The sequence below is a fragment of the Rutilus rutilus genome, assembly GCF_951802725.1.
Source record: "Rutilus rutilus genome assembly, chromosome: 11".
NCBI lineage: Eukaryota > Metazoa > Chordata > Actinopteri > Cypriniformes > Leuciscidae > Rutilus > Rutilus rutilus.
The window spans coordinates 28301271-28373359 of NC_140216.1; the positions used below are offsets into that span (position 1 = coordinate 28301271).

Consider the following 72089-nt stretch of genomic DNA (forward strand, 5'->3'; position numbering starts at 1 on the left):
GTGATTATAACTTTAGCTAGCTTGTTTGGTCGCTTGTAGGATAATAAGGCTAATATTAGTAGATATACCGTTGTGTTGGGTTTTGCTCAATATGATGTTAAGTGGCAGATCAGTGGGCTTGCTGCAGTTGAATATCTAAGTAAGAGACGTCCTCAGTCCCAGACGAAACCTAAAATACTATGTGGTGGACGCAAGATAATTTAATAATTATAATATGGCCATGTGGTAACTTTAGCTTTGTGTTGTTTGCCACTGTACACATATCCATACAAGTACAATTTTGGCTGTTTATTTGTGTCCCCTTCAAAAATTGCTCTTGAGAAATGTTATGTTTATTGTCCCCCCCAACTGTTAGATGAAATTTATGAAATTTTTGAACTTTTTTTTGTACAAAAAAAAGCTCTATGACTAAAGATCTGATAAAAGGTTGTACTACAAAGAGTGCAAGTAAAAAGCTAAAATATATGGTCTGTAGTTCACTCTAAGCAGAAATTAATTACGTAACCTATTGCAGAGTGCTTCAAAAGTTCACCGTGCATGAAAAAATTACTATGTGCTACCTTCACCTTTATGGGATCGTAAAAATTATACTGTTGTACTTAAATTTTTTAATAAAGTGACAGAACATTTATTAAGACTGGCATATGTTGATAATCTAAGGAGCAGGCATCGAGTCTTAAAACACAGTCCGAGTCTGGTCTAGTGTCGCTTCTCAAAGGTCAATAATATTTTTATAATACACCTTTAATGGTTTCTCTCCTCATAGGGGACTTCCTCAAGATGCAGAGTATAGGGCACAGAAATGAAAAGCACAATCGTTAAATGATCTTCCAAATGAGGAAAGTGTAAAATATGGCCCAGATATAATATGGGAGGGCTCAAAGTAATGTTTGCAGACAATGTGTGATATACAGCGTGGTGTGTGTATGTGTGGAATTATGATGTCCAGCAAAGGAATGGAAGGTCTGTATTGTGATCAGATGAGGTTTGGTGTAGATCAGAGCTCGACCCGTCTCCTGTGGGATTTGAGCGTCCTGGTGTCATCTGAGGAACGAGTACACACAACACTTGTTGTTGGGTGACTCAATAAGATGCAAGATTGGGAAATCCTGTGAGATCACAGCATCAGAGACTGTCTACATGTTGTTTAATCTATGTCCGTGTTGTACAGTGTACAAACTGGTTGAAAATGTGCTTTTTGGCAAAGCGCAATCTAGGTTTTCAAAAACAATAGCACAATTTCAGGTTGGTTGGCAAAGCAATTTTACTGTGTGGAGGAAAAATATTTTACCTCACAAAACTGGGATGCTTCTGGTTAAAAGCTTCAGAAAGTGTCAAATATTCAATGAAAACTCAGTAAATATGAAGACAGTGTGATCACACTCCTCTAAAATATTTAATAAGATGGCTCAGCTGTGGTTGGATTGTTATTTGTGCATGAGCAGAGACGTGTTTAGCGCCGAGCAGTTTAGATGCAGCGCAGCCCCTACAGCCGAATGAAGCCCTGCGCCCACAGACATGCCTGACTCTCCCATCAGGCCTTGCTGCCTGCGTCTGACAACACTCCAGCCTGTTAAGGTCAAGACCAACAGAGTGTCAGCGAGGATGATGATGATGTATTTTTTGACTCCCTCGTTTTTTTCCTCCTGTCTACTCGACTTTATACTTTCTCCTTGTGCCAGTGTCAGCGGTCCATCTGCCCGCTGCCGACTCAAACCCCGGCACGGGCGCGGTGATCCGTCTGAACCCTGTTCCCAGCGTCCCCCCCCCCCCCCCACTCCTCCTCCGCAGGCCTGCCATCATCGACCCACCCCCACCCCCGCCTTCAAAACCGCGATTGTGTGAACATGAGAACACACAAATACACACATATGCCACCAAACTCGTGTCAGGTAAACCACAACAATTACAATCTCACAGTCATGATGAAATGGTGACAAAATTATACCCTCCGATCCCCCCGAGAGTCACAAGATTTTAATATCTGACATTTCTGCACATTGACACATGTGCGGCAGCATCTGCTTCCATGGCTGTGAAATCCACTGTTCTGCGGTGTCTGTCTGTGAGTGGGAGTGTGTGTGTGCGCGGTCTTGTTTCTGTAAATATATATACATGTGCGTTTCTGTGTGTATTTCAAGATTTGTGCATGTGGTCCAATATGTGGATGTACAACCTAGTGAGCTGCTTAAGATACCACATTTTGGACAAATTCTATGTATTTTTCACAAAGAAGACAATCACAGAATGCATTTCGTTAAAAAAAGTCAAAGCACAAGACAATTCTAATTTTCTCAGTGTTTCTTTAGCATCATTTATAGTATTATTAATATTTGAAATAGCTTTTGTTTTTATATTTTCAGTTTTCATTTTAATTTTAGTAATTTTATTATATACTTTTGTCATTTCTATTAGTTTTTTATATATTTCTATTTTACTTTAATTTTATTTTATTCGACTATTACTTTTATTAAGTTTTTACTTTTTTTAGTACTTCAACTTCAACTCAAAAATTCTGATTTGTGTTTGTTTTTCATGTAATATTTATATTTTATTTCATTAAATCTTTGTTTCAATTACAGATAACTTTTCATAGTTTTAGTTAACACTTAACACTTGTTTTTTATTTACAAATACAGTTATATAAATAATATAAAAGGGTTATTTTACCCAATATTTGTGTGTGCTATGTATGTTTATGCTTAGGTATGTTACTGTTAGCTTAGCAACATTCTAATTGACATTTAGGGAACGTTTACACAACAACAATGCACTAAAAATGGAAATGTTTTTCCTTTGTGCTTTTCCCGTACAGATGGCAATGTTTAGTTACCCTCATCTTCGTCTTGTGCCTTCAAAGACCACAGCAGTGTTACAACATGGGGCTATGAAAATGGACTAAAAACGCTTTATTATGCATGCCAGTCCAGTAGTTGGCATTGGCAATAAAGAAACACTACACGCCTAATTCGCTTTGTTGTACTTCACACAGAGACGATAACAGTATAGTTTTCAAAAACTTGCACTTTGAATCCCGTTTTCAAAAGTTCGCGTTTTCAGGCCCCCAAAACAGCGTTGTCGTGTTGGCTAAATAAACGGCCAAAAGTTTTCAGTTTTTAGTTAGAAACAGTGTTGTGTAAATGACCTCTGAAGTTACAATTGCATTTAAAATAAACACTATATCACTTCAGGCATTCCCTTGGGATCGAACACATGACCTTGGTGTTGCTAGCGCTATTCTCTAATGTTTGTGCTAACAAAATGCTAATAATACTAATAATAATAAACTTCTCAAGCTTCTCAAAGCGCTGTGCACAATTAATAAAAGTAATAAATAAATAAATAAATAAATAAACAAACAAATGCAAGTTTAAAAAAAATATGTCCTAAGCTGACCTTTAAAAATGTCATAAGTCAGAATTTTCCTAAGTTCAAGAGGCAGAGAATTCCAAAGGATAGGAGCATAGAAAGAGAAAGCCCTATCACACATACTGTAGATCTTAAGCATGTTTGAGCAACAACGAGCAAGTTCGATTGTGAGGAGTATAATCTGTGATTTGGAGTATAAAGATGTAACAGTTCTGTTAAATACTGTGGTGCGAGTATTCCAAAACCGGAGTAATATGATTGCATATCCTGGATCCAGTTAAGATCCTGGCAGACAAATTTTGTTTCTTGAAAATGACAATGAGTTCACTACTCAAATGACCTCCAAGGTCACCAGATCTCAATCCAATAGAGCATTAGCTTGACTGTATGTGAAGCTGACAAATCTGCAGCAACTGCGTGATGCTATCCAGTCAATATGGACCAAAATCTCTAAGAAATGCTTCCAGCACCTTGTTGAATCTATGCCACGAAGAAACCCAGTAGTAGCAAGGTGTACCTAATATATATTCCCAGTTGTGAAAAACTAAAAAACAAAATGATATTTTATATTTAAATTTCAGGAAAAACTCGAGAAACCAGCAACTCTAGTGCTAATGGAGAACTCCATTGAAAATAGTTATGGGGAGTGCTATTCATGTGGCGCTGCTTATGCATTGTGTTCCTAATTAGTTTCTGTCTTAGAAGGCAGCTGCCCATGTAGGCACCATGCAGCACGACAGCTCACTAGCTCTAGGAACATGTGCATTGTGCACCTTATGTGTTTGTCTATTTGTGGCTATGTGTGTGTGAGCGCTACATATAACATATCAGTGTGTCTACACATAATTAGACCTCACCAACCGAACCAGCAGTCAGACTGCCAGTCGCTGGGATTGAATGAGGGAGACACTGGGCTGAACAGTAGAGTTCTATAAACACCTCTGGGTTTGAGTTTAAGTGTTTGAGACTGCTGCCTTAGGGTGACATGAGCGTGTGTGATTCTGAGTGGGAGCCCGGAGCTAAAGGCTGAGGGCGGCATGAAAGATACGCTGGCGTCTCCCTTCTGCCACAGGCTGCACACTTTCCCAGTTCTCCCCACAGAGCAGCCTCACTCTTCCCCTGCAAAGCTGTCAGTGCCACTTCAGCGATGCCGCTTGTCTTTGTTCCAGTCAGACGAGGATGATACAGATGAGAAGATAGATAAGATAGACTGCAGGCTGGAGAGGAAGTGTCGGCCGCTGTTTGGGAGTCTGTGGTTTGAAACGCCTTGCGCATGGTTTCTGGTGGCGCGGAGGAAGTGCTAAATTGAATCTGTGCTCTGTGTAGTGTGAACTACTCGACATATCTTAACGTCTTAACTCAAAGCCCCCGTGCCAACTCGACACATCGAAGACGTTCTCACCTGTTGCATTATATAACTATTTCAGGCCGATGTAAGAGGAAGGGCCCTATATATACACACAATCAGAAGTGGTGTAGTAGAGCGATGGTTAGATGCAATAATAACAACTATAACAAACCTTATAATAGACTAAAGAGAAGGCTGCATAAATAGGATGCGATTATATCTTGGTCACATGCAAAGAAAAACAAGCAAAATCATGCAGGAAAAAACTACTGGACATAAATTTTATATATGTACAGTATTTTAATATAAACTGAAATGTATATATTTTTATGTGTGTATTTGTATAAAATACAATTTAAATATAAAGTATAATTTAGTTTTTTTAGTTATACACATACAGTATATACTCACAGGCCACTTTATTAGGTACACCTTGCTAGTACCGGGTTTGACCCTCTTTTGCCTTCATAACTGCCTTAATTATTCGTGGCATACAGTAGATTCAACAAGGTGCTGGAATCATTCCTCCGAGATTTTGGTCCATATTGACATGATAGCATCACGCAGTTGCTGCAGATTTGTCAGCTGCACATTCATGATGCGAATCTCCCGTTCCATCACATCCCAAAGGCGCTCTATTAGATTGAGATCTGGTGACTGTGGAGGCTGGTTGAGTATAGTGAGATGAGATGATTTGAGCTCTGTGACATGGTGTGTTATCCTGCTGGAAGTAGCCATCAGAAGATGGGCACACAGTGGTCATAAAGGGATGGACATGGTCAGCTATACTGCCCTACAAAGGTAAAAGACCTTAAGTCGCTAGAGTGTGGAACTGAGAAAAATTACTTTAAAGATTTTTGTTGTCCCGCCAAATTAATTATAGGTAGGACACTGGAAATCTGGCAAATAGATGTTTTAGTAATGAAAATTATATACATAAAAAAATCTTGAGCTCAAACTTGACTTTTGACCACTATTTTAAAGTTACTGTACTCTGCCTTTGTATTTAGTCAGCAAAAAGTGAGAAGTCATGCCAAGGCAAAAGGCAGTAACTTCCACATTATCAATATTTGGTTGCTGATCACCATTAACAAAATCATTATAGTAACACCTGTATAAAATCTAGAGATCATGGCATTTATTTTGAATAATTTACAATTATTTATAGCCATCTACTTATTGCTATCCTGTGCTTTGGTTGCATTCTGATGGTATTATTAATACATTTGACATGACAAAATACCTCCATAGATATATTAGTCCAGCGTTGGCTCGACCATGTTTAGGGCGGGGCTGAAGGCGCCGGCGAAGTTTTGGCACTCTGCCAGCTAGATGCAGGAGTGTTTCAACCAGGTCCGGTACCCGAACTGGGTGAGGCGGGGCTTTAGTTCTTGGTTGTATTCATCTGCTACGGCAATCTGTAACATTTTTCTGTCAACTCTGCATAATCCTTCGCGATCGATATCGCACGTTTGTCGATGGAGCGGTTTCAGACCATACTAAATGTTCTGACCGCAATTGTGCAGGACAAAGCTCTGAGGACATCAGAAGTGAGAGGGACTGATGGCAGCTGTACACAAAGTACACAGGCTACACCGTAATTTTTATTTTAATGGACATTAAAACAAAGGCAGATAACCGTACAATCTGGTAGGTAGCATTATTTTGATAGAACACCGGCACAGTAACTTCATATTGACACGCGGCTTCAATAACTCAATTTGAGCGTTCCAAAACAAAGCCAAAGAGCGGTAACTGATGTTACGGTGTTCTGCCTTTGTTTCTCATGGGCTTTTGGAAGTTACTGTTAAGACAACTCATTATTTTCTCGAAAAAACAACGGAATTGATTCAATATACTCATCCACATGATAAAGGAGGTCTTGAATGTGCCTAAAATATAAATAACTAATTTTCGACCAAAAACGAAGTTACGGTCTTTTGCCTTTGCACGGCAGTATAATACTCAGGGAAACTGTGGTGTTTAAACAATGCTCAATTGGTACTAAGGGGCTCAAAGTGTGTCAAGAAAACATCCCACCTGAACCATTGATACAAGGCAGGATGGATAAAAGCGTTCATGCTGTTTACGGCAAAATCTTACCCGGCCATCTGAATGTTGCAGCAGAAATTGAGACTCATCAGATCAGGCAATGTTTTTCGAATCTTCTTTTGTCCAATTTTGGTGACCCCATGCGAGTTATAGCCTCAGTTTCCTGTTCTTAGCTGAAAGGAGTGGCTTCTAGTGTGGTCTTCTGCTGCTGTAGTCCATCTGCTTCAAGGTTCGACGTGTTGTGCATTCAGAGATGCTCTTCTGCAGACCTCGGTTGTAACAAGTGGTTATTTGAGTTACAGTTGCCTTTCTATCAGCTCAATCCAGTCTGGTCATTCTCCTCTGACCTTTGGCATTTTCACCCACAGAACTGCCACTTACTAGATTTTTTTCTCTTTTTTTCGGACCATTCTCTGTAAACCCTAGATATGGTTATGCGTGAAAGTCTGAGTAGATCAGCACTTTCTGAAATACTCAGACCAGCCCGCCTGGCACCAACAACCATGCCATGTTCAAAGCCACTTAAATCACCTTTTTCCCCATTCTGATGATCTGTTTGAACTTCAGCAGCTCGTGTTGATCATGTCTTCATGCCTAAATGCATTGAGCTGGCTGCCATGTGATTAGATATTGAAAAGGTGTCCCTAATAAAGTGGCCAGTGTGAGTATATATGTATATAAATACACAATTCATTTTGTAATTCTTTTTTAATTATACATCTCTCTCTCTCTCTCTCTCTCTCTATATATATATATATATATATATATATATATAATCATTCAATATATTTTTTATTAATATACACAACAATTTTCAGTTATTTGTGTAAATGTATCCCAAGACACATACACAAACACAAAGTAGTTAAATGTTTTTATTTTCCTCTCCTCATGTCGTACCTCTTCAAGTGAACGGGGTGAGCCAGGACCGCCACTGTTGCCCCCTCAAAAAGGCACAAGAACGTCTTTTTATTTAGTCTTACCTGAACTTCTTAGGTTAAACAAGGTATTTCCGTGAGTCGTTTTAAATGGTAAACATACTCTAAACACGTACAGGAACATGATTGTTCCTGTATTTTAGTGAACAGAAAATCTTTTGTCTTGTGAGGAGACATTAATTTATCTTTGCAGTGGGCCTTGACTGCGGTAATTGTTGTGTGAGGGCAGGCGGTGTGCCGAGTCAATCGCTCTCTCTCTCTCTCTCTCTTTCAGGCACGTAGATTCACTCTTTCCGACACGCGTGTGCATGCAAGAATGAGTCAAAATGACTTATCCAGCGGGGGATGTATTAACACTTCATATCCATAAAATCAAACCTGCAGCATGTCATGTCGAGCACATCAGTCAGAATGGAGCACCAACAAAAAATAAATATTCCAATTTCAGTTTTCTCTTTATATAGTACATAAGGCAATTTGTGCTTTTCAGTATAGCCAAGTACAGCCTACGCTTACAAAAATTCACCATGGTAACCATAGTTTCCACTAATATATCATAGTTACCATTACTACAGTTATTGTTTTTTGCATCAAAACGGTGGTAAGTTGATATTAGCCACTACTGATATCACAAAAAGAAAGACTAATATTAAAATGGATCCCAAATGAATTTAATATGAATTTACAGTAGTAACAACTGTAGAACATGGTATTTTGGCATAAATATTACATGTCATGACAAACCATTATACTTAAGAAATGTGCCTTATTTCAGAGGAAAACGGGATGTCGGATGATGCTAGATTGTAAAAAGTCTCACTATATGACACCAAAATATTTCATAAAAAGGATGATATTTTTACGCAAGATTACAAGAATAACACGCATTAATGAATCGTTCAAGAACACCCTTGTGTATTATGAAAAGCAAATAAGGGTAATTTATATTTTGACTTCAACATGCTGCTTTTTTGTAATTGTAAGGTATAAGTGACTGACCGTCACGATTTAATGAACAAATAATTTTGAAAATATTTAGCAATTTAAAAAAAATCATGTATTATTATATTAAGAAAGGACTTTCTGCCTAAACTCTATCCATATTTCAGTGCTGTCAAGCAACCAATAACATCTTCCTAAAAATTACTCATAATCAAAACCCTCACGCGGTCATGATTCTTCATAATCAACCGAAATACTCTGACATCCCTTTTTCGCTTTCCCCAAATTTCTCTCTGAATCTCCCCATGAGCTCGCAGCAAACATCTCGGGAGTGTTTTCCACTGCTTGTGCTATTGAGGCTAAACAATTTCACTGCACTAATTGGCCAATGTCAGGCGTGACACTAGGATAAACAAACGCTGCTCAGGAAAACTGAGACAAATGTTGGCTAATTAAACTGATGGGGGAGAGAAAAAAGCTGACAAAAAAATTAGAAAAGAGGAAGAGAAAAAAAATCCCACCATGTGAGGCAGGCTTCCCATTTCGAAACGTCTCTGCTCCTCTAATTAGTCTTTATTTGGCAAACGGGAGAATGAAATAAATATATGCCGAGGTAAATAAAAGCGTTTGAGCGGCAAAAGTCAAAAACCGATTTTTGAAGCGTTTTGCGCCAAGACCTTTGAAAGAGGACAAAACGGGGTTGTTTTAGCGAAGGCCTCAGATCTGCCGTGTGATCGCCTCCCTTCTTCTCTTCATCATCTCGCTCGCCATTTAATCACTTCTGTCAATTTGTTACTCTCTGTCTCGTTTGCGGAATAAACAGTCACGGCATGACGACGGACCTTGGCTTTGTTTGCGTTGGACTTTGAGATGTGCTGGCACACACAAATGCGTTTCTGTTACCTTCCCTCTGTTTCTAAATCATTTCTCTGTCTCTCCTTCCATAATCTTTCATGCTGTCTCTCTCCCTGTCTCAATTCCTGGTTTTACCACCCCCGCTCCACCACCTCCTACTCCGGAGCGCGTGTCACTGGATGTTTATAGGCTGTTGTTTTCGACGCTGATGACCATTGTCACACAGTGTTTCTATTACCCATCTGCCCTGATGGATGGCCCTCTCTGCGCTCATGCTGATAGGAGTGTCCTTGATCAGCAGAGGAAGAGAGAGAGAGAGAGAGAGGAGGAGGAGGAGGAGGAGGAGGAGGAGGGCTGGCTGAGGTGTGGTTGGCACTACCTGTCCATCCACGGTCTCGGCAGACTGCAAACTTCAGCCGTGACACGTGTAGATCAGCCCACTTACAGACGCGTGGTGACACGCCGGTTGTAAATTGGGCCGCTGCCAGCTGAGGTGGGTGTGGACGCCGAGTCCCTTTCACTGCTTAATTGGCAACCAGCAGTCTGATGAGGACGGCACCGTCTTTGCCGTACAGTTCTGTTGAAGGAATCCGCGGGACAATGGAGATGTAACGGGCCAAAGCTTTAATTAAAGACATAAGTTGGGTGTCTCTGCTGCACTTCTGTATTTTGCGAACATCTGCAGAAGCTGTTTTTGTTTGAAGCGCAAGTGTAAATAGCAAGACTGGCGATCCAAGTTTGGAAAATACAGATTTTCATTTGAAACGTTGATTCTTAAAATCCCAAGTATTAGCTTACACTGTATGTTGTGTGATTTCAACCAGACAGTGAAATCTGGTTCAGGAAGAAATGACTCCTATGAACTTGCACAATACAGTGTGACCAGTGTAGTCTGATTCAGGAACAAATGAGTCTTATGAGTTATTTTAATGAATCATCCAAAAATAACTTCTTAAATATATAAAATTGTAGTATTTTAATAAAATACATTAGAAATAATAGTATACATTATATGTAGGCCTAATATTAATATATATTATATTTCTTTTTATAAGCTTGTGTGCGTGTCTATATACACTCACCTAAAGGATTATTAGGAACACCATACTAATACTGTGTTTGACCCCCTTTCGCCTTCAGAACTGCCTTAATTCTACGTGACAATGATTCAACAAGGTGCTGAAAGCATTCTTTAGAAATGTTGGCCCATATTGATAGGATAGCATCTTGCAGTTGATGGAGATTTATGGGATGCTCCCGTTCCACCACATCCCAAAGATGCTCTATTGGGTTGAGATCTGGTGACTGTGGGGGCCATTTTAGTACAGTGAACTCATTGTCATGTTCAAGAAACCAATTTGAAATGATTCCAGCTTTGTGACATGGTGCATTATCCTGCTGGAAGTAGCCATCAGAGGATGGGTACATGGTGGTCATAAAGGGATGGACATGGTCAGAAACAATGCTCAGGTAGGCCGTGGCATTTAAACGATGCCCAATTGGCACTAAGGGGCCTAAAGTGTGCCAAGAAAACATCCCCCACACCATTACACCACCACCACCATCCTGCACAGTGGTAACAAGGCATGATGGATCCATGTTCTCATTCTGTTTACACCAAATTCTGACTCTACCATCTGAAAGTGTCAACAGAAATCGAGACTCATCAGACCAGGCAACATTTTTCTGTTCAACTGTCCAATTTTGGTGAGCTCGTGCAAATTGTAGCCTCTTTTTCCTATTTGTAGTGGAGATGAGTGGTACCCGGTGGGGTCTTCTGCTGTTGTAGCCCATCCGCCTCATGGTTGTGCGTGTTGTGGCTTCACAAATGCTTTGCTGCATACCTCGGTTGTAACGAGTGGTTATTTCAGTCAAAGTTGCTCTTCTATCAGCTTGAATCAGTCGGCCCATTCTCCTCTGACCTCTAGCATCAACAAGGCATTTTCGCCCACAGGACTGCCGCATACTGGATGTTTTTCCCTTTTCACACCATTCTTTGTAAACCCTAGAAATGGTTGTGCGTGAAAATCCCAGTAACTGAGCAGATTGTGAAATACTCAGACCGGCCCGTCTGGCACCAACAACCATGCCACGCTCAAAATTGCTTAAATCACCTTTCTTTCCCATTCTGACATTCAGTTTGGAGTTCAGGAGATTGTCTTGACCAGGACCACACCCCTAAATGCATTGAAGCAACTGCCATGTGATTGGTTGATTAGATAATTGCATTAATGAGAAATCGAACAGGTGTTCCTAATAATCCTTTAGGCGAGTGTATATATATATCGCTGGTGTTTCTGACGTCACAAACTACCTTGTAACCAATCAGGTCAATGTGTGATCGTCAACGAGTGGATCTCTGAGCTGGTGTGAGTGAATGGAGGCGGGGCTAATTTTCAAATTCATAGAACCGCATATACTAAATTAAGCAAGGGTGTAGAGTTACATCCAAGCTATATCAAGGCAGGACCTTTTTTTTTTTTCAAGGAAAAAACTTTTAAATGTGTAATTTTGGTGATCAAAGGTGAGTTTTAAGGGAAACAAATATTGACTACAGGGGGACTTTAAATATTTATGAATCGTTCAAAAAGACTTAAATATATATTATTTATATATTTGTATAAAATGCATTAAAATATATTTTATAATGAATAAATAATTGTATTAAATTGTAAATTTTATATATGTTATATATATATATAGTGTAACGGTTCAAATTGCTCACAGTTCGGTTTGCATCACGGTTTTAGGGTCACGGTGTACAGTACAGACTCTGTTAACTATAGACCCGATAAAGTCCGGCTATGAGTAACCCACTTCTAGCCAAAATAACCTTGAATTTGGTTACATGTCATTTTGGCAAACATGCCAAAATTACTTGCGAGATGTATGATATTCCACCATGTAAGCAAAGTCAACAGTGATTTCTAATTGATGACTAGTCTATTCTTGGGCTATGGTTACTATCTATAAAAGTTTCACTGACAGCCCAAATTTTGCCTTGTTTTAGCCTAGATGTGAGGGCTGTGTTTGGACGTCTTTTAAACGCAAAATTGCTGAGTGATTTCCCTGTCTTTTGTTGTTTGATTAACATTACTCACCAAGACAGGGATGTTGACATCATTTTGACATAATTGTGTGAATTTGTTGAATTTGCCGCTGTCTGTGTGCGCAGTTCGGATGAGCACACAAATCTTTTCACAGCGCGCGCAAGTTATCATTCTTGTCTTCTTGCTCTTGAATGTTTAAATTGACAAGGCTTAAAAACACGTGCAAGTGAGTTTAGTCACAGTTAGTCACCAGCGCTCGCGTGCTATCAACACCCGGATGATGACGCCGTGAATGACTGGTCATGTTCAAGCATACGGCACTCACATTGAACAAACTTTACAAATAGTGACCGTTTTGTCCATGTTTTTTGATCATCGCTGTTGTAATGTATTGGGAAGCCATTTAAAAATAAAAAATAAAGTTTTTTATGGAAACATGTATTACATGTACATTCTTAACCATTCTTTCTTTTTTCTCAATTTTGCGTCCCAAGTTAAAAAAGAGTAAAATAAACGTACGTCAAGGTGCCTACCTTCAGAACCATTCTTTTGCAGCTGTTGAACTCAAGAACACGTCCTGTTTGAACAGCCCCCTAAGTATGTATTTGAATCATGACATGAAAAGGGTTTAAAAACGTATGGTTAGGATGAGGTCACTTTAAAAAATGGATTGTGCGCCATATGTGGAGTCGTTTCGAGTGTGTTTGGCTGTTTCATCTCTGATAAGAGTCATATTAATGATATTCTGTGTGGGAACAATGATAGCAGCGATTTGCCTCAGCATTGTCATTTACTGATTGATTATCCAGTGATTTATGTTTTAATATAAAGGGGGGGCCGCACCAGAGCACATAATACAATATCCACAGTTAAAATAACTTAACGAGCTGGAGGGAGAGAAAAAACAATGAAATTTTAAATGGATAGAACAGCTTATCAGTTATGACCCCTCTACATATACACTCTACGCGTGTGCGTATGTGTACATTAATAAGAGACAGAGAGAAAGCGGGAGATTGAGAGCGAGCGACTGTGTTTCCTCTGTAGACAGTAGGCTGATGATGAATTTTTAAACAGATCACACTGATAATTGTATTTCATATCTGTCAGTGAGGAGGAGACTGGCCACTGAGATGCTATTTATGTCAGCGCACCTCGCTCGGTACAGCCCTCAATAAAACTCAAATCACGAGGGAGATTGTTAAGTCTTCCTCAAGAATTATTAAATCGAAGGAAAATTTATGGATGACACTTTATAACAATTAATCAAGAGATGTTGATTAATAAAGTTATCCTCCTCCTCCGTTACAGCCGATGTCGGGCAGCTGAGCCGTGGTTGTCGTCACAGATATGGTTTTGTCATTCTCTCTGATTAATGCAGCCCAGAGAGACGCCTCCTTCTTTGCCCACCACACCCTCGACTCAAAGCAGCCCGACACACGCGAAACATTTTCTACCTGTTAACCTTGAGAAAATATTTGAATGAATGGGGCAACAGAGAGCGAAGGAGATCATGTGGGACTGACAAAAAAAAAAAAAAAAAAAATCAAAATGTAGATTTTGGAGAATGTCACCCAGCCAACCTTGTCACTGTGATTAGGCTACTGTGATTAATTAGTTTAATAAGATTGAGCATTTAGGTCAGAAGTTTGTGTATATGTGCCTTTTTTTCTTTTTAACTACTTCACAACCTAAAATCCCAACTAATATACAGTACATTTAAATAAATAAATCAATCAAAATAAATGATAGATAGATAGATAGAGTTTTTAATGTACATATACTACATGAATTGATAACACTATTTAACAAGGTTAATTAGTTAACATGAACTAAGAATGAACAATACTTATAGAGCATTTATTAATCTTAGTTAATATTAATTTCAACATTTACTAATACATAATTAAAATCTAAGGTTGTATTTGTTAACATTAGTTAATGCACTGTGAACTAACATGAACAAACAATGAACAGCTGTATTTTTTTATTAACTAACATTAATAAACACTGTAACACATGTATTGCTCGTTAGTTCATGTTAGTTAGTGCATTAACTAATGAATCTTATTGTAAAGTGTTATGAATGCATGAATACATCAACTGAATACATCAGAATATAAAATATAACAAAATGTATAAACAAAGCAGATTAATTTTCAAAGCCTTCATTGCTCATATTTACAGAGGGTACCAATAATTGCATTTACAGTAATAGTCCACTGTACTTATGTAAATGTGTATTTGAATTAAAGCAGGAATGAATGGAGAAATTCAGTTGATGAGACCTCGAAGAAAGAGAAAAAAATGGAAACAACAACCAAAAAAACCCTCTCATTGAGAACGAAGAGTGAAGTACGCGTGAATGTTTGCAGGGTAGTTTGGGGTGGAGCAGGGCCGTATACGTCTGATTTGCTGATATAGCCTTGAGTCCGGCGTCATCAGTCGCTCCCGCTGCAGAGGCCAGCCAGAGCTAGCCGAGGCTTTTGGAAAGACAGGGACGGCGTTCAGGATCCTGCCAGGGTGTGGAGCGACAAACGTAGGGCCGGAAAACCTGGCCTGGTTCAACACCCGGATCAAAGGCAGTGAGACTCTATAGGGACGTTTGTTTGAATCAACCTATTTCTGGCAAAGAGAGTGAAGGGACGTTCAGTGTGGAAGACGGGTGGACTGAAATGGTGCGTACGGCAGTGTTACATAAACCAAAACCCCTATATAAACACCTCCTGACTACTGAATTGTGTTTTGATAGGCAGCTAAAATAAACAGAAATGGCAGGTTTGGGCTGTGAGATGTGAAGATAAGTTTTTCTGGTTATGTTTATCATATCATTTTACTAAGACTCTAAGGCTAATTTCCCCCATGTCTTTTCAGTGAAAAAGAAAGGAAAAAAACCCACTCATTTATTTGAATGGTCTCAAATGCACCATGTTTGGCATCGTGCAGGCTATTTTAGCTGGTCAGTGGAGAAAAGAGGAAAACATTTATTGTTGTTCTTATTAATGCTTTTACATCTTTTATAATAACAAACACATTTCCACTAAGCGTCAGAAGTAGAGCACTCCGAGCAGCTTTAGGGGGCTGTTTTTCTCTTTGTTGCATCAGTATAGAGGAGAGATCTCTCTCTAACTGAAACCCTCAGGCTATGAGTTTGACTGAAGCAGAAAAAAAAACATCCTATTATGTTTCTCTTAAAAACCATACATTATCAAAGGCGTCTCATGCATATCTTTGATCTAAAATGGTTACATCTTAATAATTATGGTTCAGAAGTATGAAAGAATCAAACGTTTCGAAATTGTTCGCCTTTTCCTGCGTTCAAAAATAAGACCTGGGGAGCAAACAAACAAACCAACAGATAAATAAAAACGGACAGAACTGCGCTGCTATATATTTAATGACAAGATCTAGAAAGAAGGGAAGTATCCTTTTTAAAAAGGAATATAAATCACTCGTGTCTCATCTCGATCTTTGCACTGTTTCTTTCACTTTTTAAAATCATCCAGTCAATAAAACGCTGAGAGAGACGTTTCCAGTAATCCTGCATGCTTAAATATGACTCAAGGAGTTTTATCTGCACCGCGTTTTCTGGCCACTCTCTTCCCGAGCTTCTGCGGAAAATGATGTTTTTACAGAACATTTCCCTTTGCAACCAATCAAAGAGGTGCAGTCAGTGGTAATGAAACAGGAAAACATTTCAGCACTCCTCTCTCCTCTTTAATGGCTGAAAAATGCTAATTGGAAGAAGACCGCATGCGTCAAAGAAAACAAAAGAGGTGGTATGGCAGGCAGCGGGACTCATGTTGGAGGATGGTATTTTGAAATGTGAAATGTGTCACTTAAATCCTGCTGAAACGCACAGGGTTTGGTGGGAAGGATCGAGGAATGGAAGCCCCTCCTGAACGCGGAGGTGCAGCGGAGCAGGAAGAGACGTTTATGAGGTAATAACCAGATACAGTCACGCAGAGAATTAAAATCTGGTTGAAGAAACCTGAAAGATCCGGATAGGCGACTACTAACGTCTCGGTCGCTGATTGTCATAAGCGTGACTTGTTGCATACATGCAAATAATGTCTATTGTGCAACTAATCGTATAGAAAATCAGCATCTGGACTTTAAAACACTTACTTTTAGCTGCATTTCAATCACGTTGTTTACAATGAATCAACAAAAACGTGTCGCACTAATACAGTCTTATTTGTTATAAATCAACAATCATGCTATAAAAAAACCTTTTCTCTATTATTTGAAGGGAATAAAAAGACTAAAATGGAGGGATTCCACCACATGTCAGATTCTCAAGTCAAAGAAGTTTTGTGATCAGCATTTAGTTGAAAGTAGAAAAGTAATGAGTTATGTAAAGCTGTGTGATGGGCCTCCTTCCTCCAGAGAAAGGTGACATTTTAATTACCCTGCCTTATCTGATGGGTTTCAAGATATTCTTCCCAGTAAAAGCCTTCTCTTTATTATTTTTTGTATTATAAAGTCTTAGCTTTCGGCTGTCAATGACTGTACAAAATTCATTTGACCCAGTCGTTGATTGAAGCTGAAAGTTTTTATATGGCATAAAATAGTTTTATCAAAAATCTCGTCAGTGTGAGAAGTGTCTCCTGCTTTTATGACAAAAGAAGAAAAAAAAAATCCTTATGAAGGAATAATTGTGATAAAATAGATTTTTGACTTGAGTAATAAAAAACCATCTCACTCGCTTTTTTTTTTTTTTACTATTACTTTCTTTTTTACACATGCAATCATCCTATTAATCATTTAAAAAGACTTTTCAAATGATAACAAAAGACACCATAACTTTGTCCATCGTCCTTTATTTGCATGATTATATAAATAAAAGAAAAAAAACAGCACATTAATGAATCAGCAAATTGTATTTTATTTCAAACATTAGAATAAGAATTAGCTTAAGAAACACAGTAATAACTTAAACAGTGAAAAACACAAATATATGTACTGGCTTAATACATTAAAATGTAAAAAAAAATGATAATAATAGCAGTGCTACAAAAGCTCAAGAATCAGTGGCAACAACAGCTGTTCCAGCGATACAGAACTGTAATTGTAATACTGTATAATATTTCAACTTAAAAGTGATTGTAGAGATGTAGCAATATTAGTTTTAATAAACATAATTGCAGTGTTGGCATGTAAATGGCTTTGATCATGATCACGGACGTAAGGTTACACCACTGAGCCGTTCTGGAGTATTATTACCACTCTTTGGGTTGCCGTGTTTAAGTGCGCTACTAATTTTAGCAGTACTGACGTTAATACCCAAGCGATCATCGCCTTTAATAGCTGGGTGGCTTCACGTGCAATTGTGAACAGCTTTACAAAAAAAAAAAATTTAATTATTAAAAAATAATAGACAGGAACATATTTAAATATGCAAGTGTTGCTGACCTCTGACCTGTGGACTGCAAGACTGTCCTTTTTGAAGAACGGCAGCAACACCTGCAAGACAAGAACAACATTTTGGAAGCATAATCAATACATCTGAGTCACATGCGAGGTTAGGGTACTTTCTCGCAAGATTCACAAAACAAAGCTATTTCTGTAACCCCATGGGGGAGATATGCTGCTGAAAAATAATGCTGTATCCTGTAATTGGTATTGATCTTGCCTGCTGATTTTGTGAAATACATGATTATTAAAAAAAGATCACTTGACACACATATTTGCATAATGTGTTAAAGTTTTAGGAGAATTGTAAATGTTGTCTTATGTTTCTCCACAGACTATTTACATTACCGTTGAAAGCCACAGTCCAGAATTAGTAAGTATGTGTATTTCCAACACGCATGACAAATGTATGATCAAGTCCTTTTTTAAATAAGAAAATATACCTTTTTTTTTGTCATTGTGACAGTCTATAGAGTTCCTCTGCTCAAAAATACATCAGTGACAGCTAGCTATGTTTTTGTTTAAAAACCTTCAGATCTCGCCATACAGATCTTTGGACACATATGACGGCATCCCGCCTCTTGTAGCGTGCGGGCAATTTGGATCATAATTTGTTGATGTGATGTGACATGCTACATAAAAAAAAAAAAAAAAAAAACACGACTTCAAAGACTATCACCTCGAATCTCCCTCGGTTTTTCAGTTCCAGTCTTGTACCATCCGTCTGCGATCCCTTAAGCAGACAGCGTAATATTGAGACGTGAAGAATTTCTTCAACGTATAATGTGCATTATAGCATGTCCTGGCATTTTAATGCAAATAGGGCCAGCTACAGTAAATAGCAGATCAGACTGAAATGCGTATAAATCTGAGGTTATTTTTCATAACATAAGAGAGATGAACCAAATCCATTTGCTCCAGTTTCTATAAAGTATATAAACACATAAGAGCAGTGACAGAGAATCAGTTTAAAACACTATAACAGGCATAACAGCTATAATTAGTCTGATGCTGCTCTCTTAAAATACATTAAGTTAATAAATTAAAAATGTGAATATATACTTCTTAACACTGCATGTAGTGGGTGAGAACATTTTTTTTTTTACACAGCTCATGTGTTACTCGCTTATGCTTTAATGCTCATGTTTTCCAATCATTTCCAGTCATTAATTTAATAAGAGAACCACAGAACTTGTGTAGGAAAGGCAAAAAACGAACATTTCTCCTATTGTAGGAGCTTTAACCAGCACTATAAGGCTGAAAATGACAGAGTTCAGACTCCACACGAACTGTTCAAAGTGCGTTGGCATTGCATCTTGAGCTTACGCTTATGCTTGCGTGGCATTCCTTCAGGCATGGCCTTTTACAAAAGAATAAAATGTCCTACACTGAATAAGATGATAGGTACACACAAACATTTATACATTATATGTAGATAACTATTCCCAAAACACACACACACACACACACACAAGCATATGCCGACCTGTCAACACTAATGTTCACTACCAAAATCTTCTGGCACATGTTAATAAAATACAAAGTGCATAAATAAATAGTTTTACTTATTTTTCACTGGATGGAAAAAGATGCAATAACAATTTAATTTCTCTAACACATCAATTGAAAATACTGTAAATACTGTTTGTATATCTAATTATCTAAAATTATTTCAGTTCATCAGCATAGAATGAGCACAGCTGGGTAATTCACTATGCCAAGACACACTCTAGTTTGGGTTTGGAGGAAGCCAGCATGATCAGCATGGATATTTTTATCTACTGCATTGTTTTTTTAATTTACATTTTACATTACAGTGAAATTACCGATACCAATGAACAACAAATATCTAATATTTTGTAAATTTATTTGCGCATTTATTTACTTATACATACACATTATTATTGCTGTTGCTTGTAATCACTTATATTAATATATGTTTAGCACAGTCAAGCACTGTTACATAAAGCATTAAATCCCTTTTAAGTGCACACTAACAACACCTTGAAGGGAATTTCATCACAATGCTGAATACCAAACGTTAATTCTGGAGGACAATGCCGCAAGAACTGCTCCAAACAAACAAGAAAGAAAGAAAGAAAGAAAGAAAGAAAGATCACTGATTTGTAAGTCTATTAGGATAGAGCGAATAATGCACAATGATACCACGACAAAATAGCACAAAGCATTCATTTCTAGGGAATGGAAGTGAATTTCAGTCATACAGTTGTTACAGTAAGAAACTGTTAAAGAAAAGTGGAAGAGCAGCTAAAATGAGCTAGATGTATATGTTTTTTAAATGTGATTTTCACGGCAGCAAGAATAAGAATAAGATAAATCAATAATAATAAGAATAGTAATTATTATTATTATTATAAAAATACAGTTTTATAAAAGTTAAAATTGTTAGAAAATACACAGAAATCTCTTTATAACAAACGTTTATTTGAAAATGACAAGCTAATTATCATTGTACCTTTGTCTTGCACTGAGACAGAGAGATGTCTGTTGTTAACACGCTATAATCTCGGAAAACCGTCGTATTTTTGCCCAGCGATGCTTCTGCCTTACAGCGGGAGGAATCTTGGCTTCTTTGAGCCCGATGAGTTTCTGATGGGAGATTGGTGACGTAAGAGCCATCAACAGCGACAGGCTGATCGAGGCAGTCGCGAGGATGGATAGATGGACAGATGTTGGGGCGGAACTTGGACATATTTTCACATTATTAGCCCCTACCGACAGGCGTACAGCATAAATGAACAGTTATATTGCAACTGGCAATAGCTCAAGGATGCGCAGCACCGTCAAAGGTAAGAACATGATTTAAACGTCGCGTGCAGAGATATAACGCTTCGGTGGTGGTGATGTATAATACCCTAGCCTGGCTTATTCATACATTTACTCTATACTAACAAATGTGTACACTCACCGGTATGCGGTGTGCAAGGCGAACCTCTCGCGTCGGTCCACAGGCTGAATTATCCGCTAAAATCGCAGCAGAATCCCCGCGCGGTGGTCGAAGAACATTCAAAATCCGTTAGAAACGTCAGGCGACCGGAGCGAGCTAAGGCCACCTCAAAAAATTCACTCGGATTTCTCGCGTTCCCCTTCCGAGCGATTTAAAAACACACCCACCCACTCGCCAACTTACAGAAAGAGTGGACATTGCGTCAACGCTGGTTTAAAGACAAAAACAAAGTTGAGATTTAAGTGTGATTTTGGGGGGTGCCAGGTACACCGTGTCAACAAAGTACTGAAGAGCAGATATGCTGTGGACTTTTTTACGGTTATTAGCCTAATAGGATCCGAAATGTCTAACACCGTGGCCTCGTTATTTAATTTGTGGATGTTTTGCAATTGATGAATAAGTAATGTGTAAGCGTTGTAGAGAGGCTTGTTACGGTCATACTCAACTTGTTCCAGGAGTCCCTCCCCTTCCCGTGCAAAGTGTTCACTTCCTAGTAAGGTGTAACGAATCAATCTGTAACTTCCAACTGTCTTTTTTTTTTTTTTTTTTAACGGGGATGGAAAAAAGGTCGCAAATAATTTCCTTTTAGCGCTTGAACGTCTGGAATAGTTCGGCAAACGTCATCGAGACAGATGAAGAAAACTGGCAAAAAGAATAAAAGACAGTGAAAGGATCAAAGTAATGTTGTTACGTGCATGAAAAACTGTGCTAAAATATCAGACCAAATAAACGAAATGTTTACAGCGGACACCCCTGCTTTATGCGTTAATGTTTGCGCGTGACGTGAAACTTATTTTCACGATAACGCCGAGAACAGCGCATAACTGGGAAAACCGTAGTAGCCTACAATCATAGTTCATTTTTGAATAGCACTGGGGTTTTTTTTGTGTGTGTTTTTATTATTTTTTATAAAACCGTATACTGTGTGTATTAGTTTGAATGGACAACATACAAATAAGTGATGTCTTCTCCAAAAAGGCAGTTCGTTGTCTTTCAAACGATCCTGTTTTGTGGGGAGGGAAAAAACAGAACAATTAAAAAGATTGACAGGTGGGTTTTCACTGTCAGAGTGACGCTCCGGAGGGGTGGAGTATAGAGAGAGAGGCAGGAAAGGCAACTCGATGTGTCTGTCTATCAGTTGAGACTGTCTGAACCGCTCACGCATCCTGAACGCGCGATACATATTTCAGCGAAGAGCCGCGAGACCAAGAACGCCGTTTCGCTCCCTGGAGTTTTTGTTTTTTTAAAAAGAGTAATTAGTTTACGTTCGTTGCGAGAGAGTGTGTTTTTTGTTTATATATCGCTCTGTAGTAAACGCGTCACGCTCGCCCGAATCAACTGTCCACATGTTTCCTTGAGCATGGACGGACAGTGTGTTTGGTGAATATCGGGAGGAGCACGAGCAGAGACTCTCCACTGCGCGCGTGGGGAATTTAGTCCGTTGAAAATGCGCACTGAGCTCGAGCCCCATTTGTGACTGACATTAACTGTCTCCTGTCTGCCTGTCTTTTCCCTTGGTTTTGTCCCGGTTTTAGGCTTTCCACCGAGCGAGAGGACGGAAATACAGTTGGACGGGCTCTCCATAACTGGAAGTTTCTTCCGTTTTGCTACAAACTATTGCCATAATCCAAGGAGAACCTAAGGAAGCGTTTTTTTTTTCTTCTGTTTATGCGCCGTTAGACATGGACGGGAGATATATCTTGAGCTCTTGGCAATCATGCTATGACTTATAGCTAATTATTAAACCTGTCGGCCAGATACACCTTCATTTTTTATTTTTTACAGACATTTTAGTCTGTAAAAAAAAAAACTACAACCTCTCAAGACCTATTGACCCCTCTAAGACTTTGCATCGGCTCAAAGTGACTTTTTAAAGAGGTGGAATAAAAAGACAGACTCCGAAGAGAAGAGGAACGCGTTAATACATGCTTTGTATTACATTTTTTGAAATTAATTCTTGTCCCCCGTCACTGGCATTTTGATTCTGTATGAGAAGTCAAGTGGAGGGTGGGACGACAGCATGCCGCGGAGAAAGCAGCAAGCGCCGAGGCGATCTTCAGGTAAGCGGTGCATGCATGTTTTGTTTACTAATATTAGTAGGTATGGGGGAAAAAGACATACAATCACTCACACTTCTTTATTATGTGGGTTGAAATGCTTAATCCAAATAATGACTGCATTTTTTGACTTTTTTTGATTTGTTTTATGTTGGTCTTTAACTTTTAAAGAATGTTACAAACACCCGTAGTTTAATCAGAATGCATTAATTCATTTAGCAGAATGCATTAATTTATTGTAAAAACCCTTCGTAGGGTTTTTTTTATTTAAGTTGTGCCAAATTAAAACTTCCCACTCAACCGTGGCCTATGTAGTCGAGTAAAAATGTAGTTTCAAAGTGCTCCAGTTCGTCTATTTAGATGCGGATTGCCATCCTTGATTTGATGCTTGATTGATCGCCTGTCATGTGGCCGCCTTTGATCTATTCATTCCTGATAAACATCAGTAAATCATTCACCATGGAAACACGCATGCGCCGTGCGGCCGCAGCCAGTCAAAGGACAACTTTTGCCCCCGTCGTGCGGGAAAATAGAGAAAGGAAAGAAGTTTTCGGCAGGGTTATACACTACTTTTTTTTTCGTCATTCAAAGAGAGGGAGAGAAGAGGGGGATAAGGGATTGCTGGGGCGTGTCGAGAGCACAAAATGTAGCAGAGAGAACATCTCTTCCCTGATAGATGTCACTGAGCAAGGCCTCTGCACTAAGATCTGTTTTCCTCTTAGCTCAATTTATTCATGTGAAATGTACCTGTGCTCTTTGATGTTACAAGACAGAGCTGATTTCTGGTTTTAATGAATCTTCTATGAAGATCAAGAGAGCGGATCTCTGATTTGTTATGAACGCTGTTGGATTTCATTTTTGGGCGATTAAACACAAACTAGCCATTATATTTTAAACCATTTTGTTGTATTATACTTGGAGTTCCACTTTGTCCTTTTGGCATTCTCTTTTTTTTTTTCTGTTCCTTCGTTTTTTTTCTTCTCCCATTTAATCTCTGTGACTAACAGGTCCATTCTCTACTGAATGAAGGCTCTCTTTCAAGTTCAAGCATCAGCAGAGTTACTGATCTGCAGAATTAGGCCCTGATATTTGACTGATGAGGGAACAGCCGACATACCAGACACACTGCTGTAACCGAGGTCGACTTTATAAGGGCTAACAAGTGCGATACACAGCTGACGTTTCATTCGTTTCAACTGACTAACATTTATTGTTCCTTAGTTTTTTTTACGTTTACCTTTCTGCTCAGTGGAGGGAAATGGCATTTTTAAGGGATTATTTCGTCTCCCTGGCTGTATGGCGAGACTGACGTGGGGAGTTCGAAAGCTCACAGAGGTGAGATGGCGCCTGGTAATCTGACCTGGCAGCTCCTCCACAAAAACAAGCCATCAGCCCCCTCCACCTCAGTTGAATATTGATTTAATTTTCTCTATTCTGACAGGCATGTTCATCATTTGCTTTAATGGTCATTCAAAAGTTGGCAGGCACATTGTTTCCGTTTTTCCCAGAGCCTGACACTTTTTCCCCCTCTCCATCAAAATATAATGTTAGGAATTATTGATTGAGGGTATAAAAGAAAAGCCGCTTAGCGTGACAAGGTGATTTGTTTTTACTTAAACTTCGAAATCACTCGAGCCGTCTGATTATTGTTTCTAAATTTTGCGCTGTGCACTTTCTACTGCCGCTCCACTTCTCTGTTATGCTCCACCTCTTTTAACGGATGAGTTTGCCTCGATTTGGTTGCTATCATTGCCATTGTTTGCTCTGAGTGATTTACATGCGTCGGCTGTGGGCTTAGGTAGTTTTGGTGCAGTGGGATCAGAGTGGCCCTCTCTGTGTTGGGCTGCTGCAGTCATTTGTATTTATTTGCTGGCTTTTCTCTGAAACAGACACGGGCCTCCCACGTAGAGCACAGACTGTGTCTGTGAGTTTGAGCTCTAGCAGAGAGGAGAGGAGCCAGGGGAGGACTCGGCGATGAATGCGGTATCTCTCCGCTGCTCCAGGTTTCATTTGGTTTTGTGTTTTCACAACCTCCCACGCAGACAGAGACCCGCTCGGTTTGCATCCATTCCACGCACCTCCGTCCTCTGGATAGCCGCGGCGTAAACATTGCCGTGAGGTGGTTTGCAATATTTTTGCTGCTTTTCCTTTTCCTTCAGTTTAACTTAATTTGATTTTACATCTGCCCTTTTTTTACTTTCTCTTCTTCTTTTTTTTTTCTCTAAATGTAAGCGTGACAATTAAATTGAACTCCTTTTAGACAAACATTTGAGACAAGATTCAAATTGGGGAAAAAAAACAAAAGCGCACACAAACACACTCGAAAGAAGAAAAACAAAACGCGAGGAGGAAGGAACCAGCATGGGGAGTCATTAAAACGCATTCTGTCCTCAGCACCAGAGGCTCCTTAATTATCCGACATAAAGGTAAAGGTTCCTCTGCTGGCTTCATTAGGGAGGAACCCTAATTATCTGAGCTCCTGATGGATTTGTGACAGGCTCTAACGATTAAAGCTGACAAATTCAGCGAAGTGTCAGGTCTGCAGCTGCCTTGATGTAATCAAGTTGATATTATACAGTCCCTTTAGCCTGTAGTGCTGAATTAACTCAATTTTCTGGTGCAGGTGACAAATGGACTTTGCTACCTGACTAATCACGTCACCGTGGCAATGCTGCCTAATGACCTCAGTAATCCAGGCTCTTAACCGCACCGCTGGGCCCAGAAAGCATTTGAGGCAGCCAATCAGAATGCCCCTGCGTTAGCCAATCGGGCCTGGTGCTCTGCAAACACGCCATCGTTCCGTCTCCATGTTGATGGACGTACCACTGTTCTGTGTCATTGGTCGCACTACCGTTCAAGCTCTGAGTGTACTGACACACCGTGCTCCTGCTGACAATAATCGCACCACCATGCTCTCGAAATATGAAAATACTGTCAGAATTTGAGTGCTGTTGAGCGGCTCACTTTGCTTAAGTCTCTCAGTGCAACATTACATACAAATCAGCCTGCATTTACAGATATGTAATGTGCAGTGCTGTTACAACTCAGTTGTGATTTATGTGTTTTTTGTAGCACGAGTATGAGGTTAATACCTTTTATTCTCTAACAAAGATTTATTATGTTGCATTAAAGATGTGGAGGTTTTGTTGTAGTCTGTTAAACAGCCTGGTGCCTCTTCATATTCATTTTCATACCGGGTGAGAAATGTGAAGTATACTGGATTATCATTTCTCAATTTGTGATGTATTTGTATTAAAAGATAGGAGTTGACTGTCACCATTTGTTTAGCAAATTATAGAAATAAATCTATAGGGGGACATTTAGACGTCATGTTTTATCTGTCTCTCTTTCTTTAATGCCTATTTTCTTGCTAGCAAAGAAAATAAATCTTCCCGAAAGACGTGAGAATGCAGCGTGACATCTGGGCTCACCTTGTGTTGGCTTCGCTGGAGGGTAGACTCATCCGCTCTCGTGTCATTAACAGGTGACATTGACCCGTTTAGTCAATATTCATGTTGGGACCCACCACTTACAACTAATAGTTTAATTTGCATTTGGGGATCAAGCCAGTGGCCTATAGGAAATCAAAGCGTATCCAGTTATTCTGAGTCCCGAGCTTGCCGTTCCCCTTGTCCGAGATCGTGGAGGTTGAGTTTGATTAATGAAGATCGATGACAGGTTTTATGGGAAGAGTGGATCAAAATGAAAATATGTTGGGACTTTGTATGAGCCAAGTGTGATGGTACACACAGTCTGCGGTAAACACCGCTCTGCGGTTTTAATGAGCTTCGACACATTTGGGAGTTATCTGGTTTGCTCAAGTTTCGTAAAGTCTAAAATTAAGAATACTTCCAGACGTGTGTTTGTGCGTCTGCTGATAGTTGCTGAAAAATGAGCACACAGAGGACCACAAAAAGCTAGCGTGTCACCAGAGGAGGTTTGGATTAGAGGTACTGTAGCATTATGGGAACTCAAAACTATCAAAAGGGCCAGCTGTGTTTTTTCTTACTCTTTCTTTCTCTCTCTCGCTCTCTCTCTCTCTCTCTTTCTTTCTGTCTGTTTTGATCCCCCATGTTTCATTTCTCAGCTAATTTAGTCCACAGTGAGTCAGAAAGATGAGAGGGAGGGGGAAGAAAGACAAAAGAGAGAAAAGCTCAAGTCATGACCCAGCAACGGGAGTCTCCAAGCTTGAGGAGTACACGGAGGTCAACTTGTACCCAGGGGAGCCCACGTCTGCCTTCTCTCTGTCCTGCCCTGCACTCATCTGTTGCTGCTTTACCTTGCTTTTTTTCTTGGCTCACAGGAAGGATGGGGTGTTTTTAGAGGCTCGGCGGAGTTTTCTCATCCCAGTTTGCCGTTTTCCTCATGGTGCGCCTTATACATCCTCATCAGATAAAACACAAACGGCTCGGCCAACAGAACCGTGCCGATGTTTATAACGGGCCAGCAGGAGATTGAGCTTTGATGTTTGTGTTGTAGGATCTGAGGAGTGTGTGGCGTCTCAACAGGATGATGCTCTTTGTGACATTGTCTGATTATTTGCATATTTTTATAGATAGCTTATTTAATGTAATATTTCAATGGTTGACATCATTTTATCACGGACGGCCAAGCGTACTAAGGTTTAAGCCTTGCGGTCATGCGTTCATATTTAGTAACATTCATTTTGACAGATGAGCATGAAACGAAAGGAAGCTCTTTGATGATGTTAAGTAAACACCCATAAAGCCCCCTCAAACTCAGGGAAGTCACGTCCTGGGACTCGCTGTTCCTCCTCCCATCAACCACTGTATTCTCAACTCAAAATATCCTGCCTGCATGAACACAAAAGACCAGCTAAACACATGAAAGAGAGAAAAAAAACTATAAAATTTTTTTTGGCTGCAGTTCCCTTTGCATTATTTTCTTAAACCAAAGTTGTACGCTGTATTGTTTAAGGTCAAATAATGTCTGCAATAAACAATATTGCAAAAAAAAAAAAAGGACTGTTTTCAAACAAGTTTACAAAACACTTCCCTCGTCTGTCATTGGTCAGAAAAACGTTTATCCCGCCCCCAAACTCACGTTTCACATTTTTATATCGCGACGATATAATGCCAAAGATTTGGGAGTGTAAAGCGCAAACATCATTTAAATCACCAAATCACATTTATTTTTAGTAGTATTATTATTCAAAGAGTTTTTGATGGTTTATTCTTACATGTGTAGAGCATTAATAGCGGGAGAGGCGGGACATAGCGAGCACCGGGAGTCTGTGCATCTGTAATTTGTAAGTCCTGATAATAATAAAATAACAATAAATAATATTTAAAAAAAAAAAAAAAAAAAAAAAACTATTTTGGCTTAAAATATTGCGATAAGTATCGTGAGTTCAGTATCGAATCGTGACACGAATGTATCGTTACACCATACACATATTTCATGCACGCTTGGCAAATGAGACCCAATGTTATATAAAATTACTCGCATATGTAATTTCTTTTATTAAAAATTGCACGTTTGACTCGGTAAGCCAAGAAAGGGCTGTGGGAAGAACACTGCGAACAGGAAACCGAGGATTTAGTGGGTAAACTGTTATGTTTAAAAATGCTGAAACTGGGGAGGGGGAAGTAAAAATAAAAAGAATGGAGCGAGCGATAGAAGAAAGGAGTGGTGCTCAGAAAGGTATTAGAGCTGACAGATGAACAGGAGTGGGGAGAAATTCTCCCGCAGCAGCTGGGACTGCAGTCATTATCCTGACAGGTGTCAATTAAGAATTACTGCCTGCCTCAGTCCTCTGCGCAGCCCAGCTGTCTGCGCAGCAGAGAAATAACACTTTACCCTTGTCACTTTGTTAGTTCGTAGCCATAGCCTCCGAAAATGAGTCGCCCCAACACTAATCGATAACCAGTGTATTAGCAATTATTTTGCACATTGATTTACGAGGGCCAACGACTTCTTCTGTGCTGTTATTAGCCCTTGATTAGATCTGCCCGCACACGTGAACACACACACTCACACACGCATTCATAGCATGCTGCCCTGTTGCCAGGTGGATATATGTTTCCTCCGAGGCCCCGAGGTCTAGAACAATCTTAGTGCACAGTCTTAGTGGCCCTGTTGGGCCTTCCATCACTCTTGGCCGTTACAGAGACAGGCCCCTCTTAGGCCCCACATGCACCCACACACACAAACATGTACAACACCTCTGTGGGGGTTGAAATACAGCCCCATTTCAGGCCAGCCCTGGATGAACGCTGATAGGGTTTGAGTATGTGTGTGTGAGAGAGGGGCTTGTAAAAGGCAAGAGTATTAGTGCGATGTCGTGGTCTGTTTCAGCTAAATGAATGGCCCTTTGCTGTAGAAGGTGCTCCTGGTTACCAAGAGTTATGGCTGACCAGATAGGGGGCTTCTGGGTAATGTCTGTGTGAAGGAGCACCGAACCTTCGCTACATTTATTTTCATGCCTGCGGTTATTTAATAGTCAACTTTAAAGCCATCGTCAAGAGCTTTGTAGGTGTCTTCATGTCTCTGCAACAAGTGTGGCAGTGCGAGATCTGATTTTTTTTTTTTTGGGATTGATTAGTTGTTAAAAGGTTATTTCACCCATAAATTAACATTCTGTCATTTACTCGCACTCGGGTCATTCCAAACTTACTTTTGTTCTTCTGTAGAACCAGAAATGAAAAATAGGTCTCTATGCCCTTTTTCCATATAGGCTAGTTACAATGAACAGGAATTGAAGCTTTCAATCTTTTAATTTATATACGTCTGTTCAAAAGTTTGGGGTCAATGTCAGTTTTATTTTATTTTTTATTTTATTTAGACACATTAAATTGATCCGAAATGACGGATAGTGTTTATAGTGTTAGTAATGATTTCTGTTTCAAAATAAATGCTGTTCTTTTGAACCTTCTATTCATCAAAGTATCCTGAAAAAAGTGTCAGTTTCTACAAAAATATAAGAATAAAATGGATTTTAAAATATATGAAAATAGAAGACATTTTAAATTGTACATTTACAATTAAATGACAATTTATTTAAATGACAGCCATCATTTATTGTAATTAACTGGAAAATATTGATTTGCAGTCTTCAAAACCTTTTTCTTTTCCATAGAAAAAAGAAAGTCATATGGCTTTGGAGCTGAGTAAATTATGTCAGAGTATTTATTTTTGGGTGAACTATTCCTGTAAATACTGTACTTTCACAAGCTGTAAGGTAACTGGGTTATCGTGTCACCTGTGAAAACAAAGCTTGCGTATGTGCTAGGTTGAGGTGAGTACAACAAACTCTCAAGTCTGAAATCGTCCTCTCACCAATATGTAGAGGTGGATTATGTTCTTCAGGCTAGAGAATGGGATTTGTGTTTGCTCGAGTGCGACCTTTGACCTACAGGAACTAAAGAGTGAACCTAATCCCTGGGTTCCCCTGATGTGCCGATGTAAGAATGGAGATCCCTCTCCCTCCACTCTTGATCAGAGGCGTTACGATTCTCCTCTATGAGCGCTAAGCCACTGGACACACAATGAGTGGATAAAGATAAGCCTCCAGCTTGTGTTGACACTCTCATTGAGCCCCATAATGCACTGCTCCGGATCGCACTCATAAAGACTTGGCTCCCTTTTTTTACGAGCCGTCTTCGAACGGGCGCACAAAATGCCTTGATTTTCTGTGTTTTTACCCTGACACTTTCATTGCTCGTTTTTCGTGGTGTGTTTAAGACCACATTTGCAGTCCATCACCCCTAAAGCTAGGTAAAGAGCCGCGTGTCACCCTCATCTCCTGCGGAGGGTCACTTTTATTAGCTTCATTGATAAAAGCCTGCCTGCACACATAGACAGTAGCTGGTAGGTCCTCCAAGTGGCTGTATTTTTTCCCTGTGTTGAGAAGTGTTTTATTTTACCGATAGGACATTGGAAAGTAATGAATATAATTTTTCCTTTTTTTGTCCCCAGTTTTATGGCGCTGATAAGGCTGATGGGAAGTATATAGCAAATGGTACAGTTTCTTTTTTGGTCAACATACAGGACAGATCCTTCTCACTGTATATCATTTTATTTCCAATCTTTGATTTATATAGTCAGTCTTAGAATCATCCTCTGAAGTATGAATCACTGGCATTCATATTTCAGGATGTTTGATAAATACATGCAGAGTTTATATCAGTTTAAAAATAACTTATGCGACTAAAATAACGTCTGGTTTTCATTTCATTCACGCACAGAAGCCTTGAGGGACGTGAACTGTATTCAAATCCTCCTCATATCCTTTAATAGACGGGCGAACATGTCGTGACTAGTCTCCCAGACTCAACTTTATAGGTATTTATAGTGATTTGGACACAATCACATTGAAATGCCAAATGCCACATGTTCTAAGAGGCCTAAAGCTTGTTTGGAGACGGACTCTCCCAGACAGTGTCAATCATAGTGCTAAGCTTTGCTCTGAATCTTCTGTCTGAGAAATCAGTGGGGGGCGCCCCCTTCAAATCTGTCTCCACCTCCCCTCCCCTTTCTGTTTTTGCCCTCTTCTCTACTGGCCACTTCTTTCTTTAAAAAGCCATATGCTTCCCAGTTAGACTTCAGCATGTGCACACATACATACAAACACACACACACACACACACAGAGGCTGCGACACACATGAGGATCAACTATTAACCTTGTCCAGCTGACTGAAAGCCATACGGTTGGTGGAACTTTAACTGAGGGACGCATCATTGATCATTGACTTGTTCTGCTCAGCCCCTAAAGTCTGTGAGCTTGGGAACTTGAGATGAACAGATGTGCTGTAAAGAAGTAAAGTCAGGTGACTCAAAACAAGGAACGCAAACATTTACTCTTCCATTAACAGATCTGGGGCCTCATTTATAAACGTTGCGTACGCACAAAAGAAGGCGTACGCTGCTCTCTACGCAATAATTGGTATTTATAAAAAGCAAACTTGACGGGAAAATGTGCGGTCCGTCACGCAAACTCTGACCCAGGCGTACGCACAAAAACGGGTGAAATGAGAAATTGCGACACCGTCGGCAGATGGAAGAAACACGTGAAAGTGTGTGAAACTGTAGACCGTTGTGTAAAAGAAATGGCAATACTGCCTCTCATAAATAACATGAAGACTTCACAAAGCAAGTCTTACAATTAACAGCCTACACGAACACCCGTTTGATCGATCTGCAGTGTAAAACAAACAAAATCAAACGAAGATTACAACAGAAATGCAAATTAACACACATTTGCAAAAAGAAAAGTGAAATATGTTCTGCAATAATATTGGCATGTTATGCAATTCATCCTCTGGCGATGGAGCGCTAGACGCTTTTTTACATCGACTTTGATGTCCGACCATTTCTTTTTTATTTCGGCCACGGCCCGAGGTTGTGAGGCTGCAGCATTAACGGCTTTCTGCAACCTTTTGCCACTCAAGTGCCTTTTTGGCATTAGTAATGCCCACACTGTGCCCTCCAAACAACATTTTACTCCTCTTTTCCACCTCGCCAACGATAATTTCTACTTCACATTGAGTGACGTTACGTTTCTTGGTTTTCCTCTCTGTATTTGCCATGATTTCGCAATCTTATTAACTTGTGGGCGTTTCACAGACTATTTATGGGCAACTATGGGCGTGACATGAAGCCGCAAAAGCTGCTCTACATTTAGAATTGATTGTGATTTATTAAGGGAAAACTGCGTAGGATGTGTGTGCGCACGGTTTTATAAATCCGAATATTTCTGTGCGTACGCACGTCCTATGTTACATCCGTACGCCACTTCTGACGCAAATCCTACGCAAAGTTTTATAAATGAGGCCCCTGAGCTTTATAAAAGCAAGACAAACTATCTCTGGAAGAATTAAATCAACAAGACATTCTAGATCTTACTATAGATTGAGTTTGTGAGCCGACATGTCACGACTTTTCAGTGTCTCAAGCCGAAACTGGTTCTAAACCAAAACATTACGATGTGTCAATCATATTTAGTAAAAGCATAAGAAATGTGCCAGGGAATTTTTTTCATTGACCAACAATAGGAGACAAGCAGTTTCCATGTTCTGCTAAAACATAGTGTTGACATATGTTGGTGTGTCGCTGTGTTTTTGTATGTGCATGTGTGTGTGTGTGTGTGTGTAGCTCTTCTTCACTAGCGCACCTTCTCCATGTTAAATTGGTTATGGCAGCGCAATTCAGCCCTACTTAGAGCCGTCAGAGCAGCCGCCGTGTGACGAGCCTCAGCAAGGACGTGTCATAAATACTGAGGTGTCGTTTCTTTCATGTAAATATACCTCTGTTTCAAGTATCGTCCATCAATACTGCACATGGGGAGGGGGGTGTGTATCTAGCTGCTGCACAAAGTGTGTGCTCTGGAAAACTGTAGCGGCTTCTATTAGGTCTAATTTTTTCAGGGGGTATATTTATTTATTTATGTTAAGATTTTTATTTTTTTGTATTTCCCCCTGGACTCTACTTTTTTTGTTACATTACATGCACTGAATAATTGGTCATAATAATTTTGATTTCATGTTTTTTCTTCTGTACCTTTAACCCTCTGGTGCTGCCTGAGTGAATTTTTATTTATTTATTTTTTTCATATGAAATGAATGTACTATATTTTAGTTAGAAAATTATTTATTTAATACTTTGTATTTTTAGGGGATTTAATGATGCTAAATTATATTTATGGAACAGTAATGATCCATTTATTATCTGTTAACCTTATTGAGCATAGACCTGAAAATGAAATTTCCAACTTAAACTGTCGTAAATCTTGAATGCCTTGGAGCACAGACTTAAGTTTGGTCTCTTTTAAAAAAACACTTAGCAGATTATTGCTGAATTGAAAAAAAAGTTAAAGTGAAACAAAAATAAATGATAGAAGTATTTTTATTTATTTTTTTTTATGAAAAATGCACAAAAATACTATACATGAAATATATATTTTCCAAAACGTGTTTTAGTCTAGAGTTGTGAGAAAATTAAAGCCATAAATCTAAACAACTTGTGCTCCGAATTTGAGGTTGATATCTCAAAAAATTAGCTTTCAGTAAGATTTTGTTTGGTTGCAGTACCAAACGCTTCCACTAGATGAAATTAATCTCATTCATTTCTAATTCGATTTTTTTTTTTTTTTTTTTTTTTTTTTCAGGACCATTTAATCTTTTTGAATTATGTCCATATTTTTTGTGTGTTCACATAACAAGTGCCAAAACCTTTAGTTTCGGTTAAAAATGACTGAAGAGCACCAGAAAGATTTACACTACTGTTTAAAAGTTTGGGGTCGATACGATTTTTAAAGTCTCTTACGTTCACTAAGGCTGCATTTAATTGATAAATAATTGGATAAATAATTGTATAAATATGTAATTATTAGACAATAATTTACTTTTAGATATACACTAAAACAGTAATATTATGAAATATTATTAAAGTGTAAACTAGGCTAATTGTTTTCTATCGTATTAAAATGTAATTTATTCCTTTCATGGCAAAGCTGAGTTTTCAGCAGTCATTACTATTACAGTGTCACATGATCCTTCAGAAAAAAAAATCTGATTTGGTGCTCAAGAAGCCTTTCTTATTATCGTCAATGTTGAAAACATTTTTTTAGGATTCTTTGATAGATTTATTTAAAATAGAAATCTTTACTGTAGCTTTTTATCAATTTAATGCATCCTTGCTGAATGAAAGTATGACACTTTTGAATAGTAGTGTAGTGTTATTATTGTCTAATCTCTTTGCTCATTTTTCACTTTTAATCATTAGGACAGGCCAAGTTGCTGAATTGTCATTGCTGCGTCGTCAGTCATACATCAGTGGTTGTGATATCATATCCATGATGATTTCCGAATGACCTGTTTTTTTTTCTACTTAGTTTCTCTAATTGATGTTGCGTGGACATGGAAGGTAGTTGCAGTATACATTTTTTTTTTTGGAAGAGTTTTGCATACTAAATAGACAAAGGAGGGAAAGTTTAAGTTTCCCTTGATATGCCCCCTTAAAATCACTGTACCTTGTACCTAGTTAGTTTTCAGTACCAGACGGCGAGGAACCAGAGCTACTTTGTAGGTTGAGTGTGATGTTTCCATCCATTTGCATTCAAAATGGCGGCGTTTTGATGTTTAAATGAATAGCAGCTCTCAGGCTGAATGTTAGGACAATGTTGTGAGACAGATAGTGTGGGGAGGAGGGGCTAGCACTGTCTAAAACCCATCACTCATTGGTTAATGATACTCTCCTCTCATTTAGCCACACCATTCTCCCATTCCCTCCTTCTTTTAACCCTTCACAAATCAAACGTGGGGTCATCCACAGTTCACGGTCCCCAGGTGGTCAGGAAAGCGCTACCACGCCCTCGAGGGTCCGTTTGACTGCGTGTGTCTGTGTGTATGTTTTTCCCTAAACTGTTGTCCAGGTGCCGATTTCTCCACAACTTCATCGCCGCTGTTCTGTTTTTTGTCTCACCGCCTGTTTGTCTAGTGTCAGTCTCATGGCGTGTGTGCGCGTGAGGTGTTTTTTGAGCCCGGTGGCAGATTTATTGCCTCAGTGCTGTTATTGTGGTGTAAGAGCTGAAAAGTGTCTGTCTGTTCCTGTCACTAAAATATGTCAGAAGTTTTTCCTTTGTCTTTTTAAGGTGTCTGTTGATTGTAATCTACCGGCTGTATAAAGTTCAGGTTTGCAGATGAAGATGTTTTGTTGTTTTTAATTATATTTCAGCAGAATTTAACGTCGTTTAAAAGTTCTACATAAGCTCCGCCCCTTGTGTGTGCTTATTGGATGTTTTGTCTAATTTATGCGTTCAGCCACCAGTAACAGAATAATTTTTTTTTTTACCATGTTTAAAACCATTAATTTATCAAATTAATTTTGGCCTTGCACACATTGGACAAAACAACATTAGTCTGTACAAACGATTTTTATGTGGCTTGCCTACGTCCATCCTTGAGCTTTTCCTGCTAACTGTCAACTAACAAAATACAAAATGTATCTCCCTCTCTCCCTCCCTTACTCTCTCCGTCTTCCTTTCCACAGTATCCTCTTTTCTCACACTAAATTTAGGTCACAGCTGTAAAGACAATGAAGCTGATTTGAGTATTTATCTAGTACTTCCTCTGATGTTTGGTTTTTGTCAACGAAGACTAGAATAGACACATTTCCATTTGATGTTTTTATCATGCGTGTCGTTCTCCAAGTACAGTTCGGTTGTTTCTTAGTAGTGGTACTAGTAGTGATATTGTGTCTGTTTGTATCCTCTCAGGTAAAGAGAAAACCCAGAGCTGTGGAATTAAAGCCTTTTACCCATAATCCATCTGACCTGGGTTTGTTATTCCCCCACCACAAACCTTAAATCAATCTACAAATTCAGCTATATGTCCTTGCTCATAAAAGGCTCTCTTTTCACGTTCAAAAAAAAAAAAAAGAGGAGAAAAGAATGGGAGAAGAAAAAACAGCCATGTAGGAAAGCAGGGACCTTATATAAAGGGCATGGTCTGTGTCCATGCCAGAAAAGCTTGATTTCCTTTTGCAGTGCGGCCATACATCAGAGGCCCTCCCAGCTGGACTGTCACACTCTGACAGAATGACATGTGTCATTTATCAAAGGGGCCAGAGCTTGGGAAAACTCATATGACAAAGCCTGGGAGAGTTCATTCCCCCTTATCCACAACACACACACACACACACACACACACACACACACACACACACACACACACACATAATCCATCTCTCTCGTTCTTTCACTCTCTCTCACACACAATTCCCTCCCACCTTTTCGCCGCTCGCCTGTTGCCAAAAAATGGGTCTGTAATATTTCTGTCATCTACACACCAACTTGCTGTTCTTTTTCCCGTTCTCTCTCTTGCTCTGGTTTCAACGTTTTTACCGTGTACTATCCTTCCCAAAAGCTGTTTTGCAGTAGTTACTCTTCAACCGCATAATTCCTGCGTTAATTACGGAATCATGTGTATTTGAAGTGATTAAACCCGGCGTAATGAAGCTGAAGATCTCAGATATCCTATATTGCGCGAGCGTTGCTCTGCTGGAATCCATTCATCATTTCGAGCAAACTTCATTCTTAAGTCTACTTGCACCAGCTGAGAAGGAGAGAGAGCGGGAAGGAGAGGGGTCAAATATAGTTCACACCGCTGTGTACTACTCTACAGGGCACATTCAACCATCACTCAAAATGTGCTTTCTGTCTCTCACTCTGAGGGGCGGGAATAGATGAATTCCACAGACTCTGAGCTCCAGGTTCCAGCGCTGCGCGGCCGACCTTAGACCCCTTAAACGAGCTCTGAATATGTGGTGTGTAATGATCCTCGCGCTGTAAACATTTAATGACGCAGAGACTGTCATGGGAATTTTTGCATTCCCCACCCAGAGAGAACGTCGAAGGAAAGATTCTGTTTGCGAGTTTGTTTACGAAGTATGAAACTTTGTACAGATCTTTGTTCTGAGCATGAATCTTTTTGCCAATCATATGCTCTGAATGAGATGCATAACATCCTTATTATTAAATGTAAAGATCCATAAAACAACAAAGTGGAGTAATGGCAGTTGGCAAATAGAGATTATTGAGATGCGAAGTCTACTCCCTCAGAACAAATCTGCTCTGGACAGATGATTCATGCTCTGATCATAAGTTTGTACTTTGGGCTCCAGTCTTCTCCTCTTGAGTGTGAATCTTTAGATACAATGAGCCATGTTGCTTATGTGGGTGATGTTAAGTTGAATCTGGCCCGCTCTCTGTACGAATCTTTTGCTCTGAGCAAAAGATTTGTGGTCTAAAGAAAATAATTGTACTCATAGTACCAGTCTTCTATTTCAAGTATGAATCTTCTGCTTTGAGTTGAATCTGGCTCGCTCTCAATAAGAATCTTCTGCTCAGAGCAAACTATTCATATGAATCTTTTCCTCGGAGCACGAATAATTTGCTTAGACAAATAAAAAATTGTGCTCTGAGCAAAAGATTCAAAATCAAAATACCTTTTTTTGCTCTAAATGTGAAGCTTTTGTTTAGAGTACACATTTTTTATACATTGAGCCATGTGGGTGATGTTCTGAGCAAATGATTCGTGTGTTGAAAGAAAGAATCGTGGTCTGAGCAAAAGATTCATACTCCAAGGACCACTGTTCTCTGAGTACCATTCTTTTGCTCTGAATGTGAATCTTTTACTCAGTGTGCAAATCTTTTACATTATACATTAAGTCATAGTGCAAAAAGGAATATGGATGATTCCATTCCCTCCTTCCCATCTGTCCAGAGTACGAATCTTCATTCCAAGTTAGTGGAATCTTCATTCCATTCCGAACTAGTTAGAACTAATTAGTTTGTTCTTTATTCGCAGGTCGTTTGTAAGCTCGTTTCCTCAGGATATGAAAACCATGAATAAAAGATGGGAAAGAACAAGATTAAATTAATAAAAATCTGCATTTGTACGTGGTGCCGTACGACGTCATCTTCCCTTTAGGAGGAATTCTCTCTCTCAGCAGGTTGCTGCTCTTCCTTTCACAAATTCTCTTTTCTCTCTCCCCTCCACTTCTCCTCACTTTCCCCTCCCTCCCTCCCTCCCTCGCGGTGGCGGGGCAGGCCTTTTCATTTGTCTTCATAAGCCTAATTTATTTTTGCAGCCAGATGTGAGCTGACAGGCATCAGTCAGTGGGGCCGCTGGTCCCCCCCCCCTCCACCCACCCCCACCATTCTCAGGTCAGCAAAGCAGTCACGTCTCTCCGTTTGACTGAGTCCCCCATCAACATTACACAAGATGGATGTGTCTTTAAAGGCCAGATTGATTGTGGATATCGGAGTTATGGCATCATTTATCATGGTGAATATTATTTAGGTGCAGGGGAAGAACAAGAGAGCGGAGATGGGGGGAAGGCGTATTGTTAGAGGGCAATTGGAAGGCTGTGAAAGTTTAATTGTGTGTGTGTGTGAGCGGAAGGAGAGGTCGTTTGTTTCTGGAAGGTTTAGCGAGTTTTGCTATGCTTTCGCTTCTGCCTGGGAATATCATGTTGTGTTGAGGGATGAGCTTTTTGCACTTTTTTTCTCTCTTTTTCTCTCTCTCTTTTTCTCTCTCTCTCTCTCTCTCTCTCTCTCTCTCTCTCTCTCTCTCTCTCTCTCTCTCTCTCTCTCTCTCTCTCTCTCTCTCTCTCTGATGTGTTGTTATTGATTGTGTGTGATGTGGGCCTCTGCGTGATTTAGTGCTCCTCTCAGGACCCTCCATACACTCCGCTCTTTTCTCAGCCCACTTTCACGCCCGTCACAGAAGCTTCTGGAAAAAAAGAAAGAGTCTCCAGCTCTTTGTGTGGCTGGGCCCAGGGTCAGAGAAGAGTGTTCGGGACACCAAGCAACAAATTTATCATTTTCCATCCCTCAGCTTCAGTCTCTCAATGTGTCCACGCTGAGGTGAGGCTTAATGTTAGATCCAGCAACATGTTTTCCTTGCTGCTTTTATCTAGTTATCTTTCATCTCTTGTTAGGAAGGTGGGATATTCTATAAGACATAACTTTCTTATTGTGAAATGTTCACAATATAGAGCAGTTGCAGCAGATAGTGCATGTGCTCTGATGCCTTAAGCTATGGTGCTCATGTGGGCAATGTGGGTTCAAATTTCGTTCCTAATCCTTTCTAACCGTTGATTTTCCAAATTTTTTATAAACAAATACATTTTATTATTTGTTTTATTTATTTCTATTTATTTATTTTAAAAGTGATTTACAGTGCTTTAAAGCTACACTGTGTAGGATTTTCTCCCATCTAGCGGTGAAATTGTATGTGACTACCAACTGAATATTACTTTCTAGCCCCTCCCATTCCGAGGGCGTTTTAACTCCTACGGTGGCCGTATTATTTCAAATCTGCCGGCATTCATGAGTAATCTCCCCCTCGCATTCGTCACGGTGCCACTGAGTGTAAAAACGTGAAAGGCGAAGCTTGAATTTCCAGGTATGTCCCTCTTTGGCTAATGTATTTTCAAGATGGATGCGCAACATGGCTGTCGCCATTCGAGTGACTCGCTCGTATGTATTCTAAATTGCAGATTATACACTTACGAGAATACTTAATTAGTTGGTTGAAGTGATTACACATTAATGCGAATGTATAATTTTGAAAGAACAAGTGTTTTTTTGCTAAAAATCAACTTAAAATATTACACAGTGTAGCTTTAAAGATAATCATTTTAACAGTATGTTTGTTCCCTGGTATTCAAAGCTAGTAACCTTGTCGTTGCTAGCTCCATGCTCTCTGCCAGTTGAGCTATTGTTGGCATTAACTATTTTCTATTTATTTCAAATAATATTTTTGTAGCATTTTGGCACAACAAATACTGTGACGTTACCTCTGGCTCATCTGTTTTTTTTTTGTTTTTTTTCTTGCCTAACTCACTGATGTCATTGAGCTAACAGTTGCCCCCGAGCAGACCAAGGGCAAATGCAACACCAACAATCTCCTCTTGGAGCAGGCATGAATCGAACAACCAAGCCAATACGGATGACATCAGACACTTATTTTTTTTTAGTCGTTTAGGGAGCGAAGGGTAGACTGTAGAGAGAAGAGCAGAGCCGTCTGTTTTATGGGACGGTATGGAGGATTATTTATGACGCCGGCCCCTTTTTTCCCCAGCGTAGAGATGCTCTTTGGAGCGCAACCTGATATCTAGTAGTAACAGTCTGGTCTTCAGAGAGCTGCTAAAGTTTACAGTGAGCTGACCCTCAGGGGCTTCCATCACAGATCATATAAAAAAGGAAATCAGGAATAATGTTTTTAATTCTGTACTCGTATAGCATTACAGGATGTTGAAAGGCAATGTTCCAGAGTGTTATTTGTGTGAAGGGGCTCTCCAATGAACATTAACTGCCCATATTTGCCTGTATCCTACAGGATCTCTGTGGTTTCGCTGTATGTATATATACGTGTGCGTCCGGGGATGTCCGCCGAATGGCTGGTGCCCATATTTGTCTCTTGCATGTGCAGGGTTTCCCGGTCAGGGAAGGGTCAGGCTCTGGGTATGTATGTGTGCGTTAGCTGAGGGGTGGGATGACGGCACTGGCACATTTGATTGATGGGTAATTGTGCAACCAGACTCAGCTAGACTGAACTGGTGAGGTCACGGCCTGAGAGAGGAGGTGCTTTTTGTCCTTTTCACTTTTTCTTGTCCCTCTGTGTGACGTCTTGCCATTCTCTTTCTCTTTATTGCTCCATTTTATTTCTTTCTGTCTTTCTTTCAGTTGACCATCTTCTTTTCCCTCCCTCATTCACTGTTTTCTTTGTCCTGCTTCCCGGGATTCAGCCTGTAGGTTTTTTTTTTTTAAACATGAATTATTTTCTGTAGTCGCATGTTGATTACGGCCATTCATCAGAAGTGTCCTCTTTCAAGAAACTTTTTCGACAAAGTGCGCTCATCGCAATCACTTTTGTTATGGTTTAGACCGTAATCTATGATCTGCTATCAAACCCTGTTTGTACTTTGCTGCAGTCATATTTTACTCCTCAGAGTTAGGAACCTATCACACTGAGCGATTGCTGGACGCTCTCCTCGCCGCACTCCCAGGTGCTGAACGAAGCCTTGCTTCACGGCTGGTTTTCCTCTGATTCACTCCAGATTAGATTACAAACAACCCACCTCTCACCAAACAGCTGCATTTCAGTCACAGATTTGACAGGAAGTCTTTAGCTCATGATAAATAGCACAACACCAACAAACACGTGTATCACATTCCTGCTAAAATATATATATGTTTTGCTACTTTGATAAATAATAGGGTAACAGGGTTAGAAACATCACAAGTAAGATTCAAATTCAAATTACTGACATGAGAACCAAGGATCAGTGTGTCGCAAACCACTTGGCCACGGCTCCAATGTAAAGTTTGTGTTTAAATGCTCATGTTTCCTCAACGGTGATTGGTGTTGACGTCTGAGGCCTTCGAGGGGTAAAGTTGTCTTTTAGAACCAAAGCTCTCGGCGGTCTGACAGGAATGAGGGAGGAAGAGTATGAGGGAAGAGCCGAGAAAGACAGCATCGTGTTGATGAGGGTCGCACAGCGTTCGTACTGCAGGCTCTACTGTTTTTCATCTTTTCTCTTTCCGAGCAGCCTGATTTATGGTAATTATCCATATTTAGGATCATCTATCAACTGGTAGTTGCTAGGCAATGGGAGCAGCTGCTGTGTGTGTTTGGGCTGGCGAGTTTTCTGTCAGGTACTCGGCTCAGGTGATGGCCTAGTGGAGAGACTGTGCTGGGGGATTTAAAGAGACCAAAAAAACAATTCTTTCCTTCATCCTCGTTTTCTTGCTCTCTCTTTCTCTCTCTCTCCATTTCCTTCATAGCTCCCTCCGCATGGGGGTTCTCTGTCTGTTCTGACATTGTTGTGTCTCTGAGCGCCAGGGTGGATGGCGTGTTATCTGTTTCTCGGCGAGGGCACAGCGTAGCGGAGGCGCAAAATACAGGCGGCGTGTGTTTTGACTCCAAACCTTCAGGTTTAGCTCAGGATTAGTGAAGCTTTTGAACCTGCATGACCGAACGTAAGCGTTTTTTTTTTTTTTTTTACCGAAAGAGTGGTTTCCCCATAAAGGGCCAGATGGGGACGAGACTGCAGTGCTTAGGATATAATGGCCATTGTCTCACGGCTGGGCTGCTCCTCTATGACAACGGCAAAAGGTGATTTATTGACTGCGCCTGACGGCACGACGGCTCGCCAACCTCTATGACCAAACCTGGATTAGGAAAAAAAGACAGACAAAGCAAGAAATATATAATAACAGGGGGAAAAAGCACTGCAATGCAGGAACAAGCAGCAGGAGATTGAGGATAAACAAACAATATGAAATATTTGTGTTTATTTTACAGCTGAGGAGATTATTAGAAACCGCTTCATGGAAGGTTGGAAAATCACTTATTGAAGTCATTATTGATTGCAATGCACATGCAGGGTTTTTCTTCTTCTCACCCCTCAGATTTCAGGATCAAGCAGAACCCTTGGAAATCAGGCCTGTTATATTTGTTCTTCTCTCGTCAGAATGCTAGCGTAGCCTTTCACATTAGTTCATGAATTAAATATATTTACAATAAAACAAAATGTCTGTTTACAAACATTAATTTACCTCAATTTCATTAATTTTCCAAGCCACTCAAATATTTGATATGATATCTTCCTTAAATTCCATCTGAAACACACGTGTGTATCAGATGCGTGTCGCACGCAAACACTCTATGAACAACGCTAATTACAAGAAGGTAATTATTTGTGGAAGTATTCAGGTGAAGATTGAGGCACCTTCAATTACTCAGCAATCATGAGTGCTGTTTAATTAGCTAACATGCACTCGTTTAGCCTCTCCTTGTTTACTCGGCTCTCCGTAATTTACTGTGTGGAGCTCGCGCAATAACACACAGCACAGCTGCTTCAGTCAGACTGGAAACATCTTGGGATGATTCTTCACTTAAGGGAACTTTTCTGACCCCTAGGATGAATTTAAAGTGATGGGAAAAGGATATATTAGAGTAGCTTAACTTGTTTTGTTCATCTTTTGTGTTTAATTGCTTCTTCCTTGTTTTTGGGATTTCAAAAATTTAATTATTATTTTGGGTTTTTTTAGCACTTTATTTAAATGCAATCTTTCCAATTTCAATAATGTTCTAACTTCCACAACAATAAGTTTAGTGATACAATCGGGAAGATATCACTGTGCATGTCTGACATGTTATGTCTTATTTCTTGTGAATATGAATGTTTTTTTTTTTGTTTTTAATCTATGAGTAGCTTTATAAGGTGTAAATAATAGGTCATTATTTGAAAAATTCAAGTTTTTGAGAGTCAGTTTTGAATTCTTTTTGTAGACGTGATAAATGATTTAGCATAAATGAAATGGTTTGAAAAAGTTTCAACCTTTTTATATTGACAAATATCCAGTAATAAAAGATGATTTTTTTTAAATACATTTTTTTACCAAAGATTTTTTTCATTCAGTTTCCACATTTTGTGCTTTGCAAAAATGGGACCAAAGCACACACATCACCAAAGTGCTTGACAAAGAAAATAATAAGATACAGAAAAAATTGGCACACCAAGGCTCCAAAAATGCAAAAATTTAATAATGGACACACAGGCTCTTCATCAGACTCAGAAGAGCCTTGGTGTGCTGGATTTTTTTGCATTTTTAAATGCATTTTAAAAGTGTATTTTGTTTTATTGACAATTTTATCCAATAATGCACTTGGATTGCTTTAACTAAAGTGAGGTTTTTTTTTTTTTTTTTTTTTTTTTTTTTTTTGTTAAATCTCTGGCCTAGCGGAGGTGTTATAGTAGCATGTGTGCTAATTTGTGCTACCTAGGCTACTTTTTCAGGCAGTTGTAATTTTGTTTTATCTTGAGTTAAGGGTCAAGTGTTAAATAAACGTAAACTGCACATTTCTTTTCTGTTTCTCTTCCTTTTTTTTTTCTACAAGCTGCACATCTATTCATGTTATATTTAAATAGCTGAGCGAACGTTAGCTTTGCACTTGCGAAGCTTCCTCTCCTTAAAATAAGTCTGACCTCTGCATACTCTTGCAGGGTGTATTACCTAAGTAAAGTAAATTGCTGTTAATAATTCGTTAATTGAGCCCTTTCATTATTCAGCAAGCATTTTGATATCGCCGTTCAGCAGTCTTTGGGGATGACAGGACGTGAACGCCTTGTTGTGGTTTGTGCAGCCGTGAGATGTCCATTTACAGGCTGCTCTGAATGAGGACGTAACGGCGGCTAAAGGAGACAGACCCCGTCTCACTCCCCCGGTGCTGCTGTCACCTCTGCTTTGCTCTTCCCTCCCTATTGTTTGAAGCTAATGTAAAACGCACTGTCTATATGACCCATTTTAGCAGCCCATTAGCATAATTTGGCTGTCGTATGGCCACCGAGTTAATGTACTTGCAAATGACAGGGAAAGTGTGTTATACGACCTTAGGGTTTTTAAAAATTAAATGACAAAGTAGGCCGCACTTTGCATAAGTATGGACTTGACATTGGAGCGTGTGTGCGCGTCTGTGTGTGTTAGCGCGTGAGTGGTGATATAGTGTGTCAGTGCAAGGTGAGGTGAAAGCATTTACACAGTAGTATTTTAGTTTGTTCATTTACTTAACAAAAACGTTTTTTTTTTTTTTAATTGAAAGGGATACAGAAAGCATGAGTAAAACTAGACTTGATCATTTTTAATAGTCCATGGGCTAATGAACAACAGTGTTTTTATTCTTCAATATATTATAATTTTTTTAATATACTTCATGCCCAAGTATTCTAAAATATTGAAATTCCAAGCATTAAATGCATCTTACAGATCTAAATAACTGTAAAAAAAAAAACAAGTAATTTTCTAGGAATTTAATGTAATCTGAACTAATGACATATATATCAGTCATTAAAATCCCAGTTGTCATCAGTGCACAGTTATCTGATTATTTAATGTAATTCTCAATATTTTTAATGGAACGGTCTGTTGCCCTACTTGTATACCTCCATCCATACTCGTCCAGAAGCATCTAAAGCAAAAAGATGAATTTGGAGCGCAGAATGGAATGCCACACCAGTTCTTCAGGGGCCTGAAGCTATTCCGCCATATGGTGGCCTATTCCACACGGAGGATGGTGGGAGGGGGCTGGGCCAGCCTTTACAAGAGATGCTTAAAGAGGCAAAGCAGATATTAATTCAGAGAGCCTACTCTAGAGTGTCCGCAGGAGCACAAATCACTGTCAGCGGATACGGAGAGGTGGGCAGGGTCCGTGTAAAACGCCCGTCTGCACTTCAAAGCCTTCTTTTGTTTAGTCTGTAATAAAGTTAGATGTGTCTCGCTGAGAAAAGGGCCAAAAAAAGCCCGGAGACAGAGCACAAAGGAAGTCCTCAAAGAGGACGATTGTGTGGAAGATGGTGAAAAATGTGAAGGCTTTTCTCCTCTCGTAGGTTCACATTGGGCTAGAGGGAGAGAGAGAGAGGGTGGGGGTCAGATCTACAAGCCAAAGCCCCCTCAGAAACCTGTCCATCTCCACGGTGCCCTTATTACTTTGAACAGCAGCCATCAATCAACGTGTGTCCACAGAATAGAAACAACGATCATTATTCACAGTTCTGAATAAACGGAATGAAGAAAGTGAATGCAAAAAGGGTTTACAGGCAGGGTCCAAAATGAACCACTGCCAAGCGATAAATGGGAGTAAGAATTGGCATTGAAGATGAATTAAAACAAAGTTACTTGCATGGAACGGCAACATAATACATGGTTTAAATTGAATTGTAAAAATGATAGTCTGACCTTCACTGAAGAAGTGATGTGATTGATCAACTCCCTAACCAATGAAAACATCTGTCGTGACTCCTGACCTTTACCTCAGTTAATAATTTACTATTAGAAGTCTTAAGATGCCTAAAATGTTTTACTCTGTTGAATAATTTCTGCATTATGCCACCAAATGATAACATTAGAAACCTGTATGAGGATGTAAGTTACATAATGACCTGCATAGTTTGTCACTAATGTGCAATCATATCTGCATTATGCCACCCAAGGAATATATTACAAATGTATGAGGATGCAGGTATGTATTGACCTGTGTAGATATGTAATAGAAAACACTAAACCCTATTGTGGTAAATATATGTAATATGCCGTTTCATCACTGGTAAGAAATTTATTTTTTTTATATATATATTATACTTTTTTTTTTTTTTTACATCGCATTAACAAGATATTCATTTTGGACTCTTTTAACTTGTCTTAGAAACCACAAATCGCTACATAGCATATTGTCTACTGTTTACTTAGTTTTTTTTTGTTTTTTCACCCAGTAGATGTGATATGTTGTAACACACACACTTTGCATTCATTTCTAGAAACAGTGCAGTTTCCGTTGCCAGTTCTGCAGACAGCCCTGCCAGATTGCAGCAGGCCATAAGTGGACTGGGGCAGACAGCATCATGCTACCGAAGCCTTGTTTTAACTGCCCTGGAAAAGGGGGAGAGGGAAAGAGAGAGAGATTGCTGCATTCTCACTGACATGCAGAGCATTACCATAATTGGCTTTTCTACATGATAGGACAGAGGAAATAATAATGTCATTTTATTTACAGCCTTCAGTGTCCTGCCCCCCTCTCCCTCCTCCTTTTCTCTTTCTCTCTCCATCTCTCTCCCTGTCTGCCTTCAGCGTGCTGCGTAGGTCAAAAGACATGGTTTGATCAGCCCTGTCCAAAGGCATCAAAGTTGAGTGGCATGTAATGGAGACCCAGTGACAAACCACATCGGCCAGCCAAATAAGACTTGCCAGTTTTCCCATTAAAATGTCGGGTAAACGGCGCGGCTTTCCTCTGCACACTCCAAAACCACTCTGACCGGCTAAATCAGCCGACTGAGGGAAGGCAGAATTGGACATTAGTAGTGCAAATGACTGTAGTGATTGCCCCCTCTCCTCCTCGATAAAATAAATAAATAAGGAGGAGGAGGCGGGGGAGAGAAGGAGGCGACGGTGGGCCGCACAGTGACAGTCGAGGAAGTAGAGGCCATCGGCATCTGCGCTCTGTCTGCGAGCATTCTCGTTCCCCTCTTCAAGTTTGAACACTTAGGCCTGACACTTCTCAAGTGCACCAGCCAGCCCAATCAAACAGACCTGGTTTTGTCAAGCGGACTGCTTGGAAGCGGTGGAAAGGATGGGTTTTTGAAGAACAGCAGATGTTTTTGGCTGCCAAAATCACTCTGTTCTAAAACATAGCAAGCTGCATTCATAGCCAGTGTTTTAAAGCAACATAAGTACTTTACTCTATTCAGAATTTAAAAGCAGCTTTACAGTAATAAACAGGAAAATAACAGTAATGCAAAAGTCATCAAATACAAGACATTCAAATTCTGCTGTATAGTGCCTTTTTCAGCTCAAATCAGTTCAGTTCAATAACTGTAAAGGTCATCAATTATGAAAAAAGTTCAATTGAACTATAATCAGCTCAACAGAAGTCAATAGTGAGTTCAGTGTCAATTAAATTCAATAACCGTGTATGTTGCAAAAATTCGTCAAATACGAAGCCAAGTTGATTCAGCTGTAGAGCAGCTCTGCACAAGTTTGATCATCCAGCTCAATTTTTTCGAGGAAAAAAAAAATACATGGGAGAAACCAGGCTCAGTCTGGGGGCCAGTTCTCATTTAGTGGTTAGCATTGTTCTCTGGGGCGCATCTGGGAAATGTGGGTTCGAATCTTGTCTGTGTCTCATTTCCTGTTATTTCAACTCTAATAATAAATAGAGGTGTAATGTGCATTTTCAGAGTTTCGCTTGTAGAAACAATTCAATCTTGTCTAGAGTCACGGCTTGCTAATTCTCTGCTGTTTGTTGGGCAACTGTATGTGAATCTTAACGCTCGAGTGCTCGTATGTGGGTGGTGTTTCTAAGAGCTGGCACTGGCTGTGTTTGTATGTGTGGCGTCATGGGTGTCTATAGCAAGAAGGTTCACTCTCCGGCTGATCTTTGTTGGCTGAGACGGTGAGCTCTGCTCGTGTGAGTGTGTGTGTGTGTGTGTGTATGCCCTGCTCATGTCCCGTTGCTGTGTCACCTGTCTAAAATCAGTGAGATCTCAGCAGCCACAGTGACAGCTCCACTCTGGACACAGATGGCCACGCTCTCCTGCACAACACACATACACACGCACACCTCACATATCGCACACCTCATACATGCACACAAGCACAGTGCCCTGGTGCTCTGGCTGATCGTTTTAGATGTTGGTGGGCACTCAAGAACATACACACCTTTGTTCTTGAGTCTCCATTCTGGTGTGTTGTGTTTGAAAGAACACACGCAAGCACATGGGCGTAAGACCGATCTTAAAACTGTTTGGGGTGGGAAAGGTGCCCATTCTACATTTTATCAGCCTGCTTGGCTCATGAATATTAATTAGATGGGATCATTCTTGTCATAGTTTTAAATGATTTGCTGAAACAGAACTGGTGTCTCAACTTACATTGTAAATAATATGTAATGTAAATAGACATGTACGTTTATAATTTATATCTAAATAATTGTAAATTAATTGTGTTTTTATATACATGTATCTATATGTGTGTGTATGTAAATGCGTGCTTGTGTAAGATTTCAAACCTCAGAAAACGAAATGTGAAGAGTTTCAAGCCTTGTTTTGTACGGTATCCGAGGAAAGTGCCTGCTTCACTCAGTAAATCAAACTCTTTCTCGTTCTCCTCCGCATCAAAAGCATCTTCTTTTTATAGAAACTATTGATTCGCTTAATTGTGTGTATTCTTAACAACTTATCTGTGTCGTTTTCTCCCGACAGTACAATGCAGGCTTATTTTTGACTGACAAACACAACAAGCCCCTCCCCCCCTCCTCTCCTCTTAATCCCTCTCTTATTGTTCGGCGTGATGTTTAAAAGCAGGCCCCCGATAAGAGATGTCAGCAGTCAAACTTCTGATTGGGTTATTAAGTGTGAGCTGTCGTTGCCGTCGTCTGGCGGGTTCCTTTTTTTTTTGACGCAGATGGCAAAAAATTGCCAAGTCGTGTTTGACGGCTTGATGCGAGGACAGTGACATGCCAACGCGCATGCCTGTCAGATGCCACGCGGTGTCAGGGGCTGAGAAGACGCGCTCGATTTAGTGTCAGGTTCTGCCCATCTCTTTGCGAAAAAAGCCCTCTCGTTCTGGCTTTCTTCTTCGCCCCCCGTCTCACTTTTCTGTCTCTCTCTCTCTCTGCCCCTCTATCACCCTCTCTGTAATTACAGCAAAGATGAAAAACTTCTCTCTTTGTTTTAACGTGATAAGCTGTCTTAAATGCTGCAGTGACTTGAGGGAATTATCAGGGCTTCAATCCATTGAACCGTGTTGCGGCTTGAACATTTCTTTTTAAAGCGATATTTGGATAAGTGATTTATTTGACAGTTCGTAATGTTTATTTCACCAAATCCCTTTCGCTTTACGCCGCCTACTTGATTTCTCCGAGGAATTGACGGATTGAAATCCATCGGAGAGTTTGAGGTGGAATCAGTGATTCCTCCGGATCAGAAGGCGTCGTTTAAGAATATCCCAGTAACGGGAACACCACATACACCACGTTCCCAGCTGTTCACGCCCCTACAGCTTCCTCCACGCAGCTGTAAATGGCACCTTACAAACATCAGGTACGGAGTCCGTTCTGATTACGTGTGCTCAGCTGCACGCCGTTTGAAGCTGACAGCACATCTGCTTCAACCACCGAGACGGATCTTGGCATCTCGGACAGACATCTCCTGGTGGCTCGCTGAGATAAAGGAACAACTCTTCAAGCGCTGCCTGTCTCTTTTTCTTCTCTTTACTCCCATCTCCTCTACTGCTCCCCTCTTTTCCTGCTCTGTCTCTTCCCATTGCCTTCACAGTTGTGCGGGCTGTTGTTGTGGCTTTTCTCCTCGTGTTGTGTTCAAAATGGCTGATAGTAACAATACCACTCACAAAGTGAACAGGAGGCTTTTTTGTAGCTGGACATGCTGTGAAGATGCATGCATGCTTGCGCGCACACACACACACACACATTCAAGCACGCTCGAAAGAGGTACTTTGATGTGTTTCGATGACGGAGAGCTCATTTTGTTTATCTCCCACTGCAGATCGAAACCAGCTGATGAAACAGGAATTTAATCCTACCGCTCCTCATTAAGCACTTGGTCTCATGGACCTTTATTCTCTTTTCATTAAGCGAATTAAACGAGTAGCATTCTCTCTCTCCCTCTCTCGCTCTTTTTGTCTTGCAGCTGTGGGTGCCGACAGTGGGCTATCACTCTGTTTTTTTCTGTCATAGCTCTGTCGGCACACAATAGAGTGAAGGAGCTTTTTGTGGCTGAAACATGAAACCTTACATTTGTGAACATTATTGTTCTGTTCCTTTCCCCTAATGTAATACATCTGACAGTACATCTTATTACCACACATTTAGCCGAGGAAAATAAGCATTTTCTAGTGTGTTGCGTAGGCAACATTTTTCAGTATCCTCTTTTTACCTTTAGAAATAAATGTGCACTTAGCAGTTATACGCAGAGCAAAAATAGCTGTGTTTTCACAAATAAGCATGAATGTGTATTTCTGAAACATGCACTCGTGGCCGATGCTGTTTTCACTAAAATCAATGCATTAACTGGTTCTTATCAATTCCTTTTGGTCAAAATATCGACAAGGGAGGAAGACATCAATGCCAATGTTTAGAGGCCAGGGTGGCCAATAAAGTACAAATAAACATAAATATGAAATCCAAAATGACACTATTTACTTTTCCTAAAATGATAGTTCACCCAAAAATTACAAGTCTTTCACAATTTACTCAACCTCATGTTGTTTCAAACCTATGTGACTTACACGCAAAATAAAATATTTTGAAGAATGATTCAACTGTTGTTGTCCAAATAATGAAAGCCAGTGGGCTCCAAAACAAAGCTGGACCACTTTGACTTTCATTGCATGGGGGAAAAAAAAAATAGAGGCATTTTCAAAATCATCTTTTGCGTTCTGCAACAAAGTTATACAGATTTGGAGCAACATGTAGATGCTTTTAAATAATTTATTTTTGGATGAACTATCTCTTAAATGCACATTTCAAGCAGTTATTTAGGCATTATTTTTGGCTTCATTACCTAGAACATAAATTGGACTCAAAATTGCTCTAATTAAACACTTATTTTTAATATTTAACATTTGCAAACAAAAAATCTTGACAAAATTGAAAGTAACACAAAAACTAATCCTGCTAATCACCTAGAAGGAAGGTGCACTAAAGATGGTTATGTATCCTCTTGTCTTTTATTTCACTCTCTCTTTTTCCCCTGTGGCTGCACACACTCTTGACTCCCTGAGAGTTAGTACAGCATGGACCATGACAACATGACATGCCATTTCCACTTGCATTTTAGCATGACTCGCTGCGAGAACTTCCATCGCCTCTGCCAACAGCATTGAGGCAAGCTGCACCCCGTGCTGCATCCCTGGCAATAACTTAGACGCAATCTCACACTCAGAGGAGTCTAGCTTGGCTAGTGCATTAGAGAACTGGATCAATGTCACACACAGTCTGTGCCCTCTAACTACAGGGGAAAGGAGGACAAGAAAGAGCAAGAGAGAGTAGTCTAAATGGGGTTAATATTTAAGAATGACATGTTTGTAAACAAAGGGGTGGGGTTTGGGGTAATTTTGTAGTATTGGATGTAAATGGATGTCTTTTTTTTTACAATTTGAAAATATATATTTTGCTTTCATTACAATATTCATAATAGAATACAGTTTTTAATTCCATGCATAAATCCATGATATTACCATGTTTCTTTTCAGTATGTTATTCTGTTTTAAAGATTTGTTTTTTTCTAGATACCTAATTTTTTCTTTAGAGGACTCTCCTCTGCCCTCTTTACCCTTGCTGAGCTGTTACACAGGATAGCTTTGTTAGTCTCAGCAGTGAAGGGGGCTATCTATCATAGTCAAGATATGGATGTTTGCCACTTTATAATTGCAAACCTGCGTCCTCTGCCAGGACTATTGACAAAAAAAATCTCTTTAAGTTCATCATGTAGGCATGCACACACACACACACACGTGCACATGCAATGATACATTTTCCCACATTTCATTTGAAGCAACTAAAATGTAAAAGTGAATTTACTTATTCAACAATCCATGTTAAAGATGCACATTTTGGGGGCTCTTGACTCATCATCTCTCTTCCCCCCTCCCTTTTGTTTTCTCAGCCTATGTGCCGGAAGACGAGCTTAAGGCAGCTAAGATCGATGAGGAGCACCTGCAGGACGACGGGCTCTCCTTAGATGGTCAGGACGCAGAGTACCTGTGCAATGAAGAAGATGATGGGCGTGAACAGCTAAGCTACCAGAATTCTCCACTCAGCAATGGCACCAACCCAGATGCCGGGTACGCCTCGCCCCTCAGTGACACCAGTGATCACCTGGCTGACTTCAAAAGCACCTCCTCCAAAGAGGGCCAGGATAAAGAGGAGGTTGAGGACTTGGAGACAGATGCCGGACTATCATTGCAGGACAGCCTGGCGCAGATGAAAGCCGTCTATGCAAACCTGATTTCAGATGCTTCCTGGTCGAGTATTACAAAGGACATTATGAAAAGCAAGCAGGTTAGTGCTAGTAGCACTAACAGTACCCCAAGCAGCCACAAGGGGAACAACAGCATTGTGAACAGCCATGCAAGTAATATTACAAGCAGCGGAGCTAGCAGCAGCAGCAATGCCAGTGCTAGCACAAAGACACATGTGACGCCGAGCAGCAATTCTACAAAAGCCACCACATTAAACAATGCCAACAATGGAAACATCAATGGTGCTAACAGTGGGGGTGTTGCATATGACTGGCATCAGGCAGCACTTGCTAAAACCTTACAGCATACACCCTACCACCTCATGCCTGAACCAAGTCTCTTCAGCACAGTGCAGCTGTACCGGCAAAACAATAAGCTGTACGGGCCTGTGTTTACGGGTGCCAGCAAGTTCAGATGCAAGGACTGTAGTGCAGCCTATGACACGCTTGTAGGTCTCACAGTGCACATGAATGAAACAGGCCATTACCGTGATGATAACAAGGACAAAGAGGAGGACAGGGGGAAGAAATGGTCCAAGCCACGGAAGCGATCCTTAATGGAGATGGAGGGCAAAGAAGATGCTCAGAAAGTTCTGAAATGCATGTATTGTGGCCACTCGTTTGAATCCCTACAGGACTTGAGTGTCCACATGATCAAAACTAAACATTACCAGAAAGTGCCTCTCAAAGAACCAATGCCAGCTCTTGCCTCAAAGCTGGTCCACTCCACCAAAAAGAGAGCGTTCCAAGACCTGTTGTCTCCTTGCTCACCTGAGTCAATCTCCAGCACCCCTGGCATTCCATTGGCAGAGACTGCGCCCACCAAAGATCAGAAGATTTCCAACCCATATGTCACAGCTAATAACCGTTATGGCTACCAAAACGGTGCAAGTTATACCTGGCAGTTTGAGGCCCGAAAAGCTCAAATTCTTAAGTGTATGGAGTGCGGGAGTTCCCATGACACCTTGCAACAGTTGACAGCCCATATGATGGTGACCGGACATTTTCTCAAAGTCACAAACTCCGCCTCTAAAAAAGGAAAACAATTGGTGTTTGACCCTGTGGTGGAAGAGAAAATCCAATCCATTCCTCTTCCACCCACAACAACACGTCTACCAGCTCCCACTATCAAGTCCCAACCTGATTCACCAATACACCCATCCACCATGGATGAAAGAAAGGAGCTGGAAGAGGACAAATGGGAGGAACCTGAGGAGAAAAAAATCAAGCAAGAGAAAGAGGATCCTGTTGAGAAGGTGGAAAAAACGGAAAAACACAGCCATTACAAATATCTAAGAGAAGAGGATCTTGAAGAGTCTCCTAAAGGTGGACTAGATATTCTCAAGTCATTAGAAAATACAGTCTCCAGTGCAATCAGTAAGGCTCAGACCGGTACGCCCACTTGGGGTGGATATCCCAGCATTCATGCCGCTTACCAGCTCCAAGGCTCTTTGAAATCATCTATACCCGCTGTCCAGAGTGTCCAGATTCAACCAACATTCAACGCCAGCAGCTTGAAATCTTTGACCTCTGACTCCAGCACTCTAATCCATTCTCCAAGCAGCCCATCACCACCTCCAAACCATAAAAGCAACGTCCTAGCAATGGAAGAGTTAGTGGAGAAAGTAACAGGAAAAATCCCTTCAAAGAAAGACCGGGATGAAAAATCAATTGAACGTGTTTCCAAACATCTCACTGCTGAATTACCCTCTCCGGTCCTCAAAGACCGGAAGGACCTGCCAAGATCAGAGGACCTGCCAAGATCAGGTGACCTTAGCAAGCCAACAAAGAATGGAATGGTAGATAAAGACCTAGACCACGTTCTGGTTCGGGAAGGAGAATACAAGGAAAGCCATGCAGATAATCTTGTAAAGAACGGAACGGATGTCCTCAAAACACAAGTCAGCAATGGTTGCGATAATTTAGGAATCATCACTGACCACTCACCAGAACAGCCTTTAGTCAACCCTCTTAGTGCATTGCAGTCTATCATGAACACTCATTTGGGTAAGGCCTCCAAAATGGTCAGTCCACTCCTGGACCCACTAGCAATGCTGTACAAGATCAGCAACAACATGATGGAAAAGCCCATGTACAATCCAGCTCAGGTCAAGCAAGTCGAGTCCATCAACAGATATTATGACAATAATGATGATCAACCCATGGACTTGACGAAGTCCAAAAGTGGCAATGGGCCCACAAACAATTGTTCATCCACTGTTATCAGCAACAGCAGCATCACAAACAGCACCCGACCCATCTTGTCAACGCTGACTGAATCGGTCTCATCTCCTCTTCGGGAGAATGCTCTAATGGACATCTCTGACATGGTGAAGAACCTCACGGGTCGCCTGACGCCAAAGTCGTCAACCCCTTCCTCTATATCCGAAAAGTCAGATGCAGATGGCTGTGCTTTTGAGGATGGGCTGGAGGATCTTTCACCCATTCAGAAGAGAAAAGGCAGGCAATCAAACTGGAACCCTCAGCATCTGTTGATTCTTCAGGCTCAGTTTGCGTCCAGCCTTCGAGAAACCCCTGATGGAAAGTACATCATTACAGACCTAGGTCCTCAGGAGCGTGTACATATTTGTAAGTTTACAGGTCTCTCCATGACCACCATCTCCCACTGGTTGGCAAACGTCAAGTACCAACTCAGGCGGACAGGTGGAACCAAGTTTCTGAAGAACATAGACTCGGGCCAGCCACTGTTCCTGTGTAGTGACTGTGCCTCCCAGTTCAGAACTCCCTCCGCATACATTAACCACTTAGAGTCCCACTTGGGCTTTAGCTTGAAAGACCTCTCAAAATTATCAATAGACCTCATAAGAGACCAGCAAGCAGTCACAAAAATGATCACAGACAAGACATTCAGTGCCCTTGGCTTAACTGAGGAGGACTCTAATTCCATATTTCAGTGCAAACTGTGCAATAGGACTTTTGTCAGCAAGCACGCAGTGAAACTGCACCTCAGCAAAACGCACGGAAAGTCACCGGAGGACCATCTGATCTTTGTTACTGAGCTGGAAAAGTTAGAAAAAGCCTAAGGAAAGCAGGCTGGTGGCAGTGAAGTGACTGGATTGAGAATCATTGCACTACATCACTGTACTGCACTGCGCCTGAACTGAGCCTTCAAAATCAGTCCAAATTCTGTCGTGAAACTGCCTGATTGGACCATGGTCTATTTAGTTTTTTTTCCTCGTTTTTCAGTCTCTTGATTTCTATCTCTTTCTTTGTACTGTATTTATCTGATATGTGTCGGTTATGTGCATGTTTTTTTAAACTTTATTTTATCTCTGAGTGACTTCATATTCAAACAGAATTTACAATTTGTACTCTGTTGAATTGGGAATGAAACAAACATGGTATCCATGGGCATGGTCTAAAACAAAATGGCAAAAGAACTTCTGAATAGAATGAGTCGCGTTGTACACTTACTATACATTAAAAAAGACTGACTTCATTAAAGCACTCTGTGGTGTTGAATGTTATGAGAATATGTATAAAATGAGACAGAGCTATTTTGTTAATTTGAGCTCAGATTTTCAGATATTGGCTTGACATAAATCAAACTGCAACCCTTTGAAGTGAAAACAATGAATTGTAGATTTTGTTGAGTCTTCTAAACCTTGAAGGATATTGAAGATTTTGACAGGCTGCCTATGATTATAAACTTTGGTTTTTCAAAGGCATTTCTTTGTTTTTAATAATCTTTTTTTTTTTTTTTGTTAAGTATCATTTTATACAGTAGCAATTTGAAACGTATGCTTTGGTACCACTATTTCTCTTTCTATGGTTTCGCTTTGGTTTCAACCTGTAAAGACTTAAATTGAAATCTTATATACAGCACATATATTTAAATGATCAGCGAAGATGTGTAAATTTCCATCATCATATCTTGCCAATTGCCGCAGCTCAACATTGTTTGTATGGTGTGCATTCTTTTATATTGTCATTTTATATATAGTAAACAAAAAGGAAATAATATGTACAGAGATGTATATGCAGTATATGTGCTGTAGAACCACGATTCATCCTTTAGTTGAACTAAGTTCTCTGATGTGGTAAATATGAATTGACTGAAGGAGTTGCATCGCTGTTGATGCATGGTGTATAAGAGGGAACCAAGCAATGCAAAACATGAAATACAGTACATTTCAATGTTTTATCATGCCATTGTGAAAAGTCCCATCAATCCCCTTAATTAAAAAATAAAAAAAATGTTTTTGTCCCTTAATTGTAAAATAAAAACTGAAGCATTTCTTGATTAATGTTGTTCTCCATTTGGTCATTCGTGTGTTTTTCTCTTTTCCTACAATCAGCAATTAACTTGAAATGAAGTCCACTTTGTGGACTTTTTTTTTTTTTTTTAGCTTTCTTCAGAGTTGAAATATTCTGAAGTTCATTGTCCGTGTTTGCTTTTGTTATTCTTTGAATGCAGCACCTTTTCTGTGCTGTATGTAAATGAGAGATGTTTCCAGACACAAAACCTGCCAGTAAACAGGAAACTCTCACTGGAGCCAAAATGGGCAAAGAACTTGTGGATTTAACGCTTTTCCCGTAAAGCCTGTATATCTGGCTTCTCAGGACTGATTCTGTTGCATTGATCCAGCTCTTCCTCTCTTTTTTTCCCCAGAGGATCTTAGTGCAGTCCCTGTACGTATTCTATGTAAATTATAGCAATCATGACAACTGCGACATTGTGAGTACCTGCAGAGCGGAGTGAAACATCGGCAGATAGACACAGTTTAAGCAGATTTGCATTTTTTCCTGTTCACACAAGCACTCTCCAAGCATTTCACGGGGTTTTCAGACTTAGAAATAAATGCCCAATTTCTAGTGGGAATCAAAGATTTACTCTTTTCAGCTCAATTACTGAGTGATTATACGTGTGGACACAGGGGGCTTGAGGGGAAACGAAACAAGAAGGGGAAAGGACTGAAATATGCAGTGTTTGCACAATAATCTCAATCTCCATTTGAAGCCGCTTTGGGGAGTTGCAGTATCAAACCCCTTGTTAGTTGCCCTATTTGAGAGTATCCTCTCACTCAAATTGGCATGTTTTGATTTCCCAGTAGTCCCATACTGAATATTCTGAGCCTCCATCTGCTAGTTTTGCTTTCCTCAATTACTGTAATTCGTTTTCATTTTTATTCGGAATGCAGCATATCTGTGCAAACTATCAGAAATATTAAGCCTCATAAATCCAAGAGTATCCTACTACTTTTGTATAAATAGTCAAATTTGTCATCCAGACAAATTATTTTTACACATTAAGGAAGCAGGTTTAGGCATTGAGTATGTTCTGGAGTAGATTTAAAACTATTCATTTATTCAAGTCATGGTTTTGGCATAACTTTTCCACATCTTGAAATATCCTCAGTATAATAGTCTGAAAGCATTATTGTTATTGAAATCAAACCTTTTGAGTATGGAGCAGATTTAAGTGTATTATAAAATTAAGCCTTCCATTTCCTTCCACATCTGGGGTCCTGACGCACATGAAGATAAAGGGCTTGTGCCAGGACTCTCAAAGAATTGACTTGCTACCTATGCGCAGATTTCACGTTATGAGAAACAAAAGGTTTCACAGCGTACATTTGTGTCTTAAAGCTCCAGTTGAATTAAAGTGCAAACACAAAGGTGAATGTTGAAGACATAAGGTTTTGAATGCCCTGCAACTTTGTGTGCAAGAAGTGGCAAACATTTTTTTCATGTTTTATCTGTTTGTACATGTTGCTGGCAAGTACTTTCTTTCTATGAATCATGATAGCAGTACATTTCTGTTTGTGAAGGAATGCATTTGGAATTCAATTCTTGAGTCCGTTGACAAAGGTGATTATTGATTAATAAACAAAAATGATTGATTAATCAAACAAATATGTTGTTTTTAGACGTCAAAACAGATCTCCACTTTCATTTGCGCTGTCACCAGTGTAAAATACTAAGATGTTTCATATCGAAACAGGACGAAGGGTTGAAGGAGAACAGAATTTTGAAAGTTTTTGCACGTCAAACATCAGTGTCATCACTGATGCAACTCGTCACTGTGAATTCATCAGCTTAACCTTGTCTCGTGTTTTGTTATTTCACTTCAAACAAACAGGAAATACATATTCTCAGTCTGTTTCTTTCTCACAGACAGACGGTGAAGCATAAATATGATGCCACACAAAAGAATTCATTGATAGTGGGACAATAATGAATTTTAACTGGTTACAATTTGTCATTTTCAAAAGGCAAAGCGGCGAGACATCAATGTAATTTAAACGTTCCCTATCAAAATTGCACACTTTCTCCTGAAAGGAATAAGATTGAAAAAAATGAAATCTGGAAAATGACACATTGTGGTCTGTGAATGACAGTATTTTTGAATATAAAATGGAAAAAAGAAAACTTTCAACCAAGCCAACATTCATCCTAATGGACAGTTTGTTTGGCCAAAAACATTCATGGGTATCTTAAAAGAAAAAAGAAAAAGAAGAAAAGGCATCATTTACTTATATATATCCATATGACATTCAGTCTCTCTAGAAAAGAAAAAAAAGAGATGTTTAGTAGAATGTTCCCGCTGGTACTTTTTGTAATTTTTGGTCACTGTCACCATTCATTTTAAAACCCCTTCTGCTAAACGGCTTCTTTTGTCTTCTACAGATGAAACATGAAACAGACGACATGAGAGCGAATAAATTATGACAGAATTTTCATTATTGCGTTCACCTTCACCCCAGAAGCCTGGCTTCCTTGAGTCAAATACACAACTTTAAAAACACATGCAGTTTGAAATGCACCAACAGTGACACCTTAAAGTGTTCCTCCATCAATTTTAAACGTTTTAAGCCTTTAAAACTCATTTGACACCCTGTGCACTGACTATTTGCAGACTGAATTTGTTATTCTTAAGCTGTCCGCAATAAGGCCCGTGTTCCTGTCAAACGACAGCTGTCAAACTACAAGGCAGAATGTGTAAAATTGAATCACAGTTGAACACTGTAGAAAACAAAGGGCTGTCAGATAAATGCACATGGCAGAATAAATTGTGAGCCCGTTTGATTGGCAGCTCTAGGACAAAACGTACATTTCCGAGAATAAATATGGCTGGAAAACTTTGAGTCCCATCAGGTGATGGACTGCGGGATCATTGCATTAAGACTTATTTGATGCTTCCTTCCCAACGGATGTGTGAAGTGTTGGGGAGACGGCATCACAAATGGTTGTGTTCCTGTCAAAAGTGAGCCGTGTTTGGAGATGGAACGTCCTGCTTATTCATCTGCGTATGGATAGCGGCCTGAAGAATGGAGATGTGACAAAATCGCTTCTTTATAGAATAATGACGGCTGACACGGGGCCTAATGGATGCAGTGTTTTTAATCTCTGTGAAGGCTCAGCCCGGTGATGGACTCGGCTGCCAGGCCTACAGGTGTGCTGTGACAGCCTGTCTATTCTACTGCTCATCACTCACGCAGAGCAAAGACGACCAGCTACATTTCAGCCCAATCCGCTCAGTCGCCGTATTGCATTCGAATGCAAAGCGGTGGGAGGTGGCACCGTAATCCAAGCCGAAACCCGCCCACAAGTTCTCTGGCTTCTTTATGTAGAGGTTAAGAGAGTCAAGTCCAATGTTGCACAGGATACGTCAAGTTGGGTATGATGGGAAGAAGAATAAGGTCAGCTTATTCAGACACACACTTTCTACACATGCAAACTGTAGATAAAACACTGGATACCTGAGAAAAGACATTTAGATAAAAAAATATATAATTTCATTAAGGCCTCTTTTATGCCCATTCTTGATGCCCAATTCCTATCTGTTGACCATCCGATTATTTTTTTTGACCAGCTTGCATCTTCTTTTAAAAGTGACCCCTATCCAATATCTGCATTTACACTATACGCATAGCAAAACAAAGGTAGACATACTGACCCGATAAGCTTAGGCCGAAAAGGCACTATTTGCAATGGACGCTGACCAGCTTTCTGCACCATCTTTAAAGGTCAGCACAACGTTGGGTTGAGCCTTCGTCCTGCATTGGGCCGTTTAAAAAAGTCATGTGATCGCGGTTGGTGTCCACCTGAGTTGATGTCATTTGCCACTATCTCTTTTTCAATCACGTACGACTCAGATTGACAGGGGAATATCCGATCTGTCCGATCTTACATGGCAGATACAAATGCATGTATCCGATTCATATCAGATTTATTTCCACATATGAATGAGGGCTGAAACAGATCTGAGAATATCAGAATCCATGTGATTTTTTTCCTGCTTACACGTTCGTGGGTCATATCCAGAGGTGTAAAGAGTACCTGAAAACCATTCTTGAGTAAAAGTACAGTTACCTTACAGCAAAAATGACTCCTTTACAAGTTACAAGTCACCAATTCCAATACGACTTAAGTACAATTCTTGGTATCTGATTTGAACAGTACTTAAGTATTTTGCCCTTTGTCACCGGTTCTGTTCATGATTTTTATGGACAGAAGTTCTAGGCGCAGCAAGGGGCCGGAGGGTGTCCGGCTTTTTGCGGATGATGTTGTCATGTTGGCCTCATCAGACCAGGACCTTCAGCGTGCACTGGGACGGTTTGCAACCGAGTGTGAAACGGCTGGAATGAGAATCAGCACCTCCAAGTCCGAGGCCAAGGTTCTCAGTCGGAAAAGGGTGGCTTGCTCGCTTCAGGTTGGTGGAGAGTTCCTGCCTCAAGTGGAGGAGTTCAAGTATCTTGGGGTCTTGTTCACGAGTGAGGGAAGGACGGAACGGGAGATCGACAGACGGATCGGTGCAGCTTCAGCAGTAAGGCGGCCTAAATGAGCATTCTCTGCAGAGTGGCTGGGCACTCGCTTAGAGATAGGGTGAGGAGCTCGGTCACTCGGGAGGAGCTCAGAGTAGAGCCGCTGCTCCTCCACATCGAGAGGAGTCAGCTGAGGTGGCTCGGGCATCTGTTCTGGATGCCTCCTGGACACGTGTCTCACCGGGAGGAGACCTCGGGGAAGACCTAGGACACCTAAAAGACATGCCAGTGAAAATAAGAAACAATTGATTTGTAATATCGTTAGCCTCATAGCATAATTGCCTTTTTGGAAAACAAGACAAGTTTTGCAGCAGTGATAGGACAGTAAAGTTAGGCAGATATCACAATTTGGCCAAAAAATGACTCAGGCAATTATGCTATGAGGCTAACGATATGAGAAATCATGTTTATTTTCAAAAATCTAAATAAAACTGAACACTAAATATTAATATATTAAATTAGAAATAAAGGTCAACACAACAGCCTCTTAAATGTCTACAAACTCTCAAGTCTCAGTTAAGCTCAAGTGCACGACAAGGCCATAAGTAAACCAATATCCTTCAATCAAATATTCCTTCATCAATATAGTGGATAAATAAAATAATGTTAAGTAAAATGAACTAGTCAAAGTCTACTTGCACTGGATGTGCTGGTTTCGGCCTCATCACCGGCTGCATTCATGACCTCATCTCCTAAATCAAACACCTGCGATTCAGCAACTACCTGGTAATGCACTCGCACTTACGTAAAGTAGCCTTGTTGACAAGTTTGGGTGAATAAAGGCAAAATGCACAAGATATAGTACCTTCAATGCCCTTAGATGGCTATATTGCTTCTTTATAGCAGAAACAAACTGCTGCAGAAAAAGTTAGGTGCCATGCAAAATGTAATGTGTAATTGCATTACTCATCACAAATGTATTGGAGTAAAAAGTACATTTACTTCTTCAAAAATGTAGTCAAGTAGAGAGTAAAAGTTGCCAACATATTTGATACTCAGTAAAACTACAAAGTAGCCAAAAAAGATACTTAAGTACAGTAATGAATTACATTTACTCCAATACTTTACATCACTGGTCATATCCGATCTGTGCCAGATGGGAGGAAAACATCGGAATTGTAAATACAGCCATAGTCTGGGTTGCATAGTTCTACGTAAAAAAACAGTATAAAATAATTTAGCGGCCCTATAAGTGGCCCTTGTCCCCTTCATCAATTTTGATTACTTTTACATAGGATAAATGCATTTACTTCTATGTGTGTTTTTGTTTTTCAATTATTTCTCAATGTTCAGAGTAAGAAAATGCTGTTCAAATTCTGTTTTCCTGCAACTTTAATGTTGAAAAAGTTGGTAATTTGATTGATTTTAAGCAGATTTTTTAAGGGGAACTGAAACGAACAAAATATAATTCGATAACACATGTTGGTTATTAAAATTGTAAACAAATGAATTCAAAAATAATATTAAAAACAAAACATATAGGAAGTTTTTCCCAATATACTGACATTTACATTTGTTGTTATCAGAGCCAGCCGTGTTCGATGACGTCACTGGCATGGTACCACTGTAGACTATAATGTTATGTCAGGCTACTCTGACTGAACTGACTGATTTTGACTGTACACATTTTTTTAACTATACAAGTTAACACTAAAAACAGCATTTAAGTAAGAAATTTAATCATCAAATGAAATAATAAAACTGCGTATTCTTCACTGTATGAATGAAACGTATACTGATTCTTATATAGACGGCTGTCACTTTAAGAACTACAGTAATGCAGGGATCTAGAATATACTGATACACATACTGTAGAACCTTGTGTTTTTGACACTTTAAATGCAATAAGACAATAAAGAGAATTTAGTTTAGTGCACGCGCTGTGACAGCTGGCTGGCTGTGCATTGCGTTTAGGTGTGTGTGCTAGTCAAATTTAAACTGGCATTTATATATTATATATATTATTATATCACCTTTACTTCTTATTTCGTTTCAGTTCCCCTTTAAATGGTTAATTTGAATATCTCATTTGTGTGAAAGATTTTCATTTAAAGGGATGGTTCGGAGAAATTTCAACCTAGGGTCCTTTGCACCATGACCTCGAGCCAAACACCCCCCCCCAGAAGCTTTTTTTTCCCCCTTGGTCGAACATTATTAAAGTTAGAGCTTGTTTAGAGATATCAGCCGAATGGCTTAGTGCAGGCGCTAATGGATCCAAGGTTGTATCTCGTAAATTTTTTTAATTAGCGTGTTGCCGTAAACAAACAGCAGTCATCCTTTACAGTTCCTCCTGAACCAAAACAACAAGCTTATGCTGCGTTCACACCACCTGTGACATTCTACCCGGAGCTGTTCACGTCCTCAGACTCGGTTTTATGCATTTCTATGTCAACAGTATCAACGCTGAAGTGAATCTGCAGCAGTCAGGTGGTACAAGTTAGAGCTCTGTAAGTTGTTTACGTTCATTATTATTGTAATGTTATGTGTTTTGAGACATGAAGTAGTTTAACGCCGTCTCTCATCTTGTGAGACTTTGCAGACTCTGCTGTGCGCGTTCATGTGTTGTGGAGGAGGCTTTCTTTGGAGCCACTCCGAAATTGCCTACCCTACCTTTAAATTGGATTCATCATAGTGATTATTGGGCTTTACACACCGCTTTTAACCCCGGGTAAAGGAACATTTCACACTTGTAATTTAGAAGCGGGGTTAGCACTGCTTTTTACCTGGGGTTATGTTGGCCCCGCTTTTGCAGTGTTAACCCCGTATTGCGGTCCCAAATTTGTACAGTATGCAATGATGCAGTGTTAGAATGTTAAAGCTAGACGCTTAGCTTTGGACTATCAATAGTGTGCCTCGTATTCACATGCTTTGGACTGTCACAGAAACACAGCACATAAACACAGTATATAAACAGTAAATTCAGCGTTTGAAAGGAAAAATGGCAAATGCTGACAGAAAACACACAATTTGAGTGAAGAAGAGACCGTTTTATTCTTACATTTATAGTCCGAAGTATCCATTCAGTATAAGTATCCATTCAGTAAAAATACTGAATGTTTAAAATATAAATAAATATGCGCAATACTAGAGCTTTTACGTAAACAGGTCTCATGCTGCGTTCATCCAATCAGTGGCACGGCAAAAATGCAAATAAGAATGTTAATCCAGGGTTTAGGAATGTACCATGTTAAACGTCAGTTTATGAATACCTAGGATTAATTGTTAACCCTGGGTAAATTATGAGCACTGTGAAACGTGCAGCAAGATAACCCAGGATTCAGTTTACCCGGGGTTTAGAATGACCTAGGATTAACTATTTCAGGTGTGAAAAGCCCTCATGAAGAATGTTTTCATTCTGTTGTAGAGTTTATATTTAAAAGTTTTGAAAATGTATGACCTACTACTAAGATGTCTATATGCAGCTGGAAGTGATTTTTTGCCATTCACTCAACAGTGAATGATTGAATTTTGAATCTTTGCTAGACTGTTTGTGAGACACAAGCTTCTGCAAATGTTGCGGTGGGATTTGTATGCAATTTCAGATTAAATTGATGTAGGGAAAAGTCAGCGAGTGAGTGAGAAAAAGAAGGCAGGGAACGAGAAAGATCTGTGTGAATTAATGAGCACAAATATGCTTCCGTGCCATTATTCGTTGGTGAAAAATGTATATTCTTACTCCCTGACGGCCCGAGCAGCTGAGAGAAAGTAACTGACTTTGTTGTTGCATTTCTGTGATTGTTTTTTGAGATTCAGCTGAGTTTCCTCTCAAAGGCTTTAGACTGGCTGAACGCATTTGTTTATCTTTGCACTGTACAGGTACAGAAAGTGTAAAGTGTTTCTTCTTTTTACTTTACTACATGGTATTCATCAACAACAAATGAAAGACAAATGAAAGACAAATGACAGATGGGTACTACTATTTCTGAAATGACTTGTCATGTTTGCACCTTTGATTTAGTAAAATTAACTGCACAACAAATATATCTACTACGTTTTCAATGTGCTTTTCAACTGCACAAAATCAGCATATTAGACAGGAGTAATGGCTGCTAAAAATTCAGCTTTACCATCACAGGATAAAATTACATTTTAAAATATATTAAAAATAGAAAAAAGTTTATTTAAAGGGGTCATATAATGGTACATGGACTTTTACAAGTTTATTGTACTGAAATGTGTGTTGGCAGTGCCTGTAAAATCCATCCAGTGTTTTTTTTTTTTTCATCTCCTTATATGTTTTCCAATCTCTCAAATCAAGCCGTTCGACCTAGTGACGTCACACGGTCGGACGCCCCTCCCACGATTGTTGATTGACAGCAGCGTTTCAACACAGACCCGCCCTCGCTCGCTCGTGAGCTGTCTGTCATCATAGTCCGCGCGTCATTGTTGATACGCTGGAGCACTGTCTATGAGCAGAATGGCGTCTAAACGATTCTGGTGTTCTGTTCTTGGGTGTAAAAAGGAACACAGCAGTCATTTTGATGTTCCTAAATCCGAACCGCTGAAGACGCAGTGGCTGAGTTTGTTTTCGAAGGGAATATTCCCCACGATCAACGTCAATGCTTTCATGTTTGCGCGAATCATTTCACACACCAGACTGCTTTATAAACGAGGGTCAGTATCAAGCTGGTTTTGCTAAGAAGCTGCTCGTGAAAAAAGGATCGGTACCAACTATTCGTGTTCCTGCTGCACCTCCAGAAGAAGAAGTGAGTGTAACGTTTTATTAACCTTTATATTAATATTTACATTAATCTTTGCAAATCGCTAGCACACTTCACGATGAATGCGGCTGTTTACACTCAGGTACATTACGGCATGTTTTCTTTGTACGACGTTCTCAGTATAATTCATAATCCCACGTTTATAATGAACAACGCGTTATGGTTATCGTGTTATTATTTCAAACGGTGTATGCACAGAACAGAGGGGCGGGGTGAGCAAAGCTCATTATCATTTAAAGACACATGCACTTAAACGGCGTGCTGAAAACAGAGCTGTTTTTGACCAGGTAAAATGAGTGTTTTCTTACAATACTAATGAGAATTTTTAATTAAAGTACAAACTTTTAATTTAGACCCTAAAGAATCATATTAGTACAAAAATGGCATTATATCTCCCCTTTAAATTGTAAAATTTTACTGTATTTTTACTGTATTTTGCTTACCGGCCAAAACTTTTAAATGGTAGTGGTCTATTTGTCTTTCAAAACAGCCATTTTGAATTAACTCGATTTGGGTGACAGCATTAAACAGATCGATTTACACTAAATACAATAAAATAAAATAAATCATTATAAATATTTGTTTATTAGGTGCATAGAATTGTTTAAACAAACCAATTCACTAGAATGAAATGAATCATGAATATAGGTTGACATCTAGAGTTCTGTCTCATTTCTAAGCTAATTGTTAGAAAAATGTGCTTGTTGCTGGAAAAGCTTTGACATTTAAAGTTAGTAGTGGTTACTTTTAGTCAGTCAGTTAGGCTATTGTCCAAATTCAGCTGTTAGCTACTTTAGGCAAAAGCAGAATGTGTGAAAATTGTAAACTGTAACCAACTGTGGCTAGTGGTTACACACACAAAAACACACCCAGATTTTAATTCCTGAAGAAATGGGATAACCTTTCACAGGTGAGAATGTGTTGGTTTGTGTTTTTATATGTAGGCTATAAACTCAATATTACATGTTTTAAAACTATGGTAATGTTTAAATGTTGTGTTATCTCTAACAACTTATTCTTGTATTTTATATAGCAAAATCATATGTGGAAGTCTATTGCACAGATATCCTGTATATTCATACATAACTAAGGTTGCAACAGACTCACTGGCTTTGACTGTTCCAGAACTCATGAGTGACAGGTTGTCCTGCCATTGACGGAATTTTCCCGCCATTGACGGAATTTCCCACTAATCCATGTTTTCCCTTTTGTATCATAGGGGGGCGCTATTACGCATCTTCTGAAAGAGTACAGCATTTCTGGTTCAAAACACAGGCGAAGAAGAAGCAGAAGCAGAATCAAGTGATGGCACCATGGCAGCATTGCTTACGCTCATGAAAGCTTGCCTGATCATTAAAATTCAACGTTACCGAATGAAATGTCAAACCCAGGGAGAGGTATAGGACTGTAAAGCGTTCTACTCCATCTAGGTTTTGATTATCTGAATCCGATCCAGACGTATCCTTTGACACAAACACGATTTTCTCAGCTTTTTGTTCAAAACATAGATTTTTTATTTATTTAAACTTACCTACATTCAAGTGTTGATAAAATACTACTGCATTTGTGTTAGTTCATTCATTTTAGTTTTGTTTAAAAGCAGATGCCCTCTGTTCTTTCTTTTGATGTATTGTTTGTTCAGAGATTCATACAACAAGAGTCTTGGGTCATGAGAATTTTGTGAAAATTATCAAAAATGCAGGTGCTGGCTTATAATTATGAAGGCACATAAAATAAAATATTAATAATAATGATGTGCACGGATGAATAATTTTTAAGTACTGCGATATTCCATTTAAAAATAAGAAGAATTGTCAATTTTGATTTCATGGTGACTTAAAAAAAAGTCCTGTATACAGTCCAGTCTTCTTCTTTTTTTGGGGGGGGGGGGGGCAAAATCCAGAAAAGTTTACACATGTCCTGCCTTAAAAGATGTCCAGTGTGTCCCCCACCCTTGCAAGTCAGACACTCAAAACTCTGTTCCACACCATCCACCTTCCCACCTTTACAAACAACGCGAGCATGTCCACCCCATCTCCAGCTTAACCTGACACGCGTCTGTGCTGTGTTTTTTTTCCCCACCTGCTTTTTCTGGTTTGGTTTGGTTTTGTTTTGTTTTAATCAGATGGAGGGTCTCTACTGACGATGTCACGTCTGGGTTCACACACATGCACGCTCAGAAGGACAGTGGGCTGTCCGGTGTAGCATCATTAGCTCAGCGGAGACGTGGCGGCTCTGACACATGTCGAGCGGCGTGCAGCCAACCCACGGACGAGCACGAGTCGCTCCTGCATAATTTGAAGGTAACGCCGCATTTCTGTGCAGGCATGCTGTCAGTGGTCCACGGAGAACAGGGGACACTGGGGTGTGGGGGGGGGAGGCAAGGAGAGACAGAGAGGGGAAGAAATGTATCCAGAGAGCTGTAGTGGTCTTCCTTATTTCTGCTTCTCCTTCTGGATAAAAACCTGTTTCGCTGCTTCTTCTAACACGGCTTGAACATAGTTCACAATCTGACAAGTCAGAGTTTTGAATGTCAACCACAGCTGATTCTCTTCTTTCTTCCCTTATTTTTTATAAACTGACATTGTTTTCAAATATGCTACTTTTTTAGATGCCACTCTAAATGAGAAATCCTAAAGTTGGGGTTAATGGGAACCATGAAAGCCTATAATGCCATGTTAATAAAAAGCTAACCATTAGCATTCCCAATCATCTTTACAGCGCTTGCTCGGTAAGCGATTTGAAGTCATCCATCTTTGCTCAGTTCTGCTGCCAGGTTGTTGTCACCTGAGCTAAAAAAGTGACATCATGACAGTGCTGATTGGCTGATGCCACCACAAAAAAAATACGCACAGTTCCAAGTGCTTCTCTAGCAGCTATCCTGAGTTATGAGCTCTCCAAAAAAACAAACGTCTATTTCACACTGTTATGAGCTCTCTGAAAATAAATGGGACACTGGTAAAACATTAAAGATATGAGGGTTTTTCAAACAAGGGCCGGAAGAGAGTTCTCAGGGTTGTTGTTACTTGGGCTATTTTTCTCTGCCAACTAAATAGTGAAGAATAATAAATAAAAAAAAACTGAATTAACTGAATGAATGACTCAATGTCTCACTCATAAAAACAGCCAATTGTTTAATGTCACTTGTTGCCACCTACTGGTGTAAAATGCAGAATGGGTCACTGTAAAATACCCACCATTATATCAACACCGTTGGACCAAACATCAGCACTTTCAGAACAGCAAAATTGTATAATATATTTAGTGTATATTTTAGTTAAAAGTAGGTATGATACAGACGTTGTGATAGTCTTTTCTTTTTTTATTGTGATGTATATCCAATGAAACAGCTTCTCAAACAAGAAAATCATGTTAGGGAGGGACATGATTTTGTTAATCGAGAATTGATTAAATCGTTGTGGTTTGCTATTGCTGTGATCTCATGTGAGTGACAGGTTGTACAACATTTTTCATCAGAATACAGATGAAAAAAAGATGTTTTTTTGCTGACAGCGCTTACGAAAAATACCTATCCTTCATTCTTCATTCATAAGTTTACTGATATTGGAAAGTTCATTTTATTAAGTATACTTAAGTAAAATTCAAGTGTATTTTTAAGTATACTTTATGTAGTAAGTATACTAATATCTATGTACTAGAAGTATACTTCTGAGTGCACTGTTTTAATACTACTTGGGTCCACTTTTTAGTGTGTAAAAGTATACTTTTAAGTATACTTGAAATATAACAGTAGTAAACTGAGTACACAACTAGTTTACAACTAAGTTTTTCATTTGTACTGCAACTAAACTAAGTGAACTTAAAGGTATACTGATAGTTTACTAGTCAAATACTTATAGGACTTTTTTTAAAGTACACTTTGAAGTATACACTCAGTAAACTACTTGTTTTATACTGCAAGTATACTTGTGAGTTTTCTTTAAGTGAACATCTTTTTAGTTTAAAAGAAGTATACTAGAATAAACGTATTTTTCACAAGGGAGGTTTAGTTACGATATCTACCAGAAGGGGCTAACAGAGCGAAGCTAACCAACTAAACCTTGACCCCCTGGTGGAAGCTCAGTGAGAATTGAGGCAGAAAAGCAACCACTCCGGTGCACGATTGGGACCCATCATGAGTGATCCATAATTCTATTACCGACAATCAAACTCAATTGTACTTGAGTCATGTCTTCGCGAGAAACCAGAGTCCTGCTTTTACGAACAGTACATTACCTTTCAAGTTGCATCTATGCACAATCGATCAAAGGTCAAAGATACTATTCCTGTTTTCCAGCTCAGTGCTAATATATGCAGCTGTACTGCTCTGTAGGTATTTCACAGGCCTCATCCATCAGTCCATCCATGCATTATGCATATCAGAGGTCATATTGGCGGCTGCCTCCCCTGCAGAGGCGTTAATCCTTATCTTAGCTGTAATAACAAGATTAGGCAGGCCGAGGGGCTTATTGGGGCAGCTGGGGGTCCTGCTCTGACCGCAGTGGGGTTGACAAGGCCGAACCGATGGGGAAATCCTGCATATTGGGCCAACGGAGCTCATTGATTACTTTAACTTACTAAATTGGCCCGGGGTTGTGTTTGACGCAGTGTATGGAGTCCATCTGTTAAACGGTAGTTAGCTTCACAGGGAATGGGCTAATGTCACGCTAGTGGTGCTGAGTGGAATTTACTTGGACAAGCTGGGATAGAAGTGATGCTTTAGGCAGCTCACATCAGCTCGGTATAGTCATAAAGGTTTATGGTGCCTAAGATAATTCTCCTCCGTGGATGTTCAATGTCGCCAGCTATGTTTTTCAGTATCCTATTAATTTGAACTCCATTATATGGGCAAAAGAATGTGGACAATCGAAGGCTACACCCGTGTGTGCTTGTTGAACGTTTCATTTTAAAATCATGGGAATTAATTTCTCTTTGCTGCGATAACAGCTTTAAGGGAAGGATTTGCACTAAATTTTGGACCATGGCTGAGAGTATTTTCTCTCGTTAAAAACACAAAGAAGCATCAGTAAATATTGAACCAAGTGACATTTATTTTAAAGAATTATAGCACATTCAACCCTACTGCACACATTTTGATAGTACATGATACAAAATGATTCCACATATTTTCCACAAAAAAAGTTGACCCCACCCCCAAAAATATTTTCGTTCTAAGGCAACATTGCGCAACAATGGTAAAGAATCATAGAGAAAATTATTAATTCACATATCATAAGATAATGCTTAGAGAGCAATACAAAATCACAACTCTTATTTAACTATATGTAGAGCTTATATTGTGCACTAATACATGTGATATTATGTGATAACGTTTGTCACATTGTTAGCAGACATCCTTGGAAAGTACACCTTATTGCACAATGAGGCAAGGAACATGCATAATAATAATAATAAAAAAACTTTATAAAACCTGACAAAAGGCATCTCTACACCTTCTTACTCACACCTATTTTTATGTACTGTACATTTCATGTAATTTTAAATAAGATTACTAAAGCAAAT

The 72089-nt window shown here is 39.7% G+C and overlaps 1 protein-coding gene across 2 annotated transcripts; it reads left to right on the forward strand.

The window, feature by feature from the left end:
* Positions 1–18016: 18016 nt before the first annotated feature.
* tshz1 (teashirt zinc finger homeobox 1) lies at positions 18017–57324 on the forward strand. Of its 2 annotated transcripts, XM_084422536.1 has the most exons (3): positions 18017–20779; positions 22473–22997; positions 52703–57324. In XM_084422536.1, the coding sequence occupies exons 2-3, from the start codon at positions 22958–22960 to the stop codon at positions 56098–56100; spliced, it is 3438 nt and encodes a 1145-aa protein (XP_084278662.1). In that variant the 5' UTR covers positions 18017–20779; positions 22473–22957; the 3' UTR covers positions 56101–57324. The 2 variants fall into 2 exon arrangements, with proteins under 2 accessions (XP_084278662.1, XP_084278661.1); XM_084422535.1 differs by lacking the exon at positions 18017–20779 and having other exon boundaries at positions 21868–22997.
* Positions 57325–72089: the final 14765 nt, after the last annotated feature.

Bases quoted from the DNA above. Each gene is read 5' to 3' on its own strand.
- tshz1 (XM_084422536.1), top strand. From the start codon at position 22,958: ATGCCGCGGAGAAAGCAGCAAGCGCCGAGGCGATCTTCAG. The intron at 22,998-52,702 runs GTAAGCGGTGCA...TTGTTTTCTCAG, and splicing joins AGCGCCGAGGCGATCTTCAG to CCTATGTGCCGGAAGACGAG.